Genomic DNA, 72089 nt, shown 5'->3' with positions numbered 1-72089 from the left:
CAGCAACTTACCATCATTTGTGATGTTCACAGACTCTAATTAGTGGGAGGAGCACAGCTTGGGGCTTTCTGTTGGGAAGTCACTAAAATATACCCACCAGCATGCGAGGGGCTTTCCCACTAAAGCCCCAGGAGTTCCTGTTTTTAAGGCCAGAAATGAAAAAAAGAATTGTTTTTCAATTCTCCTGACTCTTCTCTTTGCCAGATAAAGATTTTATTTTTCATAAAATAAACAGGAAGATCAGTATGTCAGGCTCATTGAGAGATATGACAGAATTAATAGCCACTCATCTGCTAACAAACTTATAACCAAACAAGTTATTTTTTCTGTCAACATGACTAATGTCAGCATTGTTAAATCTAACTTGTTTGGTATTTTATCTAGAGCTACTAGTGCAATATCATCAAAAGTAGCTTTAAAACAACACTGAATTTCATGAAGAAAATTTTAAATAATGATTGGAGCTTCTCAAATTTTCTGTATTACTTGGAAAATAAAGTTTAATGTTCATAAATGTTTATCATTAAAGCCTTTATTTGCTTTAATGTGCTATTTCTTCCCATTCCATGTGTAGGTATTAAAAATAGGTATTAATACATCTATACGATGAAAAAAAAAGATTCAGAATCAAAACCAAGTTAGGAATCTCATCAGGAAAATTACAAATCAATGTTGTTTATAGCTGAGTAAATATAACTTTATAATATTAGATGTTTTTACTATGGAGACAGTACATGTGTAACTTAACTAATGGATTATTCCATAAAATATGATAGATGATTTCAAGACACTCTTGATTTTCCTATTGGTTTGGTCATATACTGTGCAAAAAAGTATTTAGCATGTTAAGTATTATTATCACTTGTCATGTACAGTGCTTACCTTATGATGATCTATGGGGTTGGGGGAAATAGAGGGAGAAAGTCATGAAGCATTACAAAATACAAAGAATAGTGTAAGGAAATTAGATTTTCTAAGTAACCTTAATTTATAAATTAATTTATTATTAGACCACTAGAGACCCAGTGCATGAAATGTGTGCACTTAATGGGGAGTCCCTTAGCCTGGCCTGTACCCTCTCACAATCCAGGACTCCTCGAGGATTGTCCAACTGTCAGCAGTCAGACATCCCTCTTGCAATCTGGGACAGCTGTCTCTTAACCATTTGCTTGCCTGCCTGATCACCCCTAACCACTCTGCCTGCCTGCTTGATCACCTCTAACCACTCTGTCTACCTGCCTGATCACCCCTAACTGCTCGCCTGCCTGTCTGCCTGATCACTCCTAACTGCTCACCTGCCTACCTGATAGCCCCTAACCACTCTGCTTGCCTGCCTGATTGCCCCAAACTGCTCACCTGCCAGCCAGATCACCCCTAACCTGCCTCATAGCCCCTAACCACTATGCCTGCATGCCTGATCATCCCTAACTTCTCGCCTGCCTGCCTGATTGCCCCTAACTGCCTCTGCCTTGGCCCCTGCGGCTTCAGCTTCATCCAGAAGGACGTCTGGAATGATGTCCAGAGGACATTGGCTGTCTAGACTAATTAGCAATTAAACTTTTATTATTATAGAGGATATTTCAATATATACTTACAATCCCCAGATTCTTTTCTCACACTTTTTTAAGCCACTCCAATTAGACTTTCACCCCCCACTATTCCAATAAAAGGGTTTTTTTAGGGTTACTAATGAATGATCAATTCTCAGTATTCAGATAAAATTTTTCATTGCCTTTTCTTGGCTATTCTTGGTGTGTTTTTCTTTTGTTCTGTTTTGTTTTTTGTTTGTTTGTGTTTGTTTGTTTGTGTGTGTTTTTTGGTGTGTGTGTGTGTTGTTTTTTTTGTTTGTTTTTTTTTTTTGTGTGTGTGTGTGTGTGTGTGTGTGTGTGTGTGTCTTGGATTCCAGAGCACTAAAATAGCTCAATTTTCTACCTATATTGTTAGCCACTTCCTTCCAAAACTCACCATGCCTAACATACATGTCAATCTTAAAGTGTTCAAAAGTGAACCTCTTCTCCCACCCCAAACCTATAGCCTTCCTAATCTTGGACACCATCAACTTTATTTTTCTCACATCCACATGTAATCATTAATTCTACCTTCAAAATCTGTCAAGTACATGGCCACTCTTTATTGTCCTTGCTTCTACTGTGGTCCAAACCATTATTATAGCTTGCCTGGTTCACTGCAATAGCCTCTAACTGACCTCCCTGTTTCTCCCCTTTTCTTTCTCTCTACACACCAACCAGAGGGAACCTGTTAACAAGGAGGGTAGATGTGTCACCCCCTAAATCTTTCAATCTGATAAGAACCAAAGTACGTACAATGGCATACAAGTCCCTACACCTCCCAGGCCTTTGTTACTTTTCTGATATTATCCCTTGCAACTCATCCATGGCTCCCTTTGCTCCAGTCATGCTGGACTTTGCGTTCTTCCCAGAACACGAGGCAGCTATCAACTCAGGACTTTTGTGATAGGTGTTGCCTCAGTTTACAATGTTCTCCCAAAAGCATATGTGACTCATGTCACCTTTTCATAGCTGTCCTCCCAAATCACTCAGTTTAAAATTATAACCCACACCTAGGTCTCCTTTAACTTGCTCTAATTATGCCCCCATTCCACTTACAATATTTTAACTTTCTATGTAATTATTTGTTTGAGTTATCATCTGCTTTCCCCACCCCCACTAAAATAAAAGCTCTAGGAGAACAGGAATTTGTATACTGTTAATTATAAATTAGGTACTCAATAAATATTTTAATTAATAAATGATTAATATGTAAAAATAACACACTTCTTACTCATGAAAGTTTGAGAAATAGTGCCCTAAAATGGCCCCGATCACTCTTTCTATTTTTTTCTTTCATTCTCCCCTCCCAATCTTTCTCTTCTCTCAATTTTTTTTCTTCCCAATGAGTGACTAGAAGTGTATGCATCTGCAAAGATGGGAACTGCTGATCTAAAAATCTAGAATCAAATCTTCCCACCCAGCAAAGGATTCAACTGTCTCTGCTCAAACTTCCTGGGAAGGAGAGAATAACTTTGATTGTGAGAAAGTTTCTTACATTGAAATAAAAATAATCTTCCGATAACTTCCAACCACAGTTTTTGTTTTGCTATTGAGTAAGGCTGTGAAAGTTTTTCCCATGAAATCACTTTAAGTATTTGAACATAAAAACATTTTCCTTTTGCTTCCAGAGTCTTCAACTCTTTGCAAAAATAGCATCCATTTTTCCTATTAAATGATTTAAAATTTTAAAACACAAACTTTATTCTAGAGCAAATCACAACACTCAGGCACTGCATTAGTAAGCATTTCAAATGCATTATCTCATTTAATTCTCTTAATAAGGCAGTCACTACTATTCTCTTTCTCACTTTACAGCTGAAGATCTTATGGTTCAGTAGAGTTTGGCAACTGACCCTCCAGGGGAGTTTTGCAGTACTTCTGTGCATCCCTTCGTATCACAGAAACCAACTTTTATAGCAACATCTAAGCAGAGTGATTCTGGTCTTTTCAGGTTCTACAAAGTCAGACCCCAAATCAAAATAGGACATAGGATCCGGTTTATGTTTGTGTAGAGCAGCCTTTTTCTCTAACAGACAAATGTGAGCTTCCCTGTCAGATGTTGGGATTAGAAAGCAACGTTTCAGCTTCTTTCACATGATCTAGACTTTATGAAAGAGGCTTTCAGAAAGATAAGTTATATGATATAGATACATATATGCACACCATATACACTATTATAAATACATATGTGTACATATTAAATACAGATTTATGAATACACATATGTGCATATATTGATAGAAAATGTTTTCTTTGGGTATATATGTATTAAATATATACATATTATAGCATATATGTATACATAACATGTATATGATTCTATATCTAACAATATATTAAATTCAAATATAATATAAATGTATTATATATTATACTTTGGTTCTAATCTTGAAAACTAATACTGGAATTGGTAAAATTTTTATGTAGCTATGATATTGGAAACATATATCCTTCACATATTCACCAAATTACTTACATTTGATTGTTCTGGTCCTCAATGACTTGATTTTTTTTTTTTCTATTTTATGAGAAAAAAAATATTTTCTGAAATTCAGGTTTTAAATGTTAATTATTTATTTGTATCTTTATATCTTTAAGTATTTGCCATTTCTACCTGGAAACTTGGTACTTCCAGTTCCTTTTGGAATGTCATAGGTAAGTACATTAATAAATCAATTGCTATACGAATGCATGGGAATTTGTATAGAATTTATAGAGTTCTGTTTTCCAATAACAGCCTCCTATAAAATGGCTTTGTACTAACCAATTCTTTGGGATGGCTTCTCTCTGATTTCTATGTTATGGCAGTGGAATGAATTTGATAGTCTATCATGGCTTTATAAGAAAGAACATTGTATTCTATAAAAGCACCTTGTCCTGCTCAAGAATCTGAACTGAAGCCATGAATTTCATATTACTTTGTGTGTAATGCTCTCAGGTAACCCATTGGCTGTCAACTTTGATGCTTCTTCATATTCATAGTGATACAGCTGCATGGAGAGTTCCAGTGTCCTAAAAAACAAAAAAAACAAAAAAACAAAAACAAAAACTGTGTATGTCTATCTGTAAATATATATATATATTATATATATATATATAAAATATATATATATATATAAAACTTTCACAACACTCAATATGAAAGTTTTAAAACTTTATATAAGCCAACCAAATATATACTAGATTATTGAGCATATATATATTGGGGACTTACTAAAAATGTTAAGGTTGTTGGTATTCATATAACCAGCAAAAAGAATGTAAAAAAAATGTTTTAATCAAATCAATGATATAAAATTTTATAAAGTATCACTGTTTGGTCATGAAAATAAGCCTTTTTTTATGATACTATGTGAAAGTAAGAAGTCTTTCCCAGCACAGAGCTGGTCTGGTATGTATGAGTTTAAATCTATTCTTTGTTTTTTTCAATCTCTTGCTTTAAAACATACTAACTAATCAGTTGACCAAAACTCTGCTGGCTATTGTATCTACTTACAAACTAGCAAATTCAATTTTCAACATAACGACACAAGGAAAATGAAATGAAATGGAATGCTGTGATTTTAAGGGGGCTTTGCCCTCCTTTGTACTATGAACTTGAACAGCTTTCACACCATAGCAGTCTCATAGTCGTTTGTTCAAACTCACAACATTGAATGTAAAGAATGGCTTTACATTGTGATTCCCTTACCCGATAAATCTCAATGCATCAAGAAAATTGCTCATTGAGGCTTGGAACAGAGAGAGGTATTTATTTCTACATGTGCCCTAGTACTGTGTAACTCGGCATGTGACAAATGGATTGTGATTGCAATTGAGAGTTGAAATTCTCTTTGTCTCCTATGAATCATGAAGCCCAACATGGTAACACTTTTAAATATTAGGAAATGATACTGGGGAAGATTACCATCTCACATAAGTAGAACCAGACATGAGAGAAATACTATAAATTTCAGTAGCTTATGCTTATCTCTACCAGATGTGTATTAGCCAATTTTTCCACTTAAACACCTAGCCATGGTTTCTGCAATTTTTCTGGGTATGTATAAGAAATACAAATTCTTGCCCTAACTGGTTTGGTTCAGTAGATGGAGCATCAGCCTGCAGACTAAAGGGTCCCAGGTTTGATTCCAGTCAAGGGAACATGTCCGGGTTGTAGGTTCGGTCCCCAGTGGAGGGCATGCAGAAGGCAGCCAATCAGTGATTCTCATCATTGATGTTTCTATCTCTCTCTCTCCATCTCCCTTCCTCTCTGAAATCAATATATATATACAAATTCTCTCAGAGAAGTAAACCACTGTGACAAAGCAGAGAGAGCACTGAATGGAGTTGGGAAGGCTCTATGGCCTAATGGTAATAAGCAGGCATGGTGAAGTCAATGAATTTCAGTATGATCACTCTGGCTGTTTGTTCTTGAACAAATTATTTACTTCTCCATTCTTCCATTTTCTCATTTGTTAGATAGTAATCAGGACAAAAGTAGATAATTTTTTTTTAATTTTTAAAATATATTTTATTGATTTTTTACAGAGAGGAGAGTTAGAAACACTGATGAGAAAGAAACATTGATCAGCTGCCTCCTGCACACTCCTTACTGGTGAGACAAGCCAGAGGTTTGTGAAGGTATTCAGACATGGCCAGGCTAATTTAGCTGTTATTTTCCAAAAGAGTAGAAACAAACCTTTGAATTTCTCAAGAGTGACAATATGGGGCCAGAGAGGAATGGAGACATGGAGGGGAGTGGATAGAGCCTTAGCGGAAGGGAAGAAAGCATGAAATCAGGACAGATTATCAAACCCATATCTTTGTGTCCCAGAGAAAGAGGGGAGAAATCAGCATTAACAAAAAATAGAACCACTAGAGAATTTACAGAGATTAAATGGCTCTATATTGCAGAGAAGTTGTTCCAATAGAAATTACATTGAGGAGGGTTCTAGAAAAAATAAAAGAGGTAGAAAGTCTTCAATGAACTTAAAAACAAAATCTAAAGAGAAGAAAAGAAGATTGCTAACGATGAAGAAAGAGATCTGGGATGTGGGGACCCTCGAAAGGGATTGTGTTGCAAAGAAGGGTAGCAGCCTTAGGGAGGATGGCTTCTTGAACTTGGCTGTCTGGTTTCCATTTCTCTTCCTCTTCAAAAAATGCCATCCATTTCTTTCAGGGCAGAACATTTTGCCAAATATGCTATTTAAATATTGATTTTTAGAACAGTTCCTTGATTTGAAAGCATACTACCAAGACTGGCAAAAATCCAAACTATTTCTTTCTGTACTCTGTCATGATTTATATGGCAGGTTTTTTCTACCAAAGATAAAATGGAAGAAGACCAGAATGCAAACTGCATAAAACACACAATTCCTGATAATAAAATGCATTGGCTGGAGCTATTATGCAGGATTTTTGAGCTATTACTCAAGAGATTCTGATTATATACACAAAGATGTCTGAAAATAATGTTTCTTTTTTTTAATAGGAACATTTGAAGAACAGAAGGGAAAGTTAAGGAGACTATATAAAAGTTTTTCTTATGTATGAAACTTTTTTGGCTAATGCTCCTCTATTTCTTATATCACATATACACAGATATTAAGTTATACAGTATAATGATAAAGATTTGAAGAAAGAAAGCTGCTAAAGACAAACACATGCTCTCTTTTTCTCTGCTATATCCCAAGACCTAAAGCAGTGCCTGGCATGCAGTTGGCACTCAACAAATATTTGTTATATGAAAGAATAAATAAAGCCCTAAAACAATTAAATTAGCAAATAAATTATTTAATCATTACCAGCTGAGAGCAAATTGCGCCAGAAAATCCTGAAATATGATTAATCTCATGGTTTGGAGCACCCCAACCTCAGTTCAGCAGAGCCTCAATCCTGATAACAGTAAGTAACTTGATTTATAATTAACTGTAAAAAGAAATCAATTCGTTAAGAAAATAAAAATTTTAATGTAGCTTCTTATCTGAATTTCTTGCTCTGTGTGTTTGTGTGTGTGCACGCACCCATGTGTGGGTCTATGTCCATTCTTCTGAATCTTTCTCAGTGACACAAACTTGGATAACTTTCCCTAATTTAGATAGGTCTCTTTAGAGAAGATTACTGGTGTGCTGTCTCAAGGGGTGGGAAAATCCCGGCTCTTGGGCCATATAAGGCTGGCAAAATCATTTGGTTTGGCCCTGCCAAGGCAATTGCGGGTGGGACTCAAACTTCAGTAAATCCAGGAGCTTTTTTCATAGCAACATAAATTTATATTAAGTGGATTATATTAAGCGAATGATGTTATAAATATCCAAATGGCCCTTGGCAGAAAAAGGTTCCCTACCCCTGCTCTGGCTGAAGAATATATATCTAAAGCCCACAGCAGCTTGCTTTACATAGAGTTTTTAGTATATCTTTTCAAGTTGTCTCCCATAGCAATATTTTTCTAAGAGAGGTTAGTTAATTCCCTCTGAATCATATCATATAGAATGGTCCACAGTTAAGTATAGAAAAAACACAAAATTGCGCCCATCCTATCTCATTCCTTGATTATCTTATGCCTAATTTCTAGAGCTTCCTAAATTATTCCTCCATGTCTTTCCCATTCTCTCCACTAATGCACTCCAATCCACTCTAACAAACACTAAATCTGCAAAAAATTATTTGATGATTTAGCCAACCAGCAAAGAGATGAATGAAGAAAACCAAACAAACAAAAACCTCAGGAATGAAAAAAATGTAATTGATGGTGGGCAGGAAATAGATTCAAATATAAAATAATGCACCTATGACAAAATAGACGCCAGAAGCTAAATATTAGGAAGGTTAGCAATGTAAGCATGATGGTAAGTGTTTTAGAAGTTGCTTCGTAAAGGCAGGAAGTAGGAGAAGAAACTTTAAGAGCATGAACATCTTTATTTGTCATAGAAAGAAATCAAGATATACTTTCTATAAGTGATTAATTAGAAAAATACCTACTTGCCTTAGACACAAATCACTGATGTTCCATTCGTTGCAAGCATTAAAAAAAAATCAACCTAGATTAAATTGAAGAAAAAGGGTGAGTTTTTTAAAAAGGATACTGAACCATTTAAAGGGAACCAAATCAGGCTGGTGTTGCTCAGTGGATTGAGCATCGTCCCATGGACCAAGAAGTCCTTGGTTTGATTCCTGGTCAGGGCAGATGCCTAGGTTGTGGGCTCGATCCCCAGGAGGGGATGTGCAGGAGGCATCCAAACAATGTGTCTCTCTCATTGATGTTTCTATCTCTCTCCCTTTCCTGCATCTAAAAATAAATTAAAATATATTTGAAAAAATGGATAAATAAATAAATAAAACCAAGAATTGGGAGAAACCTCTAGAGTATCTAACACAAAAGAACCCAAAGGCATCTGCATCTTGCCTATTGGTATCTCTGTAGATTTCTCATCAATCTCTCCTCTCTTTCTCTGCAATTAACTTTCTCCAGCTCACATAGAGGAAAGTCTAAGGTCTCCAGAATATTACCCATTGTTACTTTGTCCTGGGTCCTGGTTTCTTTTTCTCTTTTTCAGTTCCAAAATTATGAGGCAAGTTTTCTGATTGACCCATTGAACCTGGAAGCATAGGCAGAGATGAAATAATGTGAGCTTTGTGGTCCCCAGACAAAAAAAGCGTATTGGATAAACAATAATAGTTTTAGGTTATATTTTCCTCCATTATCATCAGAGACACCACCTGTAGCTCTCACCATGTGCTGTAGTGACCAATGTTATTCATGAGGTAGTTCAAGTTTCCCTACTTCCCAGACTGCTTTTGTTCAGTGAGCTGTGGCTGGAAGTGCAAGCTTTTCAGAACTTTCACTTGGACACAGAAATGGAAACATCCAGGCTGCATCTAGGGCAGTGGTTTTCAACCTTTCTGATGCCGTGACCCTTTAATTCAGTTCCTCATGTTGTGGTGACCCCCAATCATAAAATTATTTTCATTGCTATTTCATAACTGTAATTTTGCTACTGTTATGAACTGTAATGTAAATATTTATATTTTCTGATGGTCTTTGACTCTACAGCAGCGGTTCTCAACCTGTAGGTCATGATCCACAGGTTGAGAACTGCTAGCAGGGTCACCTAAGATCATAAGAAAACCACAACCTGAGAAACTGTATTAAAGGGTTGTGGCATTAGAAAGGTTGAGAACCACTGCTCTAGGATATCTAGGTGTCTATGAAAAGCAAAGCCCTCTCGTCAAAGTGGGATAGATATATGCTGTGAGAAATCTACCTTTCTTGTTTTGAGCCACTGAGATTTGATGGCACTTTGTCATTGCAGCATTACTTACCCGGCTTTTCTGATATCCCCCCTGTTCTATTTCCCACACTGATTCTGCACTCCCCATCAGCTGCTAATCGAACCCTGGCCTAACAATTTGCTCAAATGCACTTTTCCATTCTTCTTCCTTCTGCTCATAAGGAAATGCCCTTCTCATGACCCTCTGCTGGAGAAGGTTCCCACAGGACTGTTGGGGCTCTTTATATTCCAGGCATCTTCTCAAGAAATACAGATACTGGACCCTGGGACAGAGGATGTTAAGACACAAATTTTCAAGCACCTTTACCCCCAACTACCCCTCATTCCAAAATGTCTGCCATGATATTTACTTTGTCAAAAGTCCTAGATTTATTTTTCACCTAAAAAATGTTTTCTTGGGACCCCAGCACCTCTGTTCCTCCTGAGCCTCATGTAGCTTCTTTCACTGGTCACTTTGCCCAAGCCCCAAGGCCTCTTTGGGCTCTGATTGATGTCATACAACATGGCCAAACATTTGAATACAAGGAATTCAACAGAGAACATCTTCATACACTGAATGTGAGAGGGGAAGAAAAAAACACCATTAAAAGGTTTACCTTTTCTATCAATGGACTAAAAATTGGTTCTTAGGTAGGAGGTAATTTTTACCTCCTAATGGACCATTTTTGCAATTTCTGGAGGCATTTTTGGTTGTCACAACTTGAAGGGGTGTTACTACCAGAACCTGGTAGGTAGCCTTGGCTAAGTCAAGATTTAATTAGGAATATGTGTTTTTAAACTAAGATAATTCACTACTCTGGGTGCTTCCATCTCACAACATATTATCTCTACTTGCAACCAACAATAAGAGTAAGACAAAGGAAATGACATACTATTAATAGCAAATAGCGTTATCCCAATAGTCATCAAAACTCTTACAAAAGTTCTTTTAACTGTCACTTGCTACCTGATATAAAAAGAGGACGATTGACTCTCTCCCAGGAGATTCCATGAATTACTTCATCATTCTCTTAGGAAAGATCTGAATCTCACAAGGTTAATTGTTTTCTCACAAAGTTAGGCTATCTGAATCACAGCTTACTTTTTTAAAGGTGCTACAAAGTAAAAAAAAATAAAATGTTGACCTTGATTTCTCTCCTGAGGGCCTGCAATGAGGATACAGAACGAGATCTCTTGTTCTCCTAAACAGAAGTTGAGCCAATAACATGGGGCATGAGCCAAAACAATGTCTGGTGTCCTGGAGCTAAGGAAAATGTTGGCACACGGTGCTGACTCGCAGCTGTGTCAGTCTCATTTAGTGGCTGGTCCCACTCCCCGCAGCCCAGTTTGCCTTTGGAAACAGCTCAGCTCGCCATGCTGCAGCATGTGATTAAAACCACTGACAAAGGAAGGTTTCTTTATAGTTAGCTCTTTGTCTCTAAATCTTTAGAAATCTTGACAAGTGCTGCTACGAAATGTAGATTGCTTTTTTTTTTTTTTTTTTTTTTTTTTTTTTTTTTTTTTTTTTTTTTTAAGAAAGAAGACGCATAGCGCTTTCTTAATGTGTACATAATTGGGCATATTTTTATCAACAAACCAAATACAATCCTGTGGGAAAAGATACCTTTTCAAGATGGAAAGAAAAAATGACTAATTTAACCATACACAATGCTGTTATAAGAAAGGAGTTCTGTGACTTCATCCACTTACCATGTGCATTTTTAGGTTGCTAACCAGAGCCTGCCAACAACCCGTGAGAGGGAGACCTTTCTAAGAGCAGAGCCCTATCCTCAGGAACTAAAGAGCTTAAAAATTAGGGAGGATGCCATATTTTGACTTAAAACAGCTGTGCCTGCATGTGAAAGGGGATAAAAGGTGAAATGAGCCTAGTCTAGACACTCTGAATTCTCCCACTGGCCAAAGGAACAGTAAGAAAGGGTTACAGTTCTTTCCATAAATGTCAAGGAAATAATTCCATTGGGGAAAGTTCACTCATTTTCTTAGGAAATTGATTTTTAAAAAGCAGAAACGTTATGTTCATGCCCAGAAAACCATTGGTGGTAAATCAAATAACTTCATTTAATTGTATTATGTTAACTCAACTTTCCTCATACTCTAAGACACTATAAAATAAGTGACTATCCGGGATCTTTTGAATATCAGAGCAAGCAATCAGGTAACTGATAACCTTTAATAAATTAAAGGACTCATTGAAGATAACATCAAAGAATTTCATTCTCTAGTTTAATAAAGTGAATGGTAGTGAATTTGGAACTGATAGCATGGGCTAAAACTATTCAAGGATTAGTAAAATAAATGGCCCCTAAGCTTTATCTATTATCTCATTAAATCCAATCAATTTTTATTGGCATCTCATTAAATACTTTAAATAAGATTTAAATTTTTCCAAAACCTAAGTTTTCACCTTTGTATAAAAGCACAGCTTTTATATGTACTTAGTAAAGTATTTCTAAAATGCATATTATTATTTCCCACCTCCTTAAATATACTGTAAATCAAGAATTCTTAACCTGGGAGATCACAGACCTGAGAGGAAAGAGTTCCATGAATGGTTGTGTAGAGTCCAAAAGTATATGCAGAATTATGTAGCCTGGCTGTGCTTCTAATCAGCCTCTCAAATTGATCCAGAAGTCACATACACTAGCACATTTTTTATGGATCAGGATGGTCATTATGAGCATCTACTATTGGACCACCATTCTAGAACACAGTCATGTCCTCAGGAAATCTATACATATAAAAGGCTAATAAGCAAAGTGTCCCCCCAGAAGAAACCTGGGCTTTGATCGCTCTCTATGATGTGTGCTGACCACTAGGTGCAGCACAGTATGAAGGAAGCCCTGGCCAGCAGTCAGAAGGACCCGATCAGCCCTGATCATTGGCCAGGCCTAGGGACTCTACCTGTGCATGAATTTTGTGCACTGGACCTCTAATATTAAAATAAATAGGTCGATTTGTCCAACCACAAAAATGACTCCAAGTTGTCATTTTTAAGCACCAGTCAACAATAGAGAAACAGTAAAATTCACCATGAGTAAAAAATCCTCTAAGTAATAATTTATTTCTAGACATTCCATAAATAATTTCTTTCCTCAATTTTTTTCCACTAAAGCTATAAGTTAAAGTCTAATTATAGGTCTCAATTGATGATAACATATTAAAAGTTACTTATTAATTTGTATGTCCACATTGCCCAGCACACAGCATGACACATAGCAGATTCTCAATCGCTGTGTAACATGACTATCAAAAAGTTACATAGTATAAGAAACTTCTCTGTTTATTCTACTCCCTGTAGTTTACAAAATAAAATATGCCATAAAATTATTAATGTGCATAAATATGCCTATGTAAGACCTTCTGGTTTTATTAAACTAGTGTTTCTTATTTTATTATTGTAGATAATGAAATCTTAGAGAAAGTTTTGATTCTCTAACTTCCTAAATCAGTTTCAACACCTAAGATTCTAAATCAATCATTTGGGTAAATTCAGGCAAGTAACTTTGCCTCTTTAAGCCTCAGTTTCTTCATCTAGAAAATAAGGGTGTTGGACAAGATGTTGATCACACAGTATCATTCAGCTCTTTAATTATATAACAATGTTTTGAAACTTTGTTAAAGTAAAATTTTCAAAAATTTAAAATCATGAATCCCAAGCTAATAAAATTATATGACTTGGCAGTCAAAAGTGTATTAAAGGAAACTTTTCAAAAAAACATAAAACTGTGACTCCTAGGCCTATGTAAAATGAGCATATGTCAAAAGATTTTATTTAAACAATTAATTAAAGAGGGACTCACTAAAGTGGTAAAATCATTTCAAAGAGTATGTCAAAAGCTAATATTTATACTCAATGTTAGGATAAGATTACTTCACTAGATATAAAACCAGTTAATGTACAAGAGGGTAATAAATTATAAAATAATTAGGGTTATCTTTTTCACCAGACAGAAATGATCTATATCTCTATGGTATAAAAATCTACACTTAAACTATGCCCTACAACATGGTTAAATAGTCCACTCAATTAAAAAAAAAGTCAAACACAGCACTCCACTGAAAAAAAAAATCCTCAAGAATAATCTCTTCTGGCTATTGCCAAGTCAGATAACTTTTCTGACAAGTGGAATTATTTTTCATGAATAGCAAATAGTTCTTAATTCTTGATAATACCACTCAGTTTTTAGAGAAAAGTCTTGATCATCTTTATTTGACCCTCACCCAATTTCCAAAATATATTTTTTGACTAATGCCCTACATATGTCTCACTTTGTTCTGGACTAAGATAAGCATTAGAATTTCATAAGTTTTAGATGACTCTACATCTAGGATATTTTATTCATTAGATATAATGTAATGTATATTTCAAGGCACAATTGATAAAAACAAGCTATTTCACAAGTTTAGAGATTATAAATATTTTAAGCAACCTAAGGTTGAGAATCATTAACAGGGTGGTCTAAGACCATCGGAAAACACAGATATTTACATTATGATTCATTAACAGTAGCAAAATTACAGTTATGAAGTGAAGTAGCAATGAAAATAATTTATGGTCAGTGGTCATCACAACATGAGGAATAGTATTAAAGGATCACAGCATTAGAAAGGTTGAAAACCACTGCTCTAAAGGAACCTGTAAACATAATTGTAAGACTCACCCAAAGCAACAAAAGCCAAAATTTCTCTTATAGTTTATGATATCTGTTAACTAATTTGCATACTATTACAACAATGCTTTATGTACACCAAGAGAAAATATAACACCACTAATAACAATATCAAATATATGTCTACACAAATACAATTCAATACAATTCTGGACTATTTAATTGTTTCTTTTACCATGCATAAAGGTAGCAAATATTCACCTATACTTAACTTCTAAGAAGTAACTCATCCACAGAAGAAAATTAACTCATCTACAAAAAGAAAAAGCATACATTTTTAATTTCTAATATTTTATTACAGATTTTTAAGACAACAGTTATTTTCAGATCACCAACTTAAAGAAAACAAACCACTCAGAAGAGCTTTTGTATGTCTGCCAAGGCAAATTGTTCTGTTTTAAAATTATCAAGTTATAAATAAACTACATAATGTGCTTATGAGAACCAAACCACAGCATAATCTGAGTATATTTGAAAGGCACAGAGTATCTTCATTGTTTCAGTAAGAGAAATGAAGAGCATTACTTATTAGAATTAAAAGCCTAGTCTTCCACTATCCATTATTCAAAAATAATACAGCATGAATTATTCACTGATTATAAGACAAAATATACTGTTAAAAAAGCAAAGGTGACTAAAACTAACGTGTCCCTGGACTTTTTGTTTAATATTAGCATCTCAGAATAAATGAAGGCATAATAAACAAAGCCAGACCCACATGTTTGAGAAGACCAAGCTGCCCAAAAGCAGCAGCTTGAGACACAAAATTAAAGTTCACTTCTAAGAAGGCTGGAATTCCCGCCACCAATATCACAGCTTTGATGAAGATGGTATATTTCGTAAAAAGCATATTAAGATGCAAATATGCCACTTTGATAAGACAAGGTGTAAGGCAACTTGACAGAGTTATTTCAAGTCAGTGGCTCAACACAGAACCTAGGTCCTCAAACTTTTGTTTGGTCAATTTTTCATTAATATAATGATTGATTAGAAGAAGAAGAAAAAGCAATCTTAAAAAGGCCAAATAGCCCTAGTTTATTTGGCTCTGTGGATCGAGCATAGGCCTTCGGACTGAAGGGTCCTGGGTTTAATTCTGGTCAAGGGCACATGCCCAGGTTGTGAGCTCAATCCCCATTGGGGTTGTGCAGGAGGCAGCCAATCAATGATTCTCTATAATCATTGATGTTTCTCACCCCCCCCACACCCCCACCCGCCTCCTTTCCTCTCTGAAATTAATAAAAATGTAAATTTTTTAAAAGGTCAAATATAAAAGGCCAATTACAACAGGTAAAAGTGAAGACTCAGCAGAACTAAAGAGCCCTCTGAATATGTGAGGCCAGAGGAAGAGACTCAGGGCTGTACAGGGACAATCAGATAGGATAATGGTCCGAAGACAATTCGCCAAATGGAAGCCCAGCAAATAAGGGTGCTAAATAGCAGTACTTGAATATGAGCCTAAAACAGCTATAATTAGATGCTAAAATGATTCCTTTCTCCTTGTTCTATCGTCTGTACTTAACATGTTATTTTACTATTTTGACCCTGTACTTTTGTATGAATTAGAATCTATAGATATGTTCTCATTGTTATCAAAAACATTCTTAAATTTATTATTATTTAAAACATCATTAAACTGCATTTTAAAACTTTCAGGGAAAGGAAAAGTCAGTACATCAGCTTTTAAATAAGGGGTGAGGTATGTGGGACGAGAAGGTAATAATGACTTGTTCAAAGTCTGAAACCTCTTTATGAACATTTGTCTTACATAACAATGTGAGTATCTTCCAAGGATATAAAGACCCAACACATGAACACCACATGCCACACTCTTCCACCTAATTAAAAAGTTGGTAGAGTTTGGGAAGAATTCTTTAAGGCTTAATAATATCCAAATATGCTGTTTTAGTTCTAGTCATGTGCTTTCTTTGAGGATCAATTACCAGAATCAAGTTTTAATTTATTTTGTTCATATTTCTTATATTAGAATAAGCCAAACTATATTTAAACATAGTCAATATCTGATCCTATTGTCAACATCTGGGTAATATTAAGCAAATCAGTTTAAATGTAATTATACCAAACCAATTTGAAGAAATCTATTATTAATGAAAATACAGAAATTATATATAAACTTTGTAGAAATTACAAATGTTTTTAAATAACATCTTTTTAAAAAACAAGTGGAGGGGAATACTCCATAAGTACAGTTTCAAGTAGGTAACATCAAACCTTAAAATTATTTAACTTATAAGCCACTAGACTAGACATAAATAGGACCAAAATTGAGAGGGCAAAACTATCTAATGTATAAATTGTCAGATATGGATAAATTTCTACACTGACAACAATTTCTAAAAGGGAATGAAAAATGTGATTCTTACTGCTCAGAATCACAGAAACAACTAATTATTTATAGATACAATAGAATATAAACTGGTAGTTTTGCAAATAACTTACCATTTCTATTTAGAATTATTGAAGGCACTGATGTATTTGTAGATCATGTGCCTCGGTTTTCCAGTTTAGCGGTGCCCCTGGATAAGTGCTGGGACTTCTGTTTTAGCAATCAGCAACAAAAATATTCAAGGTTCATTCCCACTAGTATTTGGTCAGACCAGTTGAAAATGGCACAAAATATTTCTTAAAGGAGTCAGCTTATACTGTTCTATTCAACAATATGACAAATGTTTTAACCAAACTTAATGTCATAATAATTGCAACCATTTTGTAATCAGATGTTGGAAATCACATGACAATGGCAGTGAAAATATAAACATTTTTGAGGAGAATATTTTTTAAAGCTTTATAAGTCTGCTTATGGCATGCAGGCCCACCATATATACTTGGTTAAATTCATTTATTTTATGTATTTAGCTACTCTATCTCATTCCTAAGAGGAGTTGAAGTTTGAATACTTGATTTAGAAATAAAAATGCATAAATGTATCCAGTCCTCTAGCCAGAAGACCCTTTTGTTATTCATTCATAGGCAATACTTTAGCCCCATGTGCATTGATGTAGGTGAGAAGGATTTTGGCTCTTTGTTCTATTACATCAATAAGCTTTTCAATTCCTTGTCTACCTCCTTGACTCTCCCAATAAACTTTGTCAAGAAACAGTGATTGAAGGAGTTTCTGCCGTAAGTGCTGGCTCTTCAAAACAGACACTGCAGATTCAGGAAACCTGAAAATATAAAATCATATTTCATTCTTAGTGATTGTTTGGAAATATCAGACCTTCTCCAACTGCTCTATTGTTCATTAATCTGGCATAAATCACACTATCAAATAGTACCTTGAGAATCAAAACTTTTTTATCACTGTCAAGATAATACTTATCCTAATAGTAATATATTAGAAAATATGTTTCAAGAGAAATGAATTATCTATACCAATGAGAACTTGACATACCAGCATTTGACTTAAGATCAGTATGTGTAGGCAACCAGAGGCACAGAATTCAAAAGGTCTCTGTTAGCCTAGCAAAAATACTTTCCTTATTCCTAAACTCCATTTCTCCCATGGAAACCACTTGAATCTGTCAAGTAGTATAGTATCCTCATAACTGTCAATGTGGAGTTTTATGCAAGTAAATATGAGAAGCAAATGCTGAGAAATTCAGTAAAGTTCTCTACCTGAGTAGAAGTTGAATGACCGAATTTAAGGTAAAATATTCCAAAATATATGCAGGAAGAAGAGAAAGAATCATTCCAAAATGCCCAATTAATAAAGAAGTGTCTTTGACTCGGATTAAACTTCAGGAATTCTGAGAATCTGGGAGCATCTTATGAAACTGGAATACTAAATTGTTTTCAAATAAACATAGTGGAACTCAAGGATGAAAGCCAGGGCATTCCACAATTAACTATCTCTCTGGAAAACCTTAGAAGGGTCCTTATTGAATTGCCCTATCAGAGTGCTTTCTGTTCTTCATTCAGAAAGTATACAGTCAAGGGTCTAAGACAAACATTATCTGGAGAACTTTGTAAAATTTCTGGTTCAAAATTACAAGTAATGTTTGCTGAATCAAAATTAGAAGTAACTACAGGCCCAGGGCATGGATTTGTGCACCTGTGGGGTCTCTCAGCCTGGCCTACTCCCTCTAGCAATATGGGACCTCTTAGGGGATATTGAAAATTAAGCTGCTCCCGCTTTTATCCAGGCCCCACTAGGCCTGCTGCCTCCACTGCTCGGTAGCAATGCTATAGAGATGGGAGGCGGGAGAGGCTCATGCCCCCACAGCTGCATTTGCCTACCATGAGCCTGACTTTGGTGCCCATTGGTCAGCTGAGTGGTGCTCCCATGTGGAAGCACACTGACCACCAGGGGGCAGCTCCTGCAGTAAGCATCTGCCCTCTGGTGGTCAGTGCATGTCATAACTACCAGCCAATCATCTGGTTGTCCAACCAGTCACTTAGGCTTTTAAAAATATATAATTTTATTTATTTATATATTTATATATAATTTATTTGTATATGTATATATAATTTATTTATATATTTATATATAATTTTATTTATTTATATATTTATATAAATATATATAATTTGTGCATGGGTAGGAGGTGTCCCTCAGCTCATTCTGCACCCTCTCCAATCTGGGACACCTCGAGGGATGTCTGACTGACCATTTAGGCCCGATCCCTGTAAATGGTCAGTCAGACATCCCTCTCACAATCCAGGACTACAGGTTCCCAACTGCTCACCTGCCTGACTTCCTGATTGCCCCTAACTGTTTCTGCTGGCCAACCTGATCACCCCTGAACCACTCCCCTGCCAGCCTGATTGATGCCTAACTGCTCCCCTACCAGCCTTATTGCCCCTAACTGCCCTCCCCTACAGACCTGATCACCCCTAACTGCCCTTCCCTAAAGGCCTGGTCACCTCTAACTGCCCTCCCCTGCAGACCTGGCCCCCCCAAACTGCCCTCCCTTGCAGGCCTGGTCCCCCCCAACTTCTCTCCCCTGCAGGCCTGGGTACCCCCACAACTGCCCTTCTCTGCAGGCCAGGTCTCCCCCCAACTTCCCTCTTCTGCCGGCCTGGTCACCCCTAACTGCCCGCCCCTGCAGGGTTGATCACCCCCAATTGCCCTCCCTTGCAGGCCTGGTCCCTCCCAATTGCCCTCCCCTGCTGGCTCTCTTGTGGCGACCATCTTGTGTCCACAACGGGCAGCTATCTTGTGTGTTAGAGTGATAGTCAATTTGTATATTACTCTTTTATTAGATAGGATAGAGGTCTGGTGCACAGGTGGGGGCCAGCTGGTTTGTCCTGGAGGATGTCCTAGATCAGGGTGGGGGTTCCCTGGGGCATAGGGTGGCCTAGACAAGAGGTCTGTTGTAGTTTGCAGACCAGCTATTCCCCCCTCTTCGCCCCCCAGCAACCCAAGTGGAGGCCCTGGCATCTGGGATTTTTTATCTTCTATAATTGAAACTTTGTAGCCTTAAGCAGAGGCCAGGGCAGGCCAGGGCTGGTGGAAAGCTTGGCTTCCTCCATCAATGGGGGCAACCCAAGCCTCCTGCTCTCTCCAGCTCTGTGGCCATCACCATATTTCTTGGGTTAATTTGCATATTCGCTCCTGATTGGCTGATGAGCGTGGCTTTGTGGGCGTAGTGCAGGTACAATCAATTTGTATGTTTCTCTTTATTAGATAGGATATAGATGTTTGGCTCCCTGAAGACATGCACAATGTAATTTAATGAAGTACTAAGAATCCATGATTTAGAAATTTTATGGCCCCTTGAACTAATTTAGCTGTGGCAGAATGTGTAAGATAAAACTGTTAAAAGATCATGATTCTTTTCAGTGATGAATTCTTTTTGTCAAGAAAAAAATTTTTAAAGTACCTGTCTTTGCATTACACTAATTAATAAGAATATTCTATGCATAAATCTGGGTTAGCAAAGTCTCATTTCTTGCTTTTCAATGTGTGAATTACATATGATCAGTTTGGCCTCTCCTGGCTTTTATGAAAATGCTGATGAAAGCACAGTAAAAATGCTGGGACTTACTAGTAATTTTCAAGTAAATGTAGCTGTTCCAGTGGCCAGGAAGAGGTTAATGTGGGGGGAAAGGAGACATATGTCATACTTTAAACAATAAAGAATTTAAATTAAAAAAAAACAAAAACTTAGCTGTTCCTTAAAAACTAAAATAAGAACATGTACTTTGTTTGAAGAGAACAAATTGCCAGAAGTTTCAGGGCTTCTAAGCGCCTTTACTGAATGTCAGTGGAGCAAATTGAGGATGGCACTCAGGGAGTATGAATGCAAGGGATTCCGGTGCTCCCAACCTTCAGATGCTGCAGAGAGAGCAAAAGCCACCGAGCAGGACGTGCTTAATGAATCTGAGTAAGTGGGGACTTAAATAATGCTGGTAAGCTGCTCTGAGCTCCCGGAAGACATGCACTATGTAATTTAGTGGCCATAGTATTAATTAAGCACTTTTGCTCTAGGAAGTGTTAATAATTTAGAAGTTCTATGGCCCTTCAACTAATTTAGCTGTGGCAGAATATGTAAGATAATACTGTTAAAAATTATAGCTCTTTTCAGGGACTAACCTTTTTGTGAAGGAAAATTTTTTTAAAAATTCTGTCTTTGCATTACATTAATATGAATATTCTATGCATAAATCTGGGTTAGCAAAGTCTTCATTTTTGCTTTTCAATGTGTGAATTACATATTCTAAAAAGACAACTTTGAGCTCATCGGTCTTCATAATGCATTTAAAATTCAATCTTCTTTAAAAGTATAAATAAAACAGTATTCATACATATATGAATGAGTGGCCTGTATTCTCTGTGCACTCTTAATTCTAAGAGAAAATTTAGGGCTAGGGATTTAAGAAAACCCATAATATCAACTCAGTAATTGATGCTTTAGGTTTATAAATTTTCTACGCATAAAATACCCTTGTTTATATACTTAAAGAGAGAATATGCCATATACTCAATCTTCAACCCACAAAGTGATGTGAACACAGATATTAACAGGGCAAGACATGGTAAAAACGCATGAGATTAGGGTTCATGAAACTCTACAGCAGGGCTTTGCCCCTATTAAGTGTCTTGGTTTCCTTTATTTCCAATGGGAGGTAGGTTCAAGGTACTATTTTCCATAATCTCTGTCTACTAGAAAGGCTTGCAAATGCTCAAAAAACCCTCCTACCTCATTAAATAGCTGCCATCCTTTGATACTGTATTTTACTGGGCAGATTGGCTCTGACTTTTCGCCACGTTCATAAAAGTCACTTGAGTTTATTATGCCTTTGGACATCCTAGCATGTCAATAATCCAAATGTCTGTCAGCTCCCCTGCTCCGGGGCCTAATAACGGAGCCTCTGCCACCTGCTTATCCCTGTCCTGCCAGGTCCTATTCCAGAGATTCCTGCATGCTTCCAACCTAATCCACACGGATTTTCACAGTGAGGGCCAAGCAACATGATGGATGTGAAAGGTGACGGGAGCTTTATAGATTGCATTGGTTGGTGACAGTGACACCCTGGCTGCACTCTTGTTCTGTTCTACTGGGTTTGCTTCCCTTTTCTGGGCCTCTGTTTCCAGATTCCACAACCACAATTCATTTCAAGGGCTACAATCGGTGAGACATAGAATGTAAATTTCCTCCAAACCGTGCTATAATACTTAGTTAAATACAAATCTGATGTTACTACGCTATAAAACTTACTCTTTGATGCCTTCTAACAATTTGAAGTTTAGGTTATCTTCGCTTCTGTCAAAGAAACCCTTGTTGTCTATAAAGACCAAATGCCTTGGGTCATGCTTCCGCTGGATAATGTGTGCGAGAGCCACAGAATCTTGGTCGTCACATCTTGGCCTCAGTCCATTCTGTACGCAGGTATCTTCCTTTCGAGGTTTGAATCCACAGCAATTTGTATCTAGGCGATTATAAATCTGAAAGTGGAAAACAAAAACAAAATCCAAGATTCTGAGTAAAAGCAAAACTTGGGAAAGTGAGATGATTTCCAAAGAACTGGCGCTTTCTAAGCAGCTGACTTGCCAGAATCTAGCAGAGCCAGGCTCGTTTAATTAAAGACAACTGTCAGAAGAAGCCCAGGGTTCATATCCTTCTGACTCAGCCATGGTTATAAGCATTTCCAGCTTCTGCTAACAACTCCATAGGCAGCTCATCCAAGTTAGCGTCTCCACCCTTCATATTCAAAGTTCCCACTGACATCACAGGTTAGGGCACAGCCAGAAGAACCTCTGACTCTATTCATGACAGAACACAGAAACTGCTGTGCTTTGAAATATTCTGAAGGCTACATCTTGTTTTCTCCCTCAGGCTGGGTTACAGAAAACCTAAGTTATCTCCGTGTCTCTAAAAGTTTCCTGCACCCCCGACCCTCTCTTGGGCTTCAGTATTACTTAGCTAACTTGAAATAACCTAGGAAAAATCTATTGAAAAGATGTGACCTCCAATAATGATAACTGAAAACCCTACTTGTGTGGAGCACACAATTAGACTCTAAATATATGAACAGAATGGATCAAATTATTGGACCCAGTGGGGTTTATTATGGAGAATAGAGCCACTGTCATATAGAAGGTAAACAGAGATATTGATTAGAAAAGGGAGAGTTGTGTAATTTCTATTTCTTTGGAACGAGGAAGAAAATAATATTTATTAATCAGGATAAATTAAAGCCTGGGCTCAGGTATTAGATGAACATAAAGTCAATTCTTTGCTTTCACACTTGTTAGCTCTGCGGTCTTGTATATATTCCTTTTCATTGGTGACTCTCAATTGTTACCTTTACCGTGGGAATGATACTATTCGCCTTGCACAGTTAGTGGGCAAGTTAATGGAAGTGTCTGTACACCCTCTAGCCCTGACCCAGACATCTAGAAGATATTCAAGATATGAAAACTGTTATTACTATTGTTAAGAAATAGATATACACCTATAAGTGATTTATCTCAAAACAAAGCAAAAGGCTTACAAGACTAGAGGTAATTTCTCCATTTTCATGAAGGAAAACTGAGCCTCATATGGGTTAAATAATCTAGTCTGGATAAAATATTAGTTAGTAGCAAAGTTATGATTTAGACACAGTTGTGTTTGTCTCCAAAATCCCATGATTTTCCCCCAGCATGTCATGCTGAATAGTTTAAGGCTAGCCAAAGATTGTTCATATACTCATGATTCAAAAGATGGCTAGACACAGACTGTCACTTTTATTCTTTTGGCATTAAGTTCCCATCCTCCCATGTTTTTGCATTTCCTGTAGGGCTAGCCACTTTAGGAGGACAGTTGCTAAGAAATGAATGCAGTAAGACTAGTACTAAATTGTAGCCTATTTTGAAATGACGATTCGTATATTCATCCAACAAAAGTTTACTAAATATCTTCTACCATCAGTGGGCTTTGCACCACGGCAAATGCTGGCCATGGCCAGCACCTCCTACCACCGCTGCTTCCAAAGGAAAATGGTCATTTAATTTTGCCTCACTACTACAGCAAACTTCAAGAACTGGGCAAATGGCCTCCCTCTCTATTTTCTGTGTGTAAGTGGGCTTTGTATCAAATAACATCCTTTCAGAAGCAGGCATGAGAGAAGTCAGCCTAACAAAATTTCTATGAAGTTTATATAAAACCAATCACATGGAGTAAGGATGGTCAGTGAGCCACAAAGCATTTGGACAGCTCAGAGGGCGCATTGCTGGTCTAGAAACAATCTGTCAGTGAGGGAGGCTTCTGTCAGGACTGGTTCCAGGGAGCTGATCCACTGGGGCCATGATCTAACCAATGGTTTATCCAAAAGGTGACAAGCCTGACTCTGAAGAACAGGAAGTTCCCACTGCTTAAAATGCATTTGTTTGACATGAAGATAGGAGAGTTTCCCACCCAAGCAAATCACTGTAAGTTAAAAGAAAAAAACACAAATTAGAAACTATTAGAATTTATTGAGCATTTTCTACTCCATTTTTCATTCCATGCAGTATCTTGACTGCCTTTGAATATAAGAAAAACCAAATGATATAAAGAGATTGCATTTGTTTTTGTTTTATTTATTTTTTTAATTCTTTATTGTTTAAAGTATTACATATGTCTCCTTCTCCTCCCATTGACCTTTCCCTGGTGTTCCCACACACACACACCCCAACACATGCCACCTCCCCACTACTGTCTGTGTCCATGGATTCTACTTATATGCATGCATACAAGTCCTTTGGTTGATCTCTCATTTGAATGTTAATTAAAATCAGAGGGTAAGAGAGAACATGAAAAATAACTCCTCTAGAAGTTGCTTCCATCCATTCTCTCTCTTTAAATATGCATTAGTTAATAATTCTCAAAGAATTTCTAGACCATTTTTCATCATTTTCATATATTTATATCCAGTTATAACGACATTACATATGGGGGAAATTCTAAATCCTATTTAATTTTGACTTTAACATCAAGGTCTGTTATGTTGGATGTACATGTTTAGAACTTAACCTTTAAGGATAACTCTACCAACCACTTCCTAAATACTGCTCTATTCCCTAAACTCATTCTTCATTGTTGATTTCAAACTAAAGGACTAACACATATATTAATATAGCCACAATTCTGCTGTTTCTGCATTATAGCCATGTGAATCGTATACATGAATGTTAAATAATAAGCACATTAGAGCTTAGGCTCTAACTTTCAGCACTTCTGTAAATGTTATACTTTTTTATTTTTAAACTACATAAAAAGCATTAAAAATTGGAGATGGAAAACACCAACCTAGGTCATATTTTTATTGCCTTCTCAACATCACGTTGTTTCCTGCAGAGTATTTTTAAAGTGCTTCATCTGATCTAATTTTGAATCACTCAACAATCTGTGGTGATTTTGCCACTTCCCTGACAGACTGTTGTGCCATTTAAGTCTAACAGACCTTAAAATTGAAAAAGGATGTGTGTGTTCAACTCAACTTCTCTTCCAGAAAATATTTACAATTCCTTTAATCAGGTCTACCCATGTACTTGGTGGATATGTTCACATGCATTAACTGTGTGTGTGTGTGTATGGGTGTGTGTGTGTGTGTGTGTGTGTGTGTGTGTGTGCGTGTACACCTAGAAATATAGCATTGAATTCAAATCTGAGATTTACTTTGTTTTTCTCATCTTCCAACTATAGTGAATTATGTCTTTGCATTATCGCCCTTGTCTAGCAAGGGCTTAAATAGCTCTTAAATCTTGTTCCCTATCTCTTCTCAGCATTTTGTTTATAGTCTTCCTTTCGAATTCATATTCAATATATCAAAAATAATTTGACCACAAAACCATAATCCACTCCCTAAAATTCAATGCCATTTTCTTTTGTATTGAATTTAGTTACACACTGGGTATATTTCTGTTTTCTTTTCAGAGAGCTTAGCTATTTTATAAAATATACTCTAGATAGCTATGAATCTATAATACACTTTTAATACACTTGTTTAGTGAACACATAAAAGCAATCACTTCATTTATAGCATGATTAGCACTATAGTTCACATCTATGTTGTCTATATGCTTAGATAATTATCCAACAAAGATTATTTGAGGGTAAATTTTCTCAGTGAGGTGATTGTGAATGTCAAGCATCATTATTGCAGTTTGTTCAAATTTACATCTTCTCACTCTTTAAAATAAGGAAAATCTTTTGCAAAATCGATCTGCTGAATCTGAAAATTACTGCCAACCATCATTTTCCATAAGATTACTCTTTTAGGAAAATATATCTTTTCAATGTTTACCTAACTAAAATTATACTCAGAAAAATCCAGGTATTCCAGCCAACGTTTTTGTTGCTGGGATATTTTTAGGTACATTGCCCTTCTTCTAAAGTTTCTTTTTAAATTCCATTTTCCGTTGGTAGTATTAGTTTTGCCTGTAGGGGAAAGTATCTTACCAATGACAAGTTATGCTCACATATAACATAAACACGATGCCTCTGTTGCACTGACCAGCTTTCCAAAGCCCCTTAGAAATCTACAGGCTTTCAATGAGTTTCCACCTTTTTGCACACCATCCATTCTAGCTTGTGTCTTCGAAAAGTGGGTCTATCAAAGCAATTGTGTTATGGTCTTTGAATCGCACTTTGAATTAACACAGTACAAGACTGCCAATGAGGTAAGAGAAACATGAAGGCAGGTAGATAGAACAAAAATTAGTAAAAGTATTTTACCTATAAGTAAAAGCTAAAAAAGCTGATGTGTCTACAAGTTTCATTCTCATTTCCTCATGTACAGTTGGAAGAAAGGTAATAGGCAAGGTAGCAGGGCATCAGGTGAAAATGTTAAGAGTGAAAGCAGAAGGGAACCAAGGCCAAATGTAATTGGCAGCTGAAGAGAGAGTTAAATGAAGATATTCTTCTTAATATAGATTATAAATTGCCTTTATCCAAATGTTTTTCCTAATTATTTTAGTTAAAACTACATAATCCTGTGTATCTTTCTACCTCTGTTTTTCTATACTACTTTAAGTGTGTGTATGTGTGTGTGTGTGTGTGTGTGTGTGTGTGTGTGTGTAGAGGGGGAGTGTTTACTGTATGGTAAGTTAGTATCTTAGGATTCTCACCATCCCTTTTCAAGCTATTTGTTTCTGGCACTTAAAAACTTCATCTTTTAAAAAATGCATTTGTACAGAGAAAGCTTAAATTATTCGATAAAACATGTAATGAGTGGAGTTTAACAGTTCACAGTAGTAACTCATCCATTGCCTTTACACAGTAGGCACTTGATAAATGTTTATTATTGAAAGAACCCTGATGAAAACTTATATTCACTTTGTATTTGGCTCTTTAGAAAGATCCTCCAAAACCGTGGCTTTTACTGGAAAGAATCAAGTAAACTGAGTAATGTTGACATATTAAGACATGGGCCTTTTTAAATTAACATCTAGTGAATAGAATTGGGGAAAAAAATATGAAGGGGGTAAATAATGAAAAAGCCTGTGCTTGTCATTTGCTCTTGGTTGGATTCTTTATGTGGTTTCATTTAAGTATCCATGAACTCATATCCCACAGAGAGTCCAGAAAATGAAGATTTTAAAAGTTTAGAAACTTGGCCCGACAGAAAAGAAATGGTGGACCTTGAAAATGACTTCAGGTTTCCTAATTGAGCAGAATATAGTCAAACACTGCTGTAATTAAATATTTTACCCTTTGTTCTCCCTGTGTGATCTACAATAATAATCTGCTTCATGTTGATATTCACTGCTGTGTTGATGACAATTACCTGAAAGAAAAGTTGGAGTGCTTCACTGAATTGGAAAAAGTTTAGCTAAGGCAGAAAGCAGGTCAAATTAAGCAAGTTTATTATATATATATATATATATATATATATATATATATATTGCTAAGTTAACTTGCTCATGCATGATACATATAAAGCTCTCACTGGTGCCAATCATACGCATGTGTTTTGATCTGTCATTGTCGATCGTGAATTTGATTGACACTTCTATTATAGAGAAAGGGCAAGTAGCGATATTAAAATAATTTTTCTAATTAATTTCCTTTCAATGTGCATAAATTTGTGCACCAGGCCACTAGTATCTCTATAATTACAATTCCTTTTGGAAATTTCTTTTGCAAACCAGTTATCTCATAGGATATCTCATTTATTTTTTAGAAAATACATGGAGAAAAAAGTTACATTTTCAGCAATTCCCTTAATTCAAAAAAGGCAAAAAGACAGTGAGTATCATTGCCATTATTGGCACCACTCTAGATACAGAGAATCACAAACATATGGACTTGTCTATTTGTCAGCTAATACTAACTCACAATGGAAAATTCTTCTACCTTCCTTTGTCTTAGTGTAAGCCAGTGCATGGCTGCCTTATTATCAATGGCACATGGACTGCATCCCTGTAGTCTAGGGAATGTGTGAAGGTAGGACAGGTCATGGAGAAGGGCAACTAATCAGACAAATCCCACAGTCTCCATGGGCCTTATTAACGCACACCTAGCATCTTACCTTGGAAATTGTACACAACAAAACTGTTCTCATCAGCTTGCACCTGTATCACTTGGGAACTCTCATCTCTTGAAAGAATAGATTTCATTTCTGTTCTGTGCTGCCATGGTAACAAGTCCCTGTTACATTAGCATGCATGCAAATGTGACTAGCAGAGCAATTGATGAATAATCAGAAAAGTAAAAATAGTTTGTGATACACACATCTAACAGGGAGCATAGGCTCCTGTGGGCCTCTGACTCTGTCCATAACAGTTATTGTCCTATAGCACCAATACTCTAGAATTCCACTTCTAAAATCAACTATCAGAGGGAAGGCAGGAGGGTGGGAAGAGATCAACCAAAGAACTTGCATATGCATAACCCATAACCCATGGGCACAGCCAATAGCATGATGAAGGCCTGAAAGGAGGCGAGGTAGGTGGCTAAAAGAGGTCAATGGTGGGGGAAATGGGGTTATATGTAATACTTTCAACAATAAATATTTTTTAAAAGAATGACATGATAAACCCAAAACAAGCAGAAGAAAGGAAAAATCTCAAGTACTTGATTATTTTGTGTTACATATGAGATACACAATTGTCACTATACAAGACTGTAATTTTCAGCACAAATAAACCACTTGCCCCTTTCTTTAAAAAAATAAAATAAAAATAACTATCTATGTGTACCAATTCCATGCAGAATATCTAGTTTCTTCCACATCACTGAATCACAAGTAAAAGCATAACAGTATTCCTTTATGTATATGCAAAAACATTTTAATGTCACAGTATATTTAAAGCTATTTCTATAGATGCAGTATTTAGAATTCATACATTGCACCTCTGAATAAGCATCAGAAGTCAAACATCATTCTGCCACAGAGAGATTCTTCAGTTGCCAGGCAAGTGACAGTCTATTTTTAGAGGAAGAAATTCACATTGTATAATTTGCACAAGCAGAGCTGCATGAAAACAGTCTCTGCCAAAAGCACGCCCACCTTCCTATAAAGAGTTATAAAAAGCACTCAGGCTAAGAAAAACAATAATTTTTACATTTTATAAAATTGTGATTTATAGAATGGATTTATATTAAGCGAATAAATTTAAAACAGGAATAAAATAATCTTAATATAAAAAAAAAACTTTTAATGCTTTCTTTCAATGAAATGAAACACCATTTGTATCAATTGAACACTAAGTAGGTTGTATATAAGCCTACATCCAAGGGAATGTTGTCATTGAAATCATTTCCCTTGCTTGAATTTATGTAATTAAGTTTTAGCATTTTTATAGAATTCCTATTAAATTTATCTCCCCCTACAATATACGTTGAGTGGCCAGATTATTATGATCTCTGAACACATAATAATCTAGCTACTAAGTGAATATATTACATATATATATTTTAGAGGCCCGGTGTATGAATTTGTGCATGGGTGGGGTCCAGCCAGCCAGGCCAGGGGGAGGGGACATGGACAGTTGGCCAGCCTGCCAGCTGGTCATACTCCTGGTCAAGGGGACAATTTACATATTAGCCTTTTATTATATAGGACATAGACTGAGTGGCCAGATTATTATGCGTTCAGAGATCATAATAATCTGGCCTCTCAGTGTAGTATTTTATTATAAGGAAATTGACAAAAATAAGTAGAGATAAACTAAACGATTATATTAAAACATTCTAAATATGATGACAAAGATTCTTTGCTTAACCAGACTTCAGTCAGGCTCCTGAGCCTTCTCAGATATCTGTAAACTTCCTTATAAAAGCTAGTTTTACCTGCTGTCAGTTTAAGCAGAAACCCCACCTCTCATTCTTCTTCCCCTCTACCTGTCCTTGATATCTGATCACTCTCAAATTCTAATCACCTTCCTCATCTTCCTCATTCTCTGATCCTGGCCTGTCTTTAGCAAGAATCTTGTTAGGCCAGTTTACTCAGACCTCCCCGTACCCTTGATGTTTCTTACTTGTTAATTTTCCATCTGCTGACTCCCTACTCTGCTCCTTGGCTATAAATTCCCACTTGCACATGCTGTATACAGGATTGAGCCAATCTCTCTCTCCCATTGTAAAATCCCACTGCAATCTAGCTGGTGTGGCTGAGCTTCAACCTATGAACCAGGAGATCACAGTTCGATTCTTGTCAGGGCACATGCCTGAGTTTTGGGCTCAGTCTCCAGTAGAGGGTATGCAGGAGGCAGCCTATCTATGATACTCTCTCATCACTGATGTTGCTATATATATATCTCTCTCTCAACCTTCCTTTCTCAGAAATCAATAAAGACATTTTTTTTCAGTTTCACTGCAGTGATCTCTATACCTATCTCAATGGTCCTAAATAACGTCATCCTTACCATCTTTAGTAAATCTCATTCAGTTTTTTTTCTTTAACAATAATTAACACAACCTAATGTAACATATCCAAAAACTATTTAAACTCATAAATTTTAAAAGAAATCAGTTCTCTTTATAAAAATTTAATTAATTCTACCATGCAATTTGCTTGTTATTCAAAAGTAAATACTGCTTGAGAGTAGGCCTTGAGAATTAGGAGAAATGGGGCATTATTCGTGAAAGGGTAGAAACTTCCAGTTACAAGATGGATAAGTTCTGAGAAATCAGGCTATAGTTAATAATACTGCACTGTATATTTGAAATTTGCTAACAGAGTAGGTGTTAAGTGTGAGGGCACACACACACACACACACACACACACACAAGGTAACTATATGAGGTGATAGATGTGCTAATTAGCTTGATTGTGGTAAATATTTCACAAGGTATCTACTTCATTGAACAAAATGAACCATAAATATTTTTTAAATAATTACATACAAGGAATATATTGAGCCAGATGAATATCTGTCTGAGTTCTCAGGTGGCCCAATGGAAATACTATAGGGTTAATTTTCCCATGGTTTTCTTATTGCTTCCTAGAATATTTATCTAGAAAGTCAGATCTTAGGTCTCCTGTTTGAACCTCAGTCCAACCTCAGTCAAGGTTAGTTTCAAATTATGTATGGTTCAATGGCATAGAATTATCAGGAAAGCCAATCTCAAAAACTAGCTCAAGCAATGCATTAAACAATTTTTTAATATCTAAAGATTATTTATGGAGTCACACAGCCTTCCTCAAGTCTCTGATCTCTCCACGCTAGCCATGTATACAATAAAACTTAGTCTTGAAGCACACTAAATATGATTGATTTCAGCACAGGATAAAAATTCCATGGCAAGGATTGAAATAAGCAAAAATGACATAGAATTAAATAACATATGCTGCATTTTTTATTAATAATTAAATTAGAATTGATCTAGAAATGTTCAGTTGGCTGTCCCTTTGCAATATGCGATTTATTTGACCAGACACTTTCCCCTTTGATTCAGGTTGATACAAGACCTATTGTCAACTAATTTCCTGGCCAATGTTTTATGCTAATGATTCCTTAGCATGTTCAATGCCAGAATAAATGGGAATAAATGCTAGAGAGTAAGACTATACAGGACAGGGTGCCCGAAACTGGTTTGGCTCAGTGGATAGAGCATCAGTCTGCGGACTGAAGGGCCCCAGGTTTGATTCAAGAAAAGGGCATGTATCTTGGTTGTGGGCACATCCCCAGTTGGGGGTGTGTAGGAGGCAGCTTATCAATGTTTCTTTCTCATCAATGTTTCTAACTCTCTATTTCTCTTCCTTCCTCTCTTCCAGGGACAATGGAATTGGTTGTGTGGATCAGCCAAGAGAACGTCTGGGAAGAAATTGCTCTGAGAAATCAATAAAATATATTTTTTAAAAAGAATATACAAGGTGGAGCATTAGGAGGTTTACAGTTATGAATATGCAAAACACAAGAGTTTATTCTATTTATTATTTATTAATTATATTATTTTCCACACAAACAACTATAAACCTACTTTTGCCCCACCTTGTATAAAATTCTAAAGGCTTTTAATTTGGAAGCAGACATCTGAGGAATCTAAATGCCTCTTAACAGGAAGGATATACTTTTAAACATATCCCTTGTGTTAAGAACTTCTGAATTGGGCCAGGATCCAGGAAATATGGTCTTATTGTGGAGGCCAGGTAGCTTACAAGCTACACCACTATGACAAACCAGGATCAGTGTGTCTAGACAACTTTTTCCCCTTCAACATTTCCTCCATGAAAAATTAAATAAGTAACTTAAATTCTGTGAAGTGAGAAAGTGTGACCTCTCAAAGTCAGGTCTTCACTACAGAAATGATGGCAAAACTCAAAAAAGAGACTCATAGATCAACGTCTTTGTATTTACTTTTCCCATCCTATCATATTCTTATAGTTTTTAGTAACAGAAATACATCCCATTTAAGGGCCATAAAAAGTGCAACTACTTGCCTTTTCAAGTTCAGGCCAATATAATTCTACTAGAGACTTGGTGCACAAAATTTGTGCACTGCAGGTGGGGTCCCTCAGTCCAGCCTGCACCTTCTTGCAGTCCGGGATCCTTTGCAGGATGTCCTTAGGGGGAATCAGGCCTAAGCTAGCAGTTGGACATCCCTCTTGCAATCCGGCTTCTGGCTGAGCAGTGCTCCTCCTGTGGTGAGCGTTCCGGCTCCTATATTGAGCGTCTGCCCCCTGGCGGTCAGTGCACATCACAGTGATTGGTCATTCTGGTCGTTCAGCCATAATGGTCGCTCAGGCTTTCATTATATAGATTGTCAGTTTCCTAACTTCCCCAATATTTTGAGAAGGCTTAACTTCTCAGTAAGAAGGTACGATCTAGTATGTCAGTTTCTATAGGGAGGATTTTACAGAATACCTAGATTAGACTCTCCTTGAAAGGGAGGATTTTGAAGGAGCCAGTGTAAGTGGGATGTACTTTACAAACAGGGACAATAGAATTGGTTGTGTGGATCAGCCAAGAGGACTTCTGGGAAGGAATTGCTCTGAGAAATAAAAGGACAATAGTTCTTAGACATGGAAATGACTGACTCAAGAGCCAAATCACAAAATATCAAATGATGACTGATGCCCATAGATTGATTGGGAATTGCCTAGATAGAATATAGATATCCCTCAATTCAAGTTTGTTGAATTTAACTAAATCCCATAATCGGTATCCTGTATGCTTATAATTCTTAATTGTGTTCATAAAGTAAAATAAAAAGTACTAAGCTATGCTAACAGGAAAAATGGAACAAATTATTATAAACCAAACTTTTTAAATAAAAACAACTATGAAGATAAGAAAAGCCTTTTCTATGATGCTAAAGTGGCCAAAAACAATAAATAAATGATCTATGGTATTTGTCACATTAAGATTCCGATTTCAGCCGAAACTGGTTTGGCTCAGTGGTAGAGCATCGGTCTGCGGACTGAAAGGTCTCAGGTTCGATTCCGGTCAAGGGTATGTACATTAGTTGTGGACACATCCCCACAACTAGGGGGTGTGCAAGAGGTGGCTGGTCGATGTTTCTCTCTCATCGACGTTTCTACCTCTCTGTCTCTCTCCTTTCCTCTCTGTAAAAAATCAATAAAATATATATTTATAAGATTCCGGTTTCAATCTAAGGAAAATTTCTTGGCTGCTGCCTTATAGACTTAGGTTCTCAGAAACAGACCCCCATAATATCTACCTCCACTATACCCCTATTACTGGCATCATAAAACCACAGTCAGTCTGGCTAGAACTTATCCCTCTATGTTAAAATATGAGTAATTGTTAAAAATAAGAGACAGATGAATATCAAATAATATCACTTATAAGTGGAATCTACTGAGCATAAACTGATGAGCAAAATAGGACCAGAGATGTGGAGGCATGGAACAGACTGATAAATCTCAGAGAGTAAGTAGGGAGACAGAAAGAGATTAACCAAAGAAATCATATATATAATGAACACAGAAAATAGTGTGGTGAAGGCATGGGGTGGAGAAGGGGCTGGGAGGAGGGGGTAATGGAGGGGGAAATTAAAGGATATCTGTAATACTATCAACAACAAAATAATTTCTTCAAAAACTGGAGAAACAAATTACATAAAAATGTTATGTGATCAACTGCATTTAGAATATGTGAGTTTTTAAAAAGCACAAACATCCACTTACATGCATGTAAAATGATTTTTAAATTGGCCGAGAAGATGTATACTAATCTCATGAGAGTGCTAGCCTCTGGGGAGAAAAATGCAGGAGGAGGACATGAAGAGAGGGTCAAAGGGGACTTTAACTTATTTTTAATGTATTTATATTTTTTTAAAGTAAATACTGAAAGCAAATATGCAAAAGAAAAATGACAGGATAATTTTAGAATGTGGAAACATGATATTTGTTATGTTAGTTTTTGTTCTTTGGGATTTTATTTTAAACATCTCCATGAAGGGTATGGAAACCTTGAGGAACAGAATCTGTGAATGAAATCCCAACTAGCTTCCCAAATCCTGTAGGCCAAGAACCTTGCCATTAACAAATATCTCCTCCATCCATCTATGCACAAATGACTGCCACTTACCTCAACTTGACTTAAATGGCAATGCCATGGAAACTGCCTTGCATGATCTCATGTTTTTCTACAGCACAAATGTTATAATGAGCAGCTCTGCAGTATAGAAAATTCAAAAAAGACCTACATGATCACTACCACTAAAGGCCTGCATATTTAAGATGTAAAAAAAAAAAATTACAGGTATGTATACATATAAATACAATGAACTCAAATTCTTATACATGGAGTGGTTCTAATTGATAACTGACTGATGTATTGAGTATTTTCTATCTGCCAGGGCCTTCGTCCATTTGACTGCTCTAACAAAATGCCACTCACTGAGTAGCTTCTAAACAACAAACATATATTCCTCACAGTTCTGGAGGCTGGAAGTCTGAGATCAGGGAGCAGTATAGGCTGGTTCTGGTGATTCTCTCTTCTGGGTTGTAGGCTTCCCACTGTGTTCTCACATGGAGAAGAGACGAGGGAGTTTTGTTGGGCCATTTTCATAAAGGCACTAAGCCCCCTCATGAGGGTTCTGTCCTCATGACCGAATCAACTCCCGAAGGTCCACCTCCTAATATTATCAACTTCATATATTGGAAGTAGACATGTGAATTTGGAGTTTAGGGGGCGGAGAGTTAACAGGCATTTAGACCGTAGAAGTCAGATACCATGATAAATACTTCAAGTGCATTATTTTATGTTATTCTCAGGACAAATTTCCAAGGGTAGTAAAATCACTCTACTTAAATAATAAGGAAATTAAATATTACAGGGCTGACAATTAAAAAAGCTGGGATTTGAATCTGGTTCTGCTTTACATAAACACTGTTCTATGACATTATTCTATCAAACTTAATGTACTAAAAACTTATTAATTTTTTTTAAAAATGATACTAGAAGTTCAGAGGAGAAAGGGAGCTTAATCGTTTGAAGTTACTCCCAAAAGTCTTTATCGGAAGGGGATCAGAGCTGAACTTTGAGGGATGGGCAGGTATATCAAAGATAGGAAGGAGTATGAGCAATGTTCTGGTGGTACTAGTAAGTAGGGCATGTTGAACTGAATTGAATAGACCAAACTACAACACACACACACACACACACACACACACACACACACACACAAACACACCCTGCTGTTAACAAACACACATATCTCTTTATATTTGTTAACTGCAGGGTTCCCAGCCTATGGTACACAAATGCAGTACAAGTGAATCATAACAGATGAGAATGAAAATGAAGTTAGAAGATCATGGTGTTTCTTAAAAGTAATGCTGACTTTTTTCTATATAAACTGTACCATAGATAACTACATGTTACATAAACTACACAACAACATAGATAGATAAAAGAGGGAGGGAAATCACTCTTTAAAAAAAAGTATTCTAACTAATAAGTATGGAAATAATGACAGAACTAGAATATCACTATTTTTCAATGCCTATTGATGAATCAACATCAATGATGAGAGAGAATCATTGATTGGCTGCCTCCTGCACACCCCCCACTGGAAATCGACCTGCAACCTGGGCATGTGACCTTGATCAGAATTGAACCCAGGACCACAGGCTGATGCTCTATCCACTGAACCAAACCAGCTAGGTCTATGATGATTAATTTTAAAATCAAATCAAAAATTAAAATTCCATAATAACATAATTAAATAAGTCAAATCATTTTAGAACTATTATAGCCCAAATTCTTCTTTAATAAGAATAGTATTATTTTAGCCATTTCATTTGTATCCATTTTTCTGCAAAATCTCTGTTTTTTTCATTCAGAAGCAAATCTGTATGCTTCTTATACGTCACTTCCCCTGTCTCTACACATATTAATATATAAATAATAATGATATTGGGAGTATCTACTAAACACCAAGTTTTCTGGCCAATTTGCTCATGTATTACAAGCAGAAAAATAAAACTGTAGTATCACAACATAATTGGAAAGTCTTCTATGGCCTCTTTAAAAAAGATATGCCCTAAATTGTAGCATCCTTAATACTGAAAATAATTTCTTTTAGCTCCATATATGTATAGGAGAACCTATGTCAAAGTCACACTTTCGATTATCATTTATGACAAAGGGCAAACTTCATTTATACAATTAAAATTCTGTAGTAACCACAATACATTTAAGTGCTTAGCACATATATACCTGTGAAGATTGGTCATTTTCAATGCCTAGAAGGACATACTTCCCATGTCCTCTACCTTAGTAAGTGAGTCTCTATAATCAAGTAAACACTATGATTCTCATCATAAAAGAGGTGAAGATTTTTTCAGTAAACCACAAAAAAAAAAATACATTGATTTCTACTAGCAAACCTTCTGAACCTTGGCATACTTTACTCCCTAAATCCCAGCCAATTCTGCATGCCAATCAATAATGCCAAAGCTAATCTCAGGCTTTCTTTGCTACTCGAAGCCAAGACTGTATCTGACTATATCATCCTCCATTGTTTACTAGCAAATGAACAACAAAAAGATATCATTTGCTTGCTTGGACACTACCAATAAATAATGGTTAGAGACTCTAGATTGGCAATGTACTAATTCTGCAAAACAATAAAACTGACCCAAACTATTTGAAATCCCTATGCCTGTTCTCCTGGATTGATATGCCTCCTGCAGAGCACCTGTGAGTGATTTTCCTCACTGACCTCTGCATGTTGGAGGGAAGGCACTTGATCACTAAGTAGGTATAAGAGGGGGGAATACTTGGAAGATCCTTGTAATCTATTATGGTGGCCACAGTTGGAATCCTTCTTTACTTAGCATAAAGAATATTCCTGCAGAAATAAATATTCTTTTATTGAAAACTAATATTTCCTCTTGTTTAGATTACAGTTAGTTGGAATTTTTACTTTATTATGCATTACATGGGGAAAAAATGATATACGGAATAAAAAGTGGGAGAGGATAGATCAAAGATGAACACCTATTAATAGAATTCATTATATTCTGTAATCAAATCATTCGAGTTAGAAGTTAGGTGAAGAGAGACAACTGTAGGGGGAAAGCCATACCAGCGCATAGTTGCTTGTTGAGTTTATGAACATAAGTTTATTACTCACAGCCATCTGAGAGAGAAAAAAATACCTTCATGGAACAGGAAGTTTCCATAAGCATCATTTTCCCCACTCAGAATGTTTTCACACTCCAGCCCTTTGTTAGATCCCTGTCTCTGAAACTTTTCCTGACTCTTGTATTCACCTGATTTCTATACTAAATGTCATCTTCTCAGTCCACTTTTTCTTACCTCCAACTCCACAAAAACAAATATCATCCTATTTGCTTCTATAGAATGTAAAACTTAACTGTGACATCTGATATACTCTGCTATGATTATGTCTCTTTAATTAGATTTCATAACTCCTGGGGGCAGGGATATGCTCTGATCCATCTCTTTATCACCAACACTAATCCTCAAGTGTCTGGAACAGAGAAGAGCTCAAAACAGAGATGGTGGAAGCAAACATCTCCTAAGATACATCTCTGCTGTCCCACTCTGTAAAAATCCCTTAATGTCTCATCAAATAGTTATTATAAAATGTAAGCACAATAAGAACTCCATTAAACAGTAAAAAATATTACTTTTTAAAAAATTTGAGTTTTCATTTTCTAAAGTTATACTTCTCTTCCTTTAACAAATTTTCTTATTGCAAGTACACTTTTATGTCTTTCACCTTTAAGGCTTTTAATGTGACATTTTGTATTTAATGTTTTAATATAACTACATAGTTTTCTTTGATAAAAAAAAAATATGCCCTGAGAAACTATGACATTTTCAGACATTCTGATGCTAATTGAAAGTTTCCAAAGTTGAATAAGTCAGGGACTGCCTTTGAGAGATTCGTGGCTTATTAAAAAAGACAGACTAGTCAAAAATATTTAAAATTTAATGTGCAAGATCTATAATATAAGTATGAAAGTACGTAAGAGTAGAAAGTAAAATGATTTGGGAATGATACAATTTAATGAATAAAAAATAATAATAAAATACTTTATTTAATTCTTACAATGATATATACCTCTATTACTTCTAGATGATCAATTTCCTAATTAATATGTAACATTCACTGAGCACCTATTGTGTACCAGGCATGTTCTAAATCCTTTCTGTGTATAAAAGTACTGAATCCTCTCAATAGCCCTCTACACAAACAACATTATTATTCCTAACTTTACAAATGAGGAAACTGAGGTAGAGAAGGGTGAAGTATCTTCTCGATGTTAAAAAAGTTAGTATTGGCAGCTGGGATTCAAATTTATCAGGCTGGCTCCAGAACCTCAGTTTTTAACCCTTATACCAACTATCTCTAACATCAAATTTCTACATCTTATTCTTTTCCCATTATTTTTAATATACTCTTTTGAAAGAAATTTGACCAAACCTTGGAAACTCAAATGCTCTCTAGAATACTATTCTTTTGTCATCCTAATGGAGTGAATTTTTGTCTACAAAGTCATACCCCCACGCTTCATGTATAAAAGGTTGCTTGTGTCTCTACCACATTTTACAAACACAGTAAAATGGCATAGCCTTTGTGAATGCATATTTGTTAATTGGGTGAAACAAAAAGAATGTTGTGTACAGAAAATCAACAAGTGGGTTCTGTATTCTCTCTTGTTCTTCTATAGCATCATGAAACAAGTAATTTTAGTTTGCTTCATGCACAGTTTTTCTAAAATTGTTCATAAAATCCATTCAATACACTCCATCCCAAACACCATTTAAATAAAGCATATATAAAATATAAAATAATAATCTCAGTGAAATTAATGAAAAGAATTGCTGTATAAAAGATAACTACTGCTGAAACCGGTTTGGCTCAGTGGATAGAGCGTCAGCCTGCGGACTGAAAGGTCCCAGGTTCAATTCCTGTCATAGACATTTCTAATTCTCTATCCCTCTCAATTCCTCTCTGTGTAAAATCAATAAAATGTATTTCAAAAAAAAAACAACTACTTACTATGGTACTCATGAAAAAAGGATTAAGTTTGTTTATTCATTAATTTGCTCAGTAAACATCTATATAAACAGTGTGTAGTAGTAAATATAAGAATTAAAAATATCAACTAAGATACGATTCATTAAAAATGTAAAATTTTGCCTAGTTGGTGTTGTTCAGTGGTTGAGCATCGATCGACCCATGAACCCAAAGGTCACAGGTTTGATTCCTGGTCAAGGCACATGCCTGGGTTGCAGGCTCAATCTCCAGTGCAGGGGCATGTGTTCAATGATGTTTCTATCTAGTCCTTTCCCTTCTCTCTCTAAAAATCAATTTTTTTAAAAAAACATATTTTTTTAAAAATGTAAAATTTCTCTGGAGCAAAATCTACTATGAGTAACGTCAAAAGTAAGAAAAATTATTTGAGACATGTAGGAATGATAAGGCAATTTTTCATGATATAAATACAGAATGTGTTTATAAATCAATAAGAAAATGTTATGGAATTCAATATAAAAGGGCAATGGTTTGAATACACAATTCACACACAAAAAAGAAAAACAAATAAACAATATTTGAAAATATATACATCCTCAATCTCATTCATAATGAAAGAACTGGAAATAAACAAGAGCCCCCAGTACTCTCCAATAAGCCAAAGTATGAATTAGTTTTCCACTTCCAAAAATTGGCAAGAAGGGGGAAATGGGCACCCTAATACTTTCCTTGGGAAACTGTAAAATGCTGCAACATCTAAAGGAATTAGCCTGTTGTCTGTTGCACAGTAGAAAGCAAATAGATATTAGATAAATGGAAAAAAATGTAAGTTCACTCTCACAGATGCTGTCCTCATACATATAATTTGATATACTTTTGTAAATGTAAGCAAATTAATTAACAATCAAATTAATTTCTGACATTCAGATTCAGTGCTTTTTAACGAGAGCCAGAATTAGTAATGACACTTGGTGTCATTACTTGAACAGGATCAGTAAAGTCTTGCAGAGATCTCATCCTCATAGATTTATCAAGACTGAGAAAGTTCCCAGCCTCCTCCCCCTTCCCCAGGCAGAATAAACAAGGTGGTAGACAACAAAAAGAACTGACCTACCAATAGAATCAGTTTCTGATGCCCAATATCTCAAGCCAAAGGTAACTCTTGGACATAGAGTATGAGTGGATTAGAGGGAGTCACCCAGGTAATAAATGACAAAACCCGAACTAAGATAAGAACACAAGCTATAGCCAAAAGATAGATTTGGGTGAGACCAAAGATATCACTGTATGGATGTGCAGGTATGTATTGTAAAGCATCTAAGTGACTCCCAAATTTTTTACTTAAAAAATCAGATGATGATGCCCCATAACATTGAATTGAAAGAAGCGTGGTTCACAAGTTTGTCTCTTAACCCAGAACTCCTGAGTTTAACTCCAATTTTTGTTGCATTCCAACTATGTGACCCTGCCCAAGTTATTTCATTTCTCTTTGCCTAGATTTCCTCAAATCTAAAATAGGAATAATCAGTGTCTACTTCATAGGGTTACCTGGGGATTAAGTAAATTAATATCTTAGTGCTTATTATCAGTGTCCAGGATAGTGCCAGGAATATAGCAAGTGTAATATGTTTGTTAGATTATTAATAGTGTTAGTTTAAGGATTTGAAACATTTATCTTTGTTGAAAATTCATGACAACAGCTCATGTGCCCATATTTGTCCTCAGGACCACGGACAATGAGCACAATGATGACAAAGGCCACGATGCACTCAGAAGGAGACTGTGGCGCAGCTGGAATCCGTTCTTGCTCAGTCAGGGTAATGACTGGAGAGCTCCAAAGTGAACACACATTTTGTGAAAACAGCTCTCTTTGTCCATGTGCTATTGTATCTCTTATAGGCAGAATGTACCACTACCCCCCCCCCAATAACTGTTTCAGACAAATAGTATATTTAGGATGCTCTAAATATCACTTGAATATTGTCAATCCCTCCTCATGTTTTGCCCTATCCTCTCTACCATTTTCAGCCTACAGCCCTACTCAAACTCTTCCTCCTTCACTAGCTATTTTATGGCAAAGTGCTCTCTCTCTTTTGACCTCATAACAATGAGAACTTACATTAGTCCAGCCAGCCATTCTTATATGAATCTATCTTTTTGTTTTATACACCTCATTTTCAAACTAAATATTAAAAAAAAAAAAAACTTGAGGTGGGCAATGAGGATACAATCTTCTACTGCTTTGTTACCCCTGTGGTTATTTTCTGTAGTATAATGCCCAGTAGATGTCGCATAAATATATATTCATTGGTTGAAAGATAGCTGTAGCTTTCCTCAATGATAAAGACAGAGGTAGGATGAGATTTAATGGAATAGTAAAGAATTAAAACAAATATTCTTAGAGGCAACTTCTAAAAGGGTTTGCCCTCTAGTCAGTATAGGTTAGTTCTTATCTTCACTGGTTACAAACCTCAAGGTCATTCCTTTCTCATAGACTGTATTACCAGGTTCATAGGTTTCCTCTCCATCCTCCCCCTAGTCATCATCCTTAGAGCTTCAACATTTACCACATATCCGGCCTCATAGTGAGTACCTTACCTACTTAACCCTAGAAATCTTAATTCATTCTCTACTTGTTTGCTAATACATTTTTATCACACCAACTTTTTTTTTTAATTAACCTAACAATAACTTGGCAGTTGTTTTACAATAATGTTTTAAAATATGAAATCTAGAGTTATTCAAACTTGCTGAAACCTCTATTCGGGAACTTACTAGTTATATAATACAGAACAAGTCAGGTAACTGTTGAGAGACAATTCTCCATAGCATTTCTGTACATCTTATAGCCTGTTTAATTCTGCGCTATCTCTACAAGTATGTTGGTATAGCAAACGGCCTTGGAAGATATGAAGAGTATCTCCCTCTAGGATGGAAGGCAGATTTGTTTTCTGACCAAGATAATAAAGATACTGTCTCCTTTTGAGACAAATGTTAAGCAGGTTTGCTAGCAGCCTCTTATAAGATTGGAGGATTCCTAAATTTAGAGTTCTCAGCAATGACACAACTCCAATATAAGCAGCATTCAACAGGGCCACTCTGTATCACCCCAGTGGGACTTAAGGGGAAAAGGACCATGAAGCTTTGCCAGCTGCCATGAGTAATGAGGTCACTTCTGCTAGCATCCATGAACATGTGACTGGCTAACTTCTTAGCTTGTGAGAAGGGTAAGATCTTGTGAGAAGTTATTATTCTTGATAATAACTTCTTTATGCCTCAGCTTCCCTTACCTGTAAAATGGAGGGGGTGTTTAGAACCAGCCTGAGCCTCAACGGCTGGACTCTTCAACAGTATTTGGTGACTTACCGTCTCCTTGCCAAACCAAAGTTCATGTTTTCCAACTCAGCTCTTGCTGGTGACTCTGTGACATTGACACCATAAATCATTCTCTCCTCCTTGAAAGTTTCCGATCCCTAGTCTGTGAGTCTGAATTAAACTTGTTTTCTTCATACATTTCTCTCTTTCTTTAAAAAAGTGATTGTTCCTAACATCCATTCAATTCACACCATCACAAGCACCATTTAAATAAATGGTGGAATTTATTTATATTCCCCCAAACTGACTGAACAGACAGCAAAGACATGAATAAAAGCTTGATGTTAAAAAATAATAATAATAAATAATAATAATAATAATAATAATATTATACAGGGTGGAACAATAGTAGGTTCACAGTTATGTGTATGCAAAACACAAAAGTTTATTCTTTTTGTTATTAATAATTATATTATTTCCCACACAAACAATGATAAACCTACTTTTGCCCCACCCTATGTAAAATTCTAAAGGCTTTTAAGTTGGAAGCAGACATCTGAGGAATCTATATGCCATCCTGAAAAGTCACACACACCTAAAAGGAGAATGTTTTGCAAATGTCCAAAGACAGTCCTAAATTTCTACAAAATGCTCATTAACAATACAGTAACAGAAATCCAAGTTTGTATTTAATAGAGGAAGGAAAAAGCAGAAATCATAATGATGGGGTGGATGGAGTCAAAGGATCTTTATGAAAAGGAGTTAAGAGAAACCTAGAAAATCTTGAGTCACTCAATTATGTGGATGCAAATAATAGTAATTCTCTGATATATAATCTTAATTAAATATTTGCAAAAAATTACTGAAAAGAAAACAAGAGAAATGGTGGTTGTAAGCTATGTGGCCAAATGACCATGAAACACAGGGAGGAATGACAGAAAGAAGACAAACTTTTACCATCAACAGATCCCAGGGAATCTCAGCTCCAGCTTTCAGTGGTTTTAAGAATTTGTGATGTAGTACTTTCAACAATAAAGATTTTTAAATTTTTAAAAATTGCCTGGCTGGTGTGGCTCAGTGGTTGAACATCGACCTATAAACCAGGAGATCATGGTTTGATTTCCAGTCAGGAAAAATGCCTGGGTTGCAGGTTTCAACCCTAGTATGGGTGTGACAGGGGCAACCAATCAATGATGCTTTCTCATCATTGATGTTTCTGTCTCTTTCTCCTTTCCTCTCTGTAATCAAAACATATATAATTTTTTAAAATTTTTAATTTTTAAAAAGGAACTCGCATTAGTTATTTAACTTCACCAAACTTCTATTTACTCACTTCCCAGATGGGGTAAGACTATCCACCTTGAGGAATTACTGATGGGTTACCTCAATAAACTGTATCTATGGTAAGTATAACTATTGTAAGATTGAAACACTGAAGAATTGCCTCTTCAGATATTAATAAAAGAGCTGATGGACATTTCTAGATATTTTCTTAAAGACACAAAAGTGTATCATGAGGTACTATACTCACCAAATAGAGCAATAGAGAACTTCAACTCTGGTTTCACAAAAACTCAAGGGGCAGAAAATTCCTTGGTGTCAGACTTGTCTGACTCAGTGCTGGTCTTAGAAATCCACTTACTTGATTTGATGAACGTACCTGTAGCAGGAAGTCGAAGAGGGCCATCTTGGACCACTCGTGGTGATGCACCGCAGTACAGCCCCACTCGGGTCTGGGTGTGCGGCCGTTCTGCCAGCACTTCTGCTTGAGCAGCCGCTGGTAAGCTCCCCACGTGAGCTTCACAGAAGAGTGAGTCTCATTACTTGTTGGAGATAAAGATGGATCCCAGAGAATAACAGGACAGGGGCGGCCATCTAGGGAATTAAAAAACAAACAAACATGTTGTTAACGTGCGACTGTTGAGTGAGTGTGTCCTTGGGCAGTCACACACTGTCACAGCTTCATGCTCTCCCCTGTCCAATGCCAGAGTGCGATTAGGTAATATGTTATGATCCCTTTATCTTTTGAGGCTTTAATATTCTATACCTCATTGATGCCTCCTGAGATAAGTCTTATAAAATGAAAGGTATTGGTAGACAATAAGAAATTATTTTTTTAAATAGGCTACTTTAAAGATGTGGCATTAGTTGGCCACTAACCACCAATAAGAACGTCCTCTGGTTAATGTGGTTTTATTCCACATCTAAAAGTAAGCACCACAAAAAAGGGAAAAAATCCAGACACGTATAATTGTCTATTCAGTATCTGAATGGAACTGCTTTCTATTTGTAATAACAATTGTCTGACTTTCTGAGGCTGCTTTATGATGTCAGGAAGAAAAAGAATTTTCAGAAGTCGCAGATTTAAAAGTGAAATTGTATGGTTCACAACCGACACCACAATCTTCAAAGAAAAAGAAGCAAGAGTGTGTTTTTTCTTTTTTGATAGAAACATCAGTACTCTTGGTAATAGATCATTTACTCACATGTAACCTCACAAAGTGTATTTAAGCAAATGTCATTTCTTCAACTGCATGGGTATAGGTGATTTTTCAAAAAAAAATCTGTCATTTGAATTGTTTTTGCCTCACTTTGGATAGTTTTAAAACTTCATTGCTAAACTGCATCAAAATGACAAGCCTGACCGAAGTCACCATAAACAGGGAAGACCATGATAGGTTCCACTGGAGGACACTTCAAGCTCAGAACCAATGCCATCACTCCCAGGCCCCTGTTTCTGCTAAATAAAGTCACTAAGAGAAGACATGAGCAGCTCTGCTTATAACTCAGACATCAGAATGACACTCGGGGAAAGAAACAAAAAACTAAGTCACAAAGATGTGAAGAAAAAAACAAAAACAAAATACTTAACTCATTATTAACAGGCCTGGAAAACAGAAGCCTCTGAAATTATGAATGGAATGTCTAGACACATCACGGGATTTTTTTAAAAGCCATCTATAATAATAAAAGCATAATATGCTAATTAGACCAGACAGCCTAACAGCCTTCCGGACAAAGCTGCAGTGGCAGGGGCTGTGGCAGAGGCAGGTAGGGGTGATCAGGCAGACGGCAGAGGGGTTAAGGGCAATCAGGCAGCCAAGCAAGCTAACGGTTAGAAGCCAGCGGTCCCAGATTGCTAGCGGGATGTCTGACTCCCAGTTGAGGCCCGGGATCAGGTTTAAACTGGCAGTCAGACATCCCCTAAAGGATCCCAAATTGTGAGAGGGTACAGGCTGGGCTGAGGGACCCCCTACCTCCACCCTCACCTCACTCCCTCACCCCCATGCACCAGGCCTCTAGTTTAAAATAACCTAAGAGTCTCTCAAAGTATAACTGGTTTCCTTTTCGTTAAAGACTTTTGTTTTCCCACCTTGCTTGCCTGCTTCTTGCTGAGTTTTTATCACTGGTCTGAAATGCAGGAATTCGTCATCTTCTCTAACCACTCCTGAATTTGGGGTTACACTGACCTCAATATTTTAACAGCATCCATTTAATCATTCTAATCACCTGTACTCTAGTTTTGTTCAAAAGAAGAAAATCTTTATCCTCTGAGCCTTGAAATTTAGGCCAGGGCATGTGAAAAGAGCTTTAGATTGTGGGAAATATGCCACAGTCATTGACATACAATTTAAGAGAGGGAAAAAAAAAAAAAAAAACATGAACCATAAATAAAGAACTTCATTTTTAACATTACCACTCTCCTTTTTATTTTTATTTATTTTTACTTTGTTAATGATTCGGGGCTCCTGGGACCTAATTATCTTCTTAGATATAATATAAATCTAATTGTAAATGTATTACTCCAAGTATTATGCCAATTTAAAAAATAATAATATGTTCCAGATAAAAGCAGTCTCTCACGCAGTGAAAGATACATGTAGACCAGTATAAGCAAACATGACCAAAGACACAACACAGCTTTCAAAGAGACAGGAACACTTCAGACTTCTGAAGATGAGCATCAAGATGCTCTGTCAGACAGAGTCTTTGGACCAACGTGACACACAGACATCTCTCTGCATTCTCAGTGCTAGGAAGTATTCAAAGCAAGTTGAAACCTAATACTGAAGTTTAACAACACAAGCCAACACATAAGGCAGACAGGCCAGAACAGTTTCCTCAGCCATTCACTTAAGACCCTCAGAGAAAGAAGGAAATTATCAACATCAACAATTGAAATCATTGACAGCCTTCTGGGCTGTCTTTCTTTTCCTTTGGAAACATTTGTTTCTTATTTTCAAAGTAATTAAAAGCTACTTATTTAAATAAAAATAAAAAAATAAAAAAAACAGAAAACCATTAAAACGTATAGCTAAGGAGACAAAAACCATCTATCATTTCCTACCCCAGTAAGTTCTGTTATTTGGATATTTACCTCTGGGAGTTTCCCATCCCTTTCTTTCTCACCTGAAGGACAGGTAAGAAAATTAAGCTTGTTTTTAGGTGTTGAAGGAGTATAGCTTATGGTTAGAGCCCAGCCTCTGGAGTCCATCAGACGTTTGCAATTCTGGTCACATTACTTCTTAGCTTTGTAACAGTAGACAAGTTATACAATCTCTCCTAGCTCTTCTCTTCTGTAAAATGAGAGTAATAATGTACCTTCCAAAAGGACTCCGTTAAGCTAACGGGGTTCTCACACTTAAAATTATCAACCTGGTACCTAACATATTTGCATATCTCAGAAAGATATGCTATGATTATTATTACATATATACATTTTACAATTACATAATTCATCAGTCTTCAACTGGCCTTTATTTGTTTATTGAGCATCTACTCTATGCCAAGCATCATTCTAGACTTGAAATAATTAATGCATTTTTTTTTCTTTCATAAAACTTACATTTCCACCAAGGGAAAGGCAACAATTATGCATAGAAAATAAACTATGTAGGATCATCTTTTATAAACAGTTTGTTATGCTTATTTCACTAAATATTATATCATAGGCATGCCTCTTAAAATAAAATATTTTTAAATAGAATCACTTGACGATACAGTGATCTAACCCAGCGGTCAATAAACTTGGTTAAAGGACAGATAGTAAATATTTGAATCTTTCAGGGCTATGTGGTCTCCATTGCAACTATTCAACTGTGCAAGTGTTCAACTGTTGTAGCATGAAAGCAAAGAAAGGCACTATATATCAATAAATGGTCTTGGTTCTGCTTCAATAAAACTTTATTTCCAGTGTCATAGTAATATTATTATTATTTTTCCCCAACCATTTAAAATTATAGAAACCATTTACAGCTTACAAGTCATACAAAAACAGGCAGTAGGTCTTTGTCCTGTTCTAGTCTATAAGTACATTGTATTTCCTTTACCACTTCTCTACTTTAGATCATCAAATTTATTGAATGGCACATTTTCTATACGATTGTTTAAAAAAGTTGTTTTCTGACTGCCAAAGGAAGGGAGCTTTTAGCTGATAGGAATACAGCATTTTCAATTAATATTCTGTTTTACTCTTCATCCATCCATGGTCCCTCAGCAAAATATTTTGAATGCTATCACATGAAGACAATCCATCCTGCCTAGCTGGGGAAAGGAGATTTCCAAGAAGAAAAAGGCAGAGTGAGCAGAATCCTGCACTCTGAGCGGTGGGCGGCTAGGGGGCCTTTTAATCCACAGGTCTTCTTGCTCTGTACCAGCACACATGGCCAGTGAGAATATGACAGCAGTCAGCGGGCTCCTGACCTCAGAGCCTTGAGGACTACTGTGAGCATTCCACTTTTAGAAAATCTGGCTGTTAAAAGAATTAACTAAACTTTGCTAGATTTGAAGCGATGACAGACAAATTGCCCCTGAAAACAGAAACTGGTTACAGCAACTTACCCCAAAATTTTCCAGAAATGAGGAGCATTCATCTCTTCACGTTCAAGTCTGTCAAAATGACGCAGAAATGTACTCTCCAGAGAAATAGTAACAGTGCAGAGATAAAATTCTAACTGTCGGCATGGTGCGGAAGCAGGTTTTAAGAGATATGTGAGTTAAAGGTGACATAGTTGTCTATAAAAAATGAGTCTGCCAGGAAATCTATCACCCCCCCCCGCCCCCAAATCTGACTATTTTCCATGTATTTTAATATTCTCTCAAGTTGCTCTTTACTCAAAAGCACAAAGAAGACATTCTTTCCAGAAGATAAATGTGAAAACTCACTGAGAACGAATGCTATACACAATCTCCTTTGCTTCCTGTGAAATGCCCTTCACTTTGAACACCAGCTGACTGGCTTTGTTGAGCTGTAGGTGGATGCTCAGCGTGTTAGGAGGGCTTGTGAATGTCTGTCTGTGTTTGTCACTGAGCAAAAATAAGTAACAAATAGCCTGAGCACTGAAATCGAAAGTGTTTTACTGTCACATGGGCCAAGTTCCAAGACTCCTTGTGAACAGACCAACTCAGATCCTCCATTAAAAAGAACTCTACAAAAGCCACTGATGGAGACAAGGGCCAGTCAAATGCGAGGCTCATCTCTGTTCAAGGGAACAAATCCTATCGGGTTCCAGTGCCACTGTCCGGCGCATTGCAGGAAAATCTTAATGTTGCAGCTCTTTAAGACTGATAAAGGCAATTAATTGCTGACGGTGATGCAACTCTGATGATCATGTAGCAGGTGTCTAGTTGTTAGCGATCCCTTGAGTACTATCCACTCTATTTTCCAGCATTAGGATTTGGGCAATTAAAAGTATTCGACCAAAGGGGAAATGAAGGCCAGAGCTTTTGGTGCAGAGTTGTTGAAGGGGAACAAGTTAGTTGATGCAGGCCCTGGGAAAAGGGGAATTCTGAAACAGCCAGGGGGAAGGAGCAAATTAGGTGAAATTTTACTTCTGGTCAAGGTTTTAAGTATTTTTATTTAAAAAATAAAAGTACTTACAATTGCCCCTTAATTGTCCTCAAATGGGCCTATTGGTTCCTCTGTGTCAGAAGAAAAGAATTTAGAGTGAGGCATGCTGAAAATGGAAGCCCGGGGCCTCTGAGAGTTTAGAGTTTAGTAGAAACAGATAAGAGCACATGCATATGATGATCAAATGAACTGTCTGACAGTTTGATGAGTGTTTTGAAGGCAACAAGTAAAGGACTAAAATAAAGACTGGGCTCTCGGTATAGAGCCAGGAAGTGAAAAAAAATGCTGTGCCCCACAAGAGCAATGTGGTAAAATGTCACGGTTCATCAGAGGAACCTTTGCTGAAAAAGAGCTGAGAGTCTGGGGTAGAAAAGGCAGTCAGAATGTTGACTATTCTTGACTCCATTCCTTGCCTCCACAGGACTTGAGCCAAGTGCTTCAGCCACCCTGACTGAGGCACTGAGCTCTCTAAATTGCAAAGAAATCTGTCTGGCGGGGCTGCATGACTACCCAGTGGAATACTGAAAACGTAGCACTGTCCAATAGTAACAAGAACCAAATCTACATTCAGATTTCATAACATGAAAAAGGGAAAGGTGGTAAGGAGGCAGAATTCCACAGATTTTACATGGGTAGATTCTACACAACTGGCCAAATTCTGAATATAGGGACCTATTTTAATCATACAGAATGACTTTCTGGGTGATTTAGAATATCTTTTATCAAACAAAAAATAACTATATTTAGTTATCGAGTTGTTTCTCCCTTCATGTTTTTTTTTTTTTCTCTAGGTTGGACTGAGTTAAAATAATCTCCATATTTCCACAAGAGTTAGCTAAGGAAGCGGGCAAGGAGAATGTCTTGTGACTTCCTCCATCACAAACTACTTGAAGAATCTAAATCATCAGTTCTAATTTAAAAACCGTATCCTCCTTTGCTCTGAACCTTTGACTAATGACAGGAACTTCTGCTTTCTAGGTCTGCCCAGGACTTCCGCTGTGTAAATGGAAACTCCTATCTCAATATTCCACTTAAAAACAAACAGGAATCCAACTTGACTTCAGAGTGTGGTGATGATGTGGTCATGGTGCCAGGCTCCACAAACAATCACATTTTGCAAACAAAGTCTTGGTCACTTCAGAGTGACCCAGTCCGAGGCAATTCAGTGTTTATTAATGTAGATAAAGGAACCATAAATTCATAACCAGAGTGACCTTCATTTAGTGCAAAGCTCATTACATCACTACTCTTCTTAAAAAGCCTTCAATAATTCCCCATTATCAGCAAGATAATGTCTATGTCCTTACATAACATAAAACTCACCCACTTTCCACAGCTTTATCTTACCTCATCCTCACCCTCAACCCCCACAATCCTAATCTCCTTTTCAAAGAACTGTTTGCAGTTTCCTAAGCACACTCTGCCTTCACAAGTTTTTTACACATTTTCTTTACCCTTTATACACCCACCCTATCTCAATCCACCCACAGTGACTTTTAAGAACCAGTTCTCACATTAGCTCTTCTAGAAGTTTTTATATCCCTCCACTTACCCCTGTGCATGCACATGCACACAACACACACACACACACACACACACACACACACACACATCTAAATTCTCCCTCTCTGTGCCTGCAGGGCCCCTAAAAATATCTCCAAAGAGGTTCTTATCCTGCTTTTCGTGCATGGATGTTTTGCTCAGCTATCTCCTTCCCTCTGAGCTGAGAGCTCTGTGAAAATAGGAACCATTTTTTTAGGAACCATTTTTTAATCATTTTTGGATCTCCAACTCCTGACATAATGACTCAACCAAAGCAAGTACGTATGCAACCTTGTGATTAATGAATGAATGAGCCTTGAATAAAAGTTTGGTTGATATGACCTCCCAGTAACCTATGATTTCACTGTCCTTACCCTAAATGAATTGAGAAAGATTAGAGAAACTTGAGAAATAGAGGTAAGGATGTGCAGAGGTTCCCACACCCTCATTCTATGCAGCTTGTACTCAAAATATCTCATCCATGTTTCCATAGTCTATGATACACTGAGATGATGAAGACAGTGGGAGTGAGAACCCTACTGCCTTTCTCCTCCTGATCCCAAATCACCAACCCGAGGAGGGAAACAGTAAAGGCATCCTGGCTACCTTCAAAAACAAGACCAAAAGGCAGTGGGTTGCAATATGGATGTATGGTGAACTATAAAAACCCAAGGCATAGCCATTGGAAGCTAATGGGAGATAGTATATAGTGATTAGGAATGAGGTACGGAGCCCTCCCGACACATATCTAATTCCCAGCCCCACCACCCAACCTGTGGGTGTTTAGAGGACATTTGTGATTCTCTGAGCCTCATTTCCCCAAAAGAAAATCTGTCCAAGAAAATCTGATTATGGGCCTGTTGTGTAATTTAGTGAGATAATTGATGTAAAGTGCCTAGCATTCCACAAATGAGATGTTGCCATTATCCACTATCAACTCCAAGCACTTTCTTTAAATTATAATTTTAGATGCCTGTTTATGTAGGTCAAGTAAACATCAATCTAGATAAACTAAGAAAAACTAAGGAAACACATCACAGAGAGCTGAATCAGCTTGGAAACTGGATGAAAGTAAAGGTAACATTTACTGAGCATTCCTCCATGTTAGGCACTGTATTTTATACCTATCAACTCAATGTTCACAACACTTCTATGAGGTAAGCACTGTTATCATCCTTATTTTTATTGTCACCTTTCTACTGTACTAATGAAGAAATAAGGTACAAAGAGATTAAGTTACTTGTCCTAGGTCACACAGTTATCAAGTGGTACGGCCAGGATTCAAACTCAAGGAGTTTACGTTGCCAGTTTCTATGGGCTGACCTGTGTCCCCTCAAAATTTACATGTTGAAGTCCTAAACCACAGTACCTCAGACTGTGACGGTATTTGGAGAGAGGCCCTTTAAAGAGGCCCTTTATATTATGAACAACATAAACTGATGAACAAAAACAGATTCAGAGAAAGAGAAGCATCGATCAGACCATCAAACCTCAAAGGGAAGACAGGGGAGGGTGGGGATAAGGAGGAGAGATCAACCAAAGGACTTGTAGGCATGCATATAAGCCTAACCAATGGACACAGACACCAGGGTGGGGGTGAGGGCATGAGTGGGGAGATGGGGGATCAATGGGGCGATAAGGACATATATGTAATACCTTAATCAATAAAGAAAAAAATTTTAAAGAGATGTAATTAAGTTAAAATGAAGCTATCATGGTGAGCCTTCATCCAATCTGACTGTTGTACTTATAAGAGGAAATCAGAACATACAGACACAGAGGAATGGCCATATGAGGGCACTGGGACAAGGTGACCATCTGCAAGCCAAGGAGTGAGGCCTCAGAAGAAATCAAACCTACTGACACTTTGATCCTGGACTTCTGGACTCCAGAACTGTGAGAAAATACATTTCAGTTGTTTAAGTTATGCAGTCTGAAGTATTTGTGATGGAAAGCCTAGCAAACTAATACAACTGTCCATTCTCTTAACTACAAAGCTATTTGAATTAAAGACTATTCAGCTTTTTCCCCATGCTTAGAGCAGTGCCTCACATACAGAAAGTAAATGCTATCGATTATGACTTAATTTGATGGAAAAGCCAATATTTGCCCATTAACTGAGGTGTGTAGGGATATGGGAGAGGGGGAAAGGGGGAGGGAGGTGCAGGGAGTTGTCTGTCTAGTCCTTCCACTTTGTGTTGTCCTTAGGGACAGAGAAAACAACAGATCAGTCCTAATGGAAAGGTCATGACATTGAGATCAGTCTGGTGTTGAGTGAATCTTGAAATCAGTGGTAAGAAGATTCCCTCCAGGCCACTGAACTCTGACCTGGTCCACTAGTGTCACCTCCACAGGGACAGGGATTCCTGACTGTCTTTCTCACTAGAATCATGGCTAGTACAGAGCAGGTGCTCAATAAATGTTTCTTAAAAGAAGAAAAGATAAAAGTGATAACCACAGAAGGAACTAACTTGCATGTAGCTGAGGCTCATGCATCTTTCATGTGGGAGCACTGTTTCAACTACTCATTGTCCCTTGTATCCCAGCCATGTGTGAGATCAGGGCACAAGTCACAGAGACACAGCAGAGAAAGTGACCGGGTGTCCTACTTCGTCCATGGAGGTATGTAGTGGACTAACAGGTCAACACTAGAGCAGACCTGCTTGGAGCAGATGCTCAGAAAGCTTTTGTTTGCTGATGAATGAAAGAATTAAGCTGACCAGCTCACTTTGATTGCTAAAGAAATACCCTTAAGGCTTTTCTGATTAAAACACTCAATGTGCTTTCAATTCAGGTTGTAAAAAATAAAAGATGATTCCTGCACTCCCACATAAATACTGTAAGAAAGATTGCACACATGTCCAAGATTTCCAGGACTTTGAAGTCAATGAGTTTCCAAGTTGTGAATGCATTTCAGTTATTCTCATAACTCCCTGCAAAAACACCTCTGTCCTTACCTGAGAGCCTGAAACAACGTGAGAGCCACAGCTGCCACCCCTCTGCCCTGGGAACTGCACCAGCACACCTCACAGTGCTGCTCGAATAGATTCAAAAAGAGAGTGGAAAATACGCAGTGTGTTTCTCCTGCTTTGTCACCAGAGAAGGCAATACAGATTGGAAAATGGTGAGTGACTTGGGATCGACAATGAATTTAAATGGAAGTTAGTGGGATGTCTGCAGTTTGTCATCTAAGTGGCCTTGACAGACAGAATTCCTGGAATTAGGATGCCTTAATTAAGTATGACAGCTCTGTGGCAGTAAAGCAGCATTCTAAAAATAAAGCATACATAATGCATCTCCCATGCTGGGCCTGAAAAATAATACAATGCTTAAACACTACCAAAATGGTGTCCCTGGGGATTCATTCACATTGCAGTGTGGACTATTGCTAGGGACATGTTTGGCAAAGCTGCTAAGTGGGAGATCACAGAGGGGTGCTGGGTTTTTCTATGCTCTTGACTTTGACATAAACATATCCACTTTGTCTTGTCTTAAGCAAACATTTTTAAATATTTTGTTAAAATAATTATCTAAGCGTATCAGCACCACACAATAACTGGTGACCTCTGTAATGATTTATGACTTCTGCAAAAATGGTTTGGCAGAGAACATGCTGATGTGTTCAGTTACATTTGCTTGCATGTGATTATTTTTGTTCAAACAAGAAAATCTGCTAATCGTTGGCTTGCATTAAAAAACAGAAAAATAAAACCTCATAGCAATGTTCAGAATGATATGTCAATACATCCCTTGACTAACAAATATTATCAATGTTAAATCATTAGAGTGGAAAAGGAAATTAAATAAAAATGTTGGTATGGTGGTAAACCAGAAATTGCCATGGTAAAATTGGCACATTTCTGTCACTGTCCCATAATTATATCGAGTTCTAGTAAAACGACATGAGGAAAATTTAGTATCAAACTGAATTGGGTACAATTCTGCCCACTACTCCCTAGTGTCTTTGGGCAAATTTTATAACCTTGCTGAGCCTTGGGATTCTCATATTTAATGTATCAATAATATCTGCTATGTAGCAGTGTAAAGTGGTTTAATAGACAAAAACACCAAATGTAGTATAGGAGTCTTTATAAATTCATAACTGAAGATTGCATTATTGCAAATATGGATTCTTTTGAAAAGCCCTTTGATGCTACATTTCAAATCATGTTTGCATTTCCTGCAAAGAGATACATAGATGAGACTCTGCTCTCAAGATAGCTGCAGCCTTTTGTAGAATGGTGTGCTGCAGGCACTCCTATGCAATCACAACCTTGCCCTTCCCCAAGGACACCCTCTCCTGTTCTGCTTTATCTTCAGTAACTAACACCTGTCAGAATTAGTGGACTGACACAGCCAGTATTTCCACTAATTTCACATATATTCAAGGAGAATCACCTAGAATTCGTTAAGCTATACAATCAAGAACCTGTCCCAGAAAAACTTGAGCTTGTGGCTCTATGCTGATCGGATGGTCCATGTCAATTTAACTTATTAAACACACACACAAACACACACACACACACACACACACACACACACACGCACGCACACACTTGAAGGTGAGCTTTATAATTGGGACTTTTTCCTTTGGACTGAATCAACAGAATGCTTTATCTGGAGGCTGGGGGCAAGGGAGATCAATAAAATCCTAGTATTTGATTCTCTTACATCTCCTTTTGCATGTATTGTATCCTTTGTACATATCTGACTTTGAGCAAGATACTCAATTACTCTGAGCCTCTATTTCCACATCCACAAGATGTCTCTCAAAGTGTACCCACCTCCTGAAAGTTTTATGAGATAATGAATGAACAGCACTTAAAACAGTGCCTGGTGCATTGTAACATCAATATTACTCTTGCTATGGTCAAGGATGTTGTCTACTTGAGAGAAAAAAGAGGTTCCCCATATAGCCTGTATCTATGTGCGTGAGAGTAAATCATCTGTTCTAGTTATAGTAAATAACTAAATATACTAATAGATTGTGGTGATAGTGAAAGAAGACATACCTTAAGGCTCCTTGAAGGATTTGCTGAGGAAAAAAGATTGATGAAAAGAAGAAAAGACTTAGAAGTTAGTTACAAGTCAAGGGTTTGAATTTTTCCTAGACAACCGCCTCATTAAACAATTTTCAGCTCTTCTTGCTACTTTTCCTTCATCTCAAAATTGAGGTAACAAAAAAAGTCTACTAACAGATTTATTAGAATGGTTAACTAAGATAAACCAAATATCTATATTCAATTAATAGCATAAACTAGCTATGTTCTTGGTACTAGGCATGGATTTATTTCCACAAGTCAGAAAACAGAAATAACATTTAGAGAAAATAACTTACAGGATTTGTTGGCTATCCACTCTCCCAAATATTAAAAGATTTACTCCCAACCAAGCCAGATCATCAGAGAAATATATACCTAAACTAAATCCTACAGAAAACTCATTATCAGATTACACTAGAGTGTGAGGCCAGCAAACCATACTGATGGACCTTATAGAAAAAGCTATCCCTAGCCAGTTTGGTTCAGTGGATAGAGCGTCAGCCTTCAGACTGAAGGGTCCTGGGTTCAACTCTGGTAATGGGCCCAATCCCCAGTAGGGGCTGTGCAGGAGGCAGTCAAACAATGATTCTCTCTCTCTCTCCCTTTCCCTTCCTCTCTGAAATCAATAAAAAAAAAATAAAGAAAGAAAAAGCCCTTTAAACCTTATTATTTGCATTGTACAGGTGCTGCCAAATACTTTTTTTTTATTATTACTTCTACAGTGAACTCTTACTAAAATCCTGAAGGAGAAATCCCAGCCTGGATTTAGGACTAAAATTGGTAGTACTTGTCCTGAGTATTGAAAGCTGAAGGCAAGTAATTCCATTGTACTGTACTGTTTCTCAGTTTCGGGTTGCTGGGGCTAAAGAGTACTCTTTAGGCCCATCCTATATCCTCAGGGAGTATTCCGATTCCTTGTATTACTCCAGGTGTGATCTGGGTGTAGCTATATTGGTTGCCTGGAGACTGGAGGGCAGGCTATCTCTCAAAAGAAAATGGCAACAGGGGCTTAAATGTGACTTAGCACTAGATTCGCCACCACCTCCCCTGGACTGCTGCACACTCTCCCCAGATTCTACAAGCCCACACCTTCTCCCGCACCTCAGACACAGGTAGGTGTCTGCATCCAAAAAGTCCCAGGAACCAAGTTCAGTGGGGAAAGGCACAGGCCCCAGGGTGAGGAGGGACTGCGTCCCCACGAGCGCCCTCTTGCTGGCACTGCGTGGTCCAACCAGCCTTTCAGAGCTGCCTCTGAGCTCAGATCCAAAATCCAGACTCCAAGGTCCAAAATCCCCGACCTCCTCCAGTCCGTTGGTCCTTCCCCCTCCCCTCCAACCCCCCCAGACAGATGCTTTCACGGGACCTTGCTTTGCCTGTCCTCAGGGACGCGGCTTGGCACCCTGGAGATTCTCCCTGACCCTCTGGCCACAGAGGCTCTCCAGATTATCCTGCCTAGATCCTTGATTTTACCTTTATCCAAAGTACCTCTGCCCTTCCCGGGTGCGAACTATCTCACCAGCTGCGTCTCCTTGCCAAATTCTGGCTGAATTCCACTCATTTCTGCTGCTCACTCTACTTGCTCCAGGACAAGGCTCAGGACAGGTCCACCTATTCCACCGCCATTTTCCCTCTCTCAACGACAAGCATTATTGAATGAAGAATCATGTCAAACTCAAAAATAACTTACAGAAAGATTAAACATTGCTCAGAAAACCATTCCCGATCATTTACAAGCAATGGGAAAGATTTTAAAGGAAGAAAATGGGTGCCACATCAACTGAACGAAAGCCAAATGGAAAAACAAAAAGTCATCAGTAAAATGTTGCTTCAGTGGCACAAAAGTCTTTTTTGCATTGAATTGTGACTGGTGATGAAAAGTGGACTTATTTTGACATGCACAAAATAAGTGTTGATCTAGGCCAACCATAGACATTGACTAATTCACTTCGGAAAGAAGACAATGCTCTGCGTTTGGTGGGATCAGGAAGGTGTGGTGTATTATGAGCTTCTAAAACTAGATTAAATCATCAATACTGATTGCTACTGACAAAAAAATAATCAATTTGAACCATGTTTGATTGTGAAATGACCAGAATATGCCAGAAAACATGGCAAAATAATTTTGCTTCTTGATGACGCACCATCACACACTTCAAAATTAGTTAAAAACATGTTAAACGATCTTGCCTGGGAAGTATTAATCCACCCACTGTATACACCAGACCTTGCTCCCTCAGATTACTACCTGTTTCAATGATGGCACAGGCACTTTCTGAGCAGCACTTCAAAACATACAAAGAAGTAGAAAATTGGGTCTCTGAATGGTTAGTCTCAAAATAATAAAAAGTTCTATTGGAATGATATCCAGAAATTATCCGAAAGTTGGAGAAATGTGTAGCTAGTGATGGACATTACTTTAAATAAAGCACTTTTGATATTTCTCTTGAGATTATCATGTTTTCTTTAATTACAAAATCTGCATTATTAACTGGTACACCTAGTATGTAAGTGGAATCTTGGTATCAAAAAGTTTAAACAATCTGTCAGGAGACCTGGGTTTTGGTCCTAGTTGGTCATATAAAGAAATTAAATGTGAAGCTTAAAGGATATGTAACTCAATGAACTTGGTACCTCATGTGTTTATTGCAGTAAGAGAAATAGCCAATATTTATTGAAGATTTACTGTGTGACAAGCACTGGTTCCACGCATTTTCTATGTATCCATGCTATAAAAGGTCAGTGGCCGTAACACCAGAACAACCAAATACCGGTCACCAAGAGGTGCATGGAGCACTTCTTGGGCCCTCCCCCAGCCCATGAGCCACTCACGGCAGTGGGGCAGGATTCACAGCTCATGTGATGGGGCAGGGCTTGCAGCTCATGAGCACGGTAGCTCATGGCAGTGGCTCATGGTGGCAAGCTACTCACGCACAGTAGGCCTGGAGTCCCACTGATGTGGTGGGTCTGGGTCTCACACAATTTTGAATGCTGGGCCTCTGGTTAACTAATAACAACCTCATGCTGTAGGTATTATTATAATTTACAGATGAGGAAACTGAGGCACGCAGAGATTCTGTAATATTTCCAGGATGGAAATCTTGCATGGCTGGCAAATGCAAGAAAGCAGTCTAGCTCCAGGGCCCAAGCTCCTACCCACGCCTTTATTCTCCCAACTTCCATTCAGGAGCATCCCAAGGAAGCTCAGAGGACCTATCAGAGCACTATGCCTCAGGATGTATTCCAGAGTTCACCTTCTCAGGATCCTATATATATAAAAGCCTATGCAGTCATCCATCCGACCAGCAGCTATGATGCACAATGACCACCAAGAGGCAGACACTCGAACCAGTAGCTATAATGCACACTGACCACCCAGGGGCAGATGCTCAACACAGGAGCTGCCAAGCTCTGGTGACTTGGCAGCTGCAGTTCTTGGGTGATGCACCCAGAACCAGAGAGGAGAGAGTCCAAGTCCTGGCTGCCTCATCGGAGAACTGCCCTCTTGCAATCCAGGACCCTTTGGGGGATGTCGGAGAACCAGTTTTGCCCCCGCCCCCGCCCCCAGACCACACCAGGGACCCCAACGGTGCATCAATCATGAATCCATACACCAGGCCTCTAGTGCTGACATAAAAATGAAGGGCAGAAAAAAAAAAAAAATGAAGGGCAGTATAATGTAACAAAGGTGACCCTATGTCCTACTTTGCCCCAAGCAGCCACAGTGTATGCCTGTTGTCTCAGTGCCCACCCAAATTTTCTCTTATTCTTCTTTGTATTCCAGTTTTAATAAACATGGAATACAGTCACCTAAGCCCAGCTTAATAGTTAAGAGCTTACATTCTAAAGTTTGCTGGGTCTACTCTTGACACCTAACTTAGCCATTAACATTAGCTGTGGGAGTCAATTACTTTGCCCAAATAAGCTTCAATTTTCTCATCTACTAACTGGAAATTATAATAGTGCCCACCTCAAAGCATTGTTATGGAAACTGTAGGAATCAATGCATATATAAACTATGTGAGTCATTCAGTCTTAGCAGACAGTGAGCACCCAATAAAAATTAGCTTTTACCGACATTGGATTAAAGGTGCGAGAGGCTATCATGGTGGACTTGAGACATTAAAACATACCTATGCATCTGAAGCACTCGGACGTGAGCCAGGATATGTAAGGAATGCCAAACCTCTAAGTAAGTCACTGGCACTTCACTTAAAGGTTTGGCAGTTCTGAACTGAAATTATAATCCCAACTCCATTGGGGAACTAGAGTTCCAATCCATGCCTGTCCAGACTCCATGGGAATCTCACTAAAATATTAATTTCATGGTGACAAGGACTAAGGTAATAATCTCTTAGTTTATAGTCATCTCTTTGGAGTCCTTTTTAGCCTCTTGGGGAAGCCTAGATTCACAGTAGCAACTTCTATGGTTCTTCTGCTTTTAAACACAAGCCCCTGACCCGCTCTACTTTGTATTCCGAAAGAGCCTCAAGAATATCCTTTATGAGGCAAGACCATGGCCACAGGCCAGCCCTTTTACTTGCGATGGAAGTGACTGGCTACATACTCAGAACCTGCCAACATGTTTGTCACCTGAGAGATTCTTGGAAATCAGACTCAGTAAACCCTAGTCGGAAAAAAACACACACACACAAAAACACTGGGGGGAAAAAACACAAAAAAAACAATATGGCTAGTTAGCATATATATTGGGCAAATCTCCTCTTTGTCTCATGGTCTTTGTTAAATAAAGTGTTTAAATCCATAGTGAAAAATCGAAAGAGTGACTCTAACAGGGTCTGGCTCTGGGCTCCTTAAAAAGATTCCATCTGCTAAAGAAAGATAACCCACTTCCCCCTTAACAAAACAAAACAAAAAAAAAAAAAAAAAAAAAAAAAGGGGGGGGGGGGGGGGGGAGGAACACAATTGGACGTACTTCCATAGTAACCTATCTCAAGATATGCCTGACGGTCCGTGAGACCTTTGCCTCCACCCTGGCTTCCTCCCCTCGTCCAGCAAATGGCCATTGGCTTTCATTAGATTGAATAATCCACTGGGAAGTGCCGTCGGGGAAATGGGGAGCAAAGTTTACACACTGTAGGCTTACGCTTGCATGTTGAGCACAGCATTTCACTGGAATGCTCACATCCCAAAGCTGGGGAAAGAATGAGTGCCAAGCATATGGAAAGACACGCTGCTTGCTGCTGTGCTGCTGCTGCTGCTGCTGCTGCTGCTGTCCAAATGTGAAACGTGGGTGGAGAAAATCACTTAGAAAAAGAGAGTCAGGGAAAAGAGAAAACCAACCCCAAACCCCAACAGCTGCAAAGAAGGAAGCATGGGAAGCTTGTTACCTTGGGTGAACTCCGCTCTCCTGCTCACGGAAGGCAGGGTCCTGTTGAGTCCCAGGATCCTGTCCAGGTGGAAGGCAAACACTTCGCTCATGTCTAAGGGCTGCTTGACCAGCCCGCAGGGGCTAGAGCCACAGCCAGGCACGGAGCCAGCGGAGCTCCCCTCCAGCACCAGCAAACGCGCTTGGCTCTTGGAGGACACGGGCTGGAAGCCCAACACTGCACCATCTGCCAGCAGGCGCATTCTGCGGATGTCTTCTTTGCTTAGCCACGAGGGGGCGCTCTCACTGTAGATCCTGATGTTGCTCTCCGGGGCCTGGGCCAGCTGGACATCTGAACCCCCAACGCGTGCTCCTGGACCCCGTACCAATCTCCAGGAACTTTCCCCAACGTTGGCCAGGTTTCCTCTCTGGACATACCCAGGCACTTCAGCATCCGCTGCCCCTGCTGCCCCCTGCTGCGGCTGAAGGGATGGTCCCCCCAAAGCCTCCAGGACTGGGGCCGGGGATGCCCAGGCATACTTCTTCCTGCGCTTGGGTTTCACCGTGCCGCGGATGTTGGCGGGCTTGCTTCGCTTGGAGCGTAGGGTGATGTACACCACATTGGGCAGCAGGGTGGTCCCGTTGTCCTGGGCCTCGGGAGGGGCCAGGGTACCATCCAAGGGGATCTCAGGGAAGGGCGCTTCGGCGGTGTCTGGGCGCTGGTGCGGCCCCTTTCCGGCGGCCGGGCGGTGCCGGAGCGAGGCGCGCCCCACCTGGCTCACCAGGAAGCCCAGGTAGATGGCGCAGGCCGTGCCCAGCAGGAGGTTCCTCCGGGTGCGCGGGCGCCGGCTGCTCCAGAGCTTGCACACTCTCGGGACGCACAGGGAGCAGAGGAACCAGTTCAGGAGCCGCCCCGGCTTGTCTGGACAGGTCATTTCTCTGCCGCATCCGCATGGTGAGCAGAATTTAACGTCTGCAGTTGTCTCCCGATGGCATGACGCATGGCTTCCTGAATTCCCGTGGTGTCGCCTCCGCTGAGGTGTCTAAGGGGTCTCCAGTGGGTAGAGGTGGAAGAAAAGGGTGGGTGATGGTGTTGGGAATGTTGGTGACACTCTCGGCACAACAAACCTTTTTTTAAACTCCTATCAGCCTCCCCGAGGAGAAGTGTGGCTTGTTTCTGGGAATGAATGGAAACAAGAGATAACTGAGTCACAGCCTCATACTAGCTCAGTTCCTCTACAAGAGCAAAGAAAAAAAAAAGTAACTCTTTCCTTTCATTAATGTCACCACTAACATTTTTAAGGAAGTTTAAAAAAAAAAAAAAAAAAAAAACAGAAACAAGATAGAGGTATAGGTTTGATATTCAGCTTAAACAAGTGAGAACAAGCCACAAAAATCCAAGGATATTTTATAATATGTAGCTAGTCTTATCATTTGATTCTGAAGGAAAAGCATTAAAATTTGACAAATTCAGGCTTTTCCTTTTTGAAATTCAGAAATAATTTTAAAATAAATAATAGATGTGTGTTTTTAAAATCTTTATCTAAATTCCATATTTGTTTTTTAAAATCCTGCACTAATTAGTTAACTAACATTCAAATTCAAAAAATATATTCTCTTAATCTAACAGTTCAGCTTTTTCTTATAATATGTTCCATTATCTTACATTAATAATTAATATAAAAAATAGTTAACAAGCATAAAGTCATAAATGCCCATATATCTTGAAAGCAGTTACATTTTTAGTCACACACACAAGGAGAAACACAGAACACAAATCTGACTGCTTTTTATCCCTTTTCTTTCCACCAAAGTCAGCTGAAGGAAAATTAAAGGCTCCCTAGCTCTATTTATTCACATTATTAAAAAGAAGAAGAAACTGCAAGCAACCTTACTTACACAGCTGGCCCCATGCTCAGCTCCAGGAACAATGTAATCCCTGACTCTAATGCAAAGAACTTTTAAAGGCTGAGGCATGTAAGTAGAACATATTTCATGGTCAAGAGTGTTCCACATTTCAAATACTTCAGCTCGGCTTTAAAAGCTCCCTTGAAAACTACTGATTTCAAGGCAAAAGAAAAAAACAACAGTTGCCTGTAAACTGGCTTCTGTAACCCAATTTTAATACAGGTACATTAAAAAAAATGTTTAGAAAATAAGCTTTCATTTTAAATTCCGAAAGAGCAAATGCCTTAAAGAAGCAGTTTTCATTCAAATAATTCCCCACTTATTTTTAACCCGTGGGAGCCCTCTAGTGTCTGGTTTGGAAACAGACTCAGAAGTGTCAGCTTCAGAAGTTAAAAAGAATTGAGGGTTTGCTTAGCCGCAGAATAAAATACCTTATAAAATGAGGAGGGCTATCATATCACTCTCACTCCCACTGTCTGTCCCACTTAGCTAGGGATTAGGGTTCCCAGGATTACAACTCACCTTACTCTCTTGGCTTTTTGCTGGGGAACGTTGTCTCCCACCACTGCTGAGAAGTCCTGGAGGTTCAAAAAAGGCGAGAAAGGGTTAATGCAAATGAGGGGGGAAATAGAATAGCGAGATAAGAATACACACAGATAGGGAAAGACGTGTGGAGTGTGCAGTTGCATGGAGCAACAGTTCACAAAAAGTAGTGGAGGATTCTCTCTGATTGGAGGTTTAAAAAAAAAAAAAAAAAACGGTTAGTAATTGGCTTAGGTTGTTTGCTTGTCCTGGCACAAAAGCAGGGGTGGATGACCTCCGGGCCTCACTTAGGCTTATTCTTTTTGCTTTGGTGGCAAATAGAATCAGAAGGCAGGAAGGAGATAGGAGTGTCTCTCCCTCCTCCCCCCCACCCTCCCCCCTCCAAGAAGTTTGTGATACCGAGGTGTGGGTAAGAGACCAGAGTGTGGTATACAATTCTAAAAATACTTCCTACAAAGCAAAAGAGATTACGGAACTGGAATGTATAGATGATAGAGAAGGAAAGAATAAACTTCCGAGAGAGAAAAGTGCCAAAAGTTATAACAGAGCTGTTACTCGAGCACTCTTAAGCTCAGACCTCTCTTCCTCAGTAAACGTCCTGCCCCATGGGGCAAAGAGATGGAGCAATTCCAACACTGACCGAGGCCTAGAAGTACCTGTTGATTCGGGACAAATTTCCTAAAGAACTCAAGCACCACCGCAAGTTCCTTTGTGCTCCCAAACTCCTGGAGCACACTTTCAGAAGCACGGACTTATTTTCTAAGATGGTAAATGTTACCTTCTTGACAGGAAACCAGGGCAGAGCCGATTTTAACTCTCTTATTGTTTTCACCTATTGGGAAGAATGACCTGACTTAGAGGGAAGAGGGGACAGGAAGAGATTAATCAAAGAAGTTGTATGTATTAAGGCCTGGGGAATGTAAGATTGGCGTCTCTCGAGGCATTGGGCAGACACAGCCAGCAAGCAGGAGGGAAGTTTATTAGAGGGATTGGGAGGATGGAGCCAACCCAGGAAGGTGAGTTAAATTTTATGTGCCAAAACTGCAAGGTCCAGAGGCTGAGGGAGGTTCTAGTCTGACCAGATGGAGTTCATTGTCCTTCAAACGGATTAGTGCTGGTGGTTGAGGCTGTGGGCTGTAAGCGGGCATTGATAGGTTGATATCATTGACCTGCTGGCTCGCCCTCTGTGCGGCTGCCTCCTGTTGTGCCCGATAGGGTGACTGCAGGCTGTTCCACGAAATGAGGCTAGGGGCCACTTTCTCCTTGGGGACTGACTTTCTAGTCCACCTGAGCCAAATGCCCTCTGCTGGCCTGTCAGGGAGGGGTGGGAACAGGTGGGGGGTAGGGGAGAATCAATTGGGGGAAATGGAGGACGTCTGTAATACTTTCAACACTAAAGGTACATTTAAAAAAAAAAAAAAAAAAAAAAAAAAAGTCTTTAGCCCTAGCTGGTTTGGCTGAGTGAATAGTGTCAGCCTGCGGACTGAAGGGTCCCAGGCTACAGGCTCGGTTCACAGTGTGGGGCATGAAAGAGGCAGCCAATCAATGATTCTTTCTCATCATTAATGTTTCTGTCTCTCTCACCCTCTCCCTCCCTCTCTGAAATATATATATATATATATATATATATATATATTAAAATTGTAAAAGTAAGTCTATAGCAAAAGCCAGGTTATAAGAAGCAGAGCAAAGGCCTCCGCTAGCTGTTTATAAAGCAATTTTTTTGGTGGAGAAATGCTTAGAAAGTAGATAAGAACTGACTTAGTAAATTTGGTTGACTACCTCCTCACCCTCCACCCCGCCCCCCCCCCCCAAAAAAAAATGCCTCTTTATTAAAAGACCAATACATTGCCACAAGAGAGATTCGTGGAGACAAAAGGCTGTGATATTTAGAGATAGGCTCAAAGCCCTGGTTTGAAGTTTTCCTCCTCCACTGCCTAGCTCTGGCCTCTATGGCAAGTAATCTGACCTCTCTAACCCTCCCTTTCCATCTCTCTCTAAGAGAAGAAGAATCCTACCACTTACCCCAAGCTTTCTTGCCTTGTGATCACTGAATGAGATAGAGGTGCAGGAATGGTGATCAGGCAGCGGGTGGTTATCCTTCTAGCAGCCCCTGGACAGCAGACAACTAAAGCCTCTTTCAGCTGCGGATGCTGAAGGGCTCAGCACTCAGCCTCCCACCCCCGCTCCCTGACCACACACTCAGAGGCCAGCACAGACACCTGGCCCAAGTCATTCTTGGCTTCAGACAGAATAATCCCAAGCATTGGCGGTTTTGGGCCTGTGGAGAGGAGTCAAGATTGGATAAAGCTGTCTTGATTCTCAAGCTCCTTGCAGGAAACGAGTGCAGAGCTACAAATGCTCTCTTCTCCTCGCCTAAGGAATAGTTTGTGTAAAAGAAATAAGCTGCAGGGGGACATCTAAAGGAAGGGAAGGCCCCTGGATTCAGTAGAAGTGCATTTGGATTACAAGTAAACACCTTCAAAGGCCAGGAGAAGGTAGAGAGAAACTATTATTTCATTCCTATCTAGTAGTTTTGAGACACAGGTGGGTCCCCCATGGTGACTCAGACATGGGTGGCACATCTGGTGAGTTGTTGGGGGATAGACACTGCGTATGCATGTTTTATGAATTGATGGAGAGCCTAGAGTAGAAAAGCAGAATGTATGAATCTCACACATTTTCTGCCCATCCATCCATCGCCACCTCCCCAGCCCTATAGAGTCAAGACCCAGGGAAGAACTATAGGCAAACACTGACGGTGTTACAGAGAACCGGAATTAATCAAGCAATGCTGGGAGAGTTTGGAATTAAATTTATTACGCGCACGCGGGTCCAGAGGAAAATGTCTCTCAACTTCTGGGCCCCAACATGGAGACATTTTCCCTATTTATATGTTTTTACCTTCTTTGCTTTCAAATATGGGGTGTTTCCAGCCCCTTTTGCAAGTTCTTAAACAGCCCCTGTATTCTAGGGCCTTGAGACCTCCACCAAAGGCTTGGCCTGGTGTCAGCACTGATCATTTCGTCCAGGGAAGGTTTAATGGCCTCTCTGAAGTGGAAGTAGTCTTATTTTCCTTATTATTTAAGCAAGCAAGCATTTACACAAGCCAAATAGCAGGGTTAAAATTTCAAACAGCAGTTTTAATGTAAGATGGATGCTTCGATGGAGAGATTTATGTGTATTATTATGTGAAATACTGAGGCATGTGGATGAAAAAGGGGCCACGTGCTAACCTGACTAGCTCAGGGAAGGCCTGCATGGTGGTCTTCCAAACTCAGAGACCTAAAGTAACCACAAAGGATGGTCTCAAACTAAAACTTTAAAAGCAGTGATGGTGGGTCACGTCCGAGGCCGGTATCTTCCCGGACAAAGGTCAGTCTTTGCCTAACTGAGCCTATAGTCTTTTTGCATCTATGATAGCATATCATTGGAATGTCAAAGTAACTTCTCTTTTTCTGGACCCCTCAGAGCCCAGGCACCACTCTGCGGAGACCGCAGATTGTCACTGAGTTGTTATATAGTTGATTATTGACTGTTAACTATCCTGTACCCACCTGAGTAAAAGAAGCATGTGACTATCATTTTACTTTGTATGCAATTCCAAAGGCTTCACCTCCCCACCCCCACTTTGCTTTCTCCCACCTCCCTAACCTATGACCAGCTGAGTTCATGTAACCCACTTACATCTTCTCTTTGGACTGCCATGTATAAAATTAGGTGAAAACCCGCCATTCTCCAGAGCATTACCCCAATACGTTGAGCTTCTGCTTCCGGCAGTTGTCAACAGTTTGGTTCAAATAAACTCACAAGAATTCCTTACAGGCTTGAATGTTGTTTACATTAACAGGCCCCAGGAACACACTTTGGTTTCCAGACAAGGAAATGGGATGCAGGCTCAGGGAGCATCCCATGTTCCTACCACTTCCAGGTGTCAGCGATTTCGGAAGCACTGGTGGGAAGCACCCCTGGCGTGGATCTCATGGTTCCCATGGAAGCTCCAGCAGCAGCGGTGGGCTCCACAGAGAGTTACCTTTAAGTAGCTGCACAGACAGGAAATATCCCTAGAGATGCTAGTGTGTGGGAACCAGACACTTGGCATCTGACTATGAGTGTCAAGCCCTGACATCCCTGTGAACCCAGTGAGTGCTGGGCGTCTTGTTTTTGTGCAGAAGAGTCAGTGCCCTCTGAGTCACTCACCAAAAAGTGCTTGTTACCCATAGGCTGTGAGATTCAGGGCAGTGGGGGAGTGGGGGGAGAATAAAGGTTGAACAGCCACTTAATTTTTATGAAAGAGCCACTAAATGCCAGTCACTAAAGCTGGGTTCTGGCGGGGGGGTGGGCAGGGTGGGGGGGCGGTATGCAGTGTCTGAAGCATTTATTAATGTCTCAATAAATATTGAATGATTGAATGAACAAATGAGCAAACGAATGAACATATTAAGATGATACAGTGCAATCCCTAAATCAATGGTCTGGACCAGCAGCATTAGCTTCACCAGGGAATTTGTTAAAAGTGCAAATCTATGAACCCCACCCCAGACCTCCCAGATTAGAAACTCTTGGAGGAGCAGCTCTGTTCTGTGTGGTAACAAGTCCTCCAGGTAGCCTCCTGCATGCTAAAGGTGGAGCACCATTGCCCTAGAGAAGGAATTTCCTAAAGGATGGGGCAGGCCCGGAAGAGAATAGGAACCTGCCAAAGAGGAAGGATAGAATAAAGTAAAAAGTTGTAAGAAGATTCAAAACAACATTGTCAATTTACAGGAGACTTTTCTGTACCCTCTCCTTCTTTGAGTGTTCTATTTCCTTATCAACACTTCATTTGCTGGTTGAAAAAGGAAGATGTTAGTATCACATACTCTGCTAGCCTCATTTACCCAGCCCTATAGATTCTAGTTCTTTTCTCAAAGCAAGTCATAGCCTGTTTATACTGGGAAAAGGAAAAACTTGAGAGAGACTACAATTTACACCCTATGGAATAAAAAAATTTAAAAAAGGAACACTGGTAGCTGAGTATGGAGGGACTGTTCAAGAAAAACTGCAGGAAAAAATTAAATCCTCGACAGGCCATTCCCAGTTCTGCACCCATACAGACACATTTTATAGGAAAATCACAGTTTTCTAAAAGGTAATCAGGGGGGTGCCCATGGCCACATAACGTGTATCATAGGCAAAAACCATAAGCCAGAATGCTTTGTTGGCATAGGTTTTGAAATTAAAAAGATGAGAAGATACAAAGCACTATAACCATAAAAGAAAATTAAGTGCTTTCATCAGCATGAGCATGTCCTTTCTCTAAATAGAATGTTTCCACAGGAAATAACCAATGCTTTGGTTAAGAATGCACATTGTTTTTGCAGTTCTTTGGAGAATGAAGACAACCTTGAGGAAATCACTAGCTCAAAGGCGGCACTCTTTGTTGTATTCTTTGCAGCAATTGCTTAGAAATTGCCAGGCAATATAGTTTATGATAATAAATCTGCACTTAATTCAGTTGAGTTGAAGAATTGGTAAACAAAATCTTCTTACCTCAGCTAGGTGCTTGTGGCAAGTGCTATAGGCTGAATGCTTGTGTCCCTTCAACATTCAGATGTTGAAATTCTAGTGGCCACTGTGTTTGGAGATGAGGTCTTTGGGAAGCGATTAGGTGATGGAGTTGGAATCAGTGACCTTGACAAAGGAAACAAAAGAGAGCTTGTTTTCTCTCTGCTCTCTGTCCTGAGAGGACTCAGCAAGGAGACAGCCATCTGCAAACCAGGGTGAGGGCTCTCCCCACAGCCCCTCTGTGTTGGCCGCCTGATCTCAGACTTTTCAGCCTCCAGACTGTGAGAAATAAATTTTTGTTGTTTAAGCCTTTCGGTGTATGGGAATTTGTTATGGCAGCTTGAACTAAGGCACCAAGATGTTTAATTTTGTTGAGTTTTCCCATCTGAAAAACCAGTATTATATCTAGTTCCCAGGGTTGTTCTAAGAACTAAATTATATGTTACATGGGAAGCACTTAGCACAGTGCTTCCTTGATACCCAGTAAGAGGGAATGGCTCATTCTCTCGCTCTCTTTTTCTTGCAAGGATAATGCTAATGACTAAGCACTCTGTAGAGAGACCTTAAGAAAACACTGATGAATAAACCGTGATCAACACATAATTCCAAGTTCAAGAAATAGTTGTCAGTTGTATTAAGCTACTCAATGCAGCAAATTATTCAGCATTTGCTCACCATCTCCTATACTTAACAAAGGACTTAAAAGATAATCAAGAGTATATTCTACATGCTACTTTGGATTCAATTTTTTTATAATTTTTTCTCTGATACTTTGAATTAGTCTATAGTAACCACTGTAGGGATATATACACAGTAAGATCCTTGAATATTATTTCATTCAATGTCTTTTCACTCCAATGTTGATGAAACACAGTAAGAATTTAACTCCTATTATCAGTTAGCCTATGAGAAACTGGTTTTCTTATTCTTTGTTTCCTATAAAGTCCTATAACTTATCTATGACCATAAGTGAGGACTTGCTATAATTAAAATCAGAGGGCATTAAGTATAGATCATACATTGAACAATTCCCCTTCAGGCGATTTGATACTTTCAGACTCCTTAAACATACTCTCCCAAGCCTCTAGCAAGATTACAAGAACAACAATGATTGAAGACAATAGTAGTATAATTGTTTAATATTAATTTTACTATTCTTAAAAATAGCACCTCATAGGATTGGTATGAGGATTAGATGAATTAATAAAAGCACTTACCATACCCAAAAGAAAAGATGATTTTGTCATCATCAAGACACTGTTGTGGGGGGAAAATATTCACTTCTTATGGACAAAGAAATATTCAAAGTTGATTATGCTTATTTCCATATTATAGATCAGGGGAGAGGTCACCCAATTAGCTAGCCAATTCTCCTGGTATGTATCTCCCTGTTATGGAGAAACTTGTAATGTGTTAACAGAGACTGAGATGTGTATTGGCATAACTTTAGATATCTATATTATTTTTTATTTAAAATATTCTTGGGACAACTACTTTGTGCCAGGCACTATCAAGTACTTTGGATATAGCAGTGAAAAAGACATTCAAAGATCTAACAGTCAAAGGGCATATAGGATCCTTACCTTCCATTTTCCTTTCTAAAACCTTCAATTGCCACCTTCCTCTCAATCTACCATCCTTAGAACCTGCCCAAACCTAAAAGATATGCTAGTTTCAGATTTCAAGTCTTCCTATCCTGTCTTAGCTCAATATAGTTAAGTAGATCATATCTACACACAGCCTCAAATATGACCATTCTAATCAGGCAAGTTTGTCACCTATCAAGTGATGGTACTAGACTGGTTTTATAGATTACTCACTTTAGTTTGATGAATAATTTACCTACCAATCTGTCACATGTTTCAAACTAAATCAACACTTATTTTTACTTATCCACTTATTGAATGTTGGGAGGGGAAAGACATTTTTCTTTAAGTAAGGGGAAAAAAAAAAAAAAACCCTAAAGGATTAAAGGAAAGTAGTTCAATTTCAGCTCTAAAATATATAAATGCTTAAATTTAAAATGTTTAATAAAATGGGGTTGGGATTTCTGCAGCTAACGCTTTTAAGTGTCTAAGAAGCTTAGTTAATTTAGAGTTATCACTAAACATTTTTATTACTTTTCTAAGTTTTCCACAGAGAGCACAATTAAA

General features: G+C 38.2%; 1 protein-coding gene across 3 annotated transcripts; it reads right to left on the bottom strand.

Moving 5' to 3' along the window:
• Positions 1 to 14764: 14764 nt before the first annotated feature.
• GASK1B (golgi associated kinase 1B) lies at positions 14765 to 64534 on the bottom strand. Of its 3 annotated transcripts, none has more exons than XM_036424353.2 (5): positions 64372 to 64534; positions 61964 to 63118; positions 44842 to 45056; positions 22191 to 22417; positions 14765 to 17693 (listed from the first exon to the last, which is right to left on the bottom strand). In XM_036424353.2, exons 2-5 carry the CDS (start codon positions 62874 to 62876, stop codon positions 17486 to 17488), a joined length of 1563 nt encoding a protein of 520 aa, XP_036280246.1. In that variant the 5' UTR covers positions 62877 to 63118; positions 64372 to 64534; the 3' UTR covers positions 14765 to 17485. The 3 variants fall into 3 exon arrangements, with proteins under 3 accessions (XP_036280246.1, XP_036280247.1, XP_036280250.1); XM_036424354.2 differs by lacking the exon at positions 64372 to 64534 and adding an exon at positions 63841 to 63970; XM_036424357.2 differs by lacking the exon at positions 64372 to 64534 and adding an exon at positions 63837 to 63863.
• Between the last annotated feature and the right edge of the window lie 7555 nt (positions 64535 to 72089).

The sequence above is a fragment of the Pipistrellus kuhlii genome, unplaced genomic scaffold (assembly GCF_014108245.1).
Source record: "Pipistrellus kuhlii isolate mPipKuh1 unplaced genomic scaffold, mPipKuh1.p scaffold_m20_p_8, whole genome shotgun sequence".
In the NCBI taxonomy this organism is placed as follows: domain Eukaryota; kingdom Metazoa; phylum Chordata; class Mammalia; order Chiroptera; family Vespertilionidae; genus Pipistrellus; species Pipistrellus kuhlii.
This window is presented reverse-complemented; position numbering and strand designations above follow the sequence as displayed.

Bases quoted from the DNA above. Each gene is read 5' to 3' on its own strand.
- GASK1B (XM_036424353.2), bottom strand. From the start codon at position 62,876: ATGACCTGTCCAGACAAGCCGGGGCGGCTCCTGAACTGGTTCCTCTGC. The intron at 22,418-44,841 runs GTACGTTCATCA...TTCCACTTTCAG, and splicing joins TCTTCGACTTCCTGCTACAG to ATTTATAATCGCCTAGATAC. The intron at 17,694-22,190 runs GTAAGTTTTATA...TTATATTTTCAG, and splicing joins TTGTTAGAAGGCATCAAAGA to GTTTCCTGAATCTGCAGTGT.